The following is a 72,089-nucleotide window of genomic DNA, read 5'->3' on the forward strand; positions in this document are numbered from 1 at the left end:
ACAGTCAAACTGCAATTGATTTCCTTGATTTACAAATATTAAAATTTAATAATGGCATGGTCTGCACAGACATTTACAGAAAATCTACCGCTACAAATGCCTTACTACATTATTCTTCATCACATCCACCTAAACTTAAAAGTTCCATCCCTGTAGGACAATTCTTACGAGCTCGTCGCATCTGTTCAAATGATGTGACCTTCCACAAACAGGCCAAAGATCTAGAGCGGAGGTTTAGAAATAGAGGGTACCCAATCAAGGATATAACGAAGGGTTATCACCGTGCTTTACAACAGAGTAGATCTGATCTTCTCTCCAAACCCCCTCGTAAAAAGATCTCAATTGCAGACACAGGCCCAAGATTTATTACAAAATTCAACTCTAATTGGGCTGAGATCAACCAAATCTTTAGAAAACACTGGCCCGTCCTATTAACGGACAGAGACCTATATAAACATCTGACACCTCATCCTTCCATTACATGGCGGAAATCGCAAACGTTGGGTGACACACTCTGCAGGAGCCACTATATACCCCCTAAGACTAACCCCTTCTCTAGTAATAGTAAAGGACCACCTTGGGGATGTTTCCCTTGTGGAAACTGCTCTGCATGCCGGAACATTATAAGGACAAAGGAATTTTCAAACTCAAAAGGAGATAGGACCTATAAAATCGTACACCATATCACGTGTAACACAGAGGCAATTGTCTACCATATCAGCTGCCCCTGTGGGCTGATATATATTGGCATGACTACCAGGCCATTTAAAATTCGGATTCAAGAACATGTCAGAGACATCAAAAATGCAGCACAATGTCTAGAACCACATCTCCTTAAAACCATTCCAAAACATTTTTTGGATGTCCATGCATGCAACCCCAAAGGTTTGATAGCCCGAGGCATCGATCATGTATACATGGGTATCCGCGGTGGAAATATAAAACAAAAGCTCCTGCAAAAGGAGACACGATGGATTGTTACACTTAACACTATGACACCTTACGGCCTTAATGAAGCCATCAGTTTCAAGCCTTTTCTTTAATATTCCATCTAAGCGCCATTTTAATTGAGTCATGGTTTTCTGTGATGTTTTTTATTTTGTTACTTATTTCTGTTCTCTATTTTCTAGTCATCTTTTAGATATGATATCATTTATCATGTCCTACCCCGTGAGGATTAGTCACATGCAACACTTTGTATAAGAAAATCTTTGGAAAAACCAACAAGGAGGCAGAACGCATGAACTATGGACCTATTGTGTCAAATACTATGGACTTGACTGATTGCATCATCATAGTTCTTAAGTGATATATGTGATATAGTGATTTACCTATATTATTTAATGTTTTTTTTCTGGTAGCACCCCAATGGCTATTTAATTAATAGTACTAAACTCCATTCATATCCACCTTAATGATCTATTGGTGGATTTATTTATTTCTCATAGGAGGCCTTTTATTAAATAGGATCCTCTAATGGGCAAAAACTTTTATAGAAGTGGTGCTCATATAATAGTCATTGGGGTGCAATGATACTTAGATGATGCCTCTTATATACGTTATATATCATATGATGTTAATGCAGCGCCCCAGAGTCCTGGTCGCTGCAGTAATGTCGCTCTGCCACTAAGGGGAGTGATGTTACGTCTGATTGCACTAAAGGAGTTTCTCTGACCAGGTAACACTCACACTACACTTCACACTCCGGCCACCAGGGGGGGTGGGTCTATCTAGTAGGCCACTCCTCACACTCTGGTAAAACTGGGGGTTGGACAGGAAGACAGAGGGAGAAGTAACTGGGAAGAGCTAGTGAGAGGACCTGTCAGGGATGGGATCCTGGCAGACTCCTAAGAGCAGAACTAACGAGTGAACAACGGGAATACAGAAAAGAGGCATTAGGACCAGAAGGAGTCGTGCTGTTAGACCGAGGCAACATCCTTCTGAGGCGCAAACAATCGGTGGCCGGAACGCCGAGCAAGTAAGAGACTCTAAGTACTACTGCAAACCACGGCCGGACAGCCAATTATAGGTTGGCTGTCTCACACAAATCACCTAAGCAGACAACGGAGGCAGCTGTGGGAGAGGGGCGACTCTAGGGTCCCGGAAGAACTCCAGGCCTACCCCATCATACGGGTGCGTCCTACCATATCACCTGGGGGATGGAGAGAACGAACATCAGAGACAGACAGAATCAGTTGTGAGGACTATCCCGGGAGCTCAGCAGGGAAGGACTACAACACACAGCGCTAGAAGGTAGACACTGATTCCCACCTGTAAAGAGAACTCCTGATGTGCCTTTGGACCGGCCGGTCTCAAACAGCCCTGTTGACAGCGCTCTGGACTGAGGACTCTAAAACCTTCAGTAAAGAGGTAAAGAGACTGCAACCTGGTGTCCTCGTTATTTACTACGACCTACACTGCACCACAATATCACCACCATTTACCACCACCTTTCACTGGACGCCTCTCAGCAGGGTCACGGACCGGGTCTAGCCACCGTGACAACCCCTGAACAGAGACTCAGAGGCCCGGTACCGGGTGCCCCTCGGCCCTGCGGCAGTGGGGGCGCTCCATTAAATTTATAAAAACCCTCTTACATCCTCCTTATATGTATAGAGCTTCGCTCAAATGCTGAAATTGTATTTCTTTAGAGCATATATAATCTAACAATTGTTATGTGAATCTGTTGCTATGTTCATCTTGATAGGCTGCAATATTAATGCGGCCTCCCTGCTATACAGCCCACTATACTATCATAGACTAAATACAGCCCCATATCGCGCATGCGCAGTGCCTGCCTAACACTGGAGTAAGTTTGGAGACGTAACTATAGCGACAGGCGGTGATCACATTAGTTCTCCTTACCGGCGCTCGCCAGGCTTTCTCCTCACATGGTGATGTTTATTATGGGCTGATATACTGACCCGTAGACTAATCCCTACTGTTTAGACACCTTTTTTCTAACTATGCATTTAGGCGCAGACGCACTCTGTGCATGCGCTGCACCGGCCGGGTGTCCGGGAGGCTTGGGTGCGTTGCCTCGGTGATGGGAGGAGATTACGTCAGTCCTCCCTCCCATCGCTGTTGCCACGCGCCGGGCTGCCCCGTCGCGGGGCGGTGCATCATGCACAGCAAGGCGCCGATTCGCTCATGAGGTCTTACCTTCCTGGTACATATACCCATGACTCTAAGGTTTTAACCACGCCTCCTGACGAAGCCGTAGGCGGTGAAACGCGCGTCGAGGCACTGCACGTCCCACGGATACAGCAACACGCTGGGAATACACTGTCCCAAGGTAAAGTGATATGATTTGCTACCTTTCTTATTAGACCCTGGATGTACTTAACAGTCTATCTACCATAATCACTGCTGCTGGGTTACAATTGGCGATTATGTGTAATAGTGAGCACCAGTAATTTATTATTATGGTGGATTATAGCTCCCCTTACCCAGTTAACAGCAAGGCTCTTTTCTATTCAGCTGAGACTATTTTATTTGGTATTCAATCTATTGTTAGTATAATGCCACAGCCGTTGCTGGGTCACACTGGGCAATGATTTCTAACTAATATAATAGTGGACGGTTCTATTTATTAAAGTCTATAGCAAGATCGTTCTAGTACATATGACAAGCTTACAACCGGGTCTTCCAGCTTACTACTTCTGATATTATGTGCCGCTGTCTCTACTGGGACATGCCTATTTCTCTTACTGCTAGTATCCTATTGGTACTGGCTATCTTTTAGCTGTATTTCATCGATTACTTTCTGTCTGGAAATTTTTTGTCTCGTCTTTGTATGATTTATATTTGAATAAAAATTTATATTTATTGCATAAATCCCTCTCTAATTATTCTGAGATCCACCATATATATGTTTTACAAACAGGGTAAAGCTCCTGTTTAATACTATTTACATGAGGCTCCCACCTAGAATCTGCAGCTTCCTCTTATGTCCTGCGCTGTGGAAAGGCAACAACAACAGGGAGGGCTCTGTGTGTGTGCAGCCATGGGATGCTCCAGCTTTTACCTCACCACAGTGTGGCTGGCTGCCACAATTAAGAGGTCAGTCTTTACAAAACAAAATAAAGCACTCTGCCCCTCCTTTGGTGAACTATAACTCCCAGCATGTCATAGGATCTGCAGGACATGCTGGGAGTTATAGTTCTCCCATGGGATTTTAAAGCAGCACTCCAGTGTTATTTTGCAGTGCTGGAGTGGTGCTTTCACTATAAGCCCTGTGCCCCCATTCTTAGGGCTCATTTCCACATGCGAGGCACACGTCCGTATCTCGCATGTGGAAACCAAGCTGTGGAGCCGGCACTCCAGAGCGGAGCGTGCGGCCGCATAGGAACACATGGAGCTGCACTGCTCCGCTCCAAAGTGCCGGCGCCAGAGCTTGGTTTCCACATGCGAGATACGGACGTGTGCCTCGCATGTGGAAATGAGCCCTTATACTCACCCTCCAGCGTCTTCATATCGTACTTCACAGACACCACACTGGTCCTGCAGCTTCCAACATAATAACATACTATTATATATAATAACACCACATATAATAGTATGTTATTTATGTTATTCAATATTTTACCACATTTTTTTCGCTTCAAATATTTTTTCCCCTATTTTCCACCTCTAAAACCTGGGTGCGCCTTATAGTCCGGTGCGTCCTATAGTCCGAAAAATACGGTAAGTTCATAAGTAAATAGCACACAAAATTAAGTATTAAATTATAGAAGAGAAATCAAGCAATCATCGATCTAACATATGATTTGGTCCGTGTGGAGATTCTCAAGGTATGAGGATCTGCTGAACAGAGTCGGGTCTGCTTTATTTACCATTTTTGACCCTTACACTTACATTGGTTTCTATTTTTCTATCTCATAACCACATATGGTGACCTATCGCTATGTTCATAGCTTTTACCATATTAGAAGAAAGCTAGTAACTTGCAGAATATGTGCAGCGCCCCAGAGACCTGGTCGTTGCAGTAACATCGCTCCGCCGCTAAGGGGAGTGATGGTACGTCTGATGGCACTGAAGGAGTTCACCTGACCAGTTATCACAGACACCAATACACTTCACAGTCTGGCCTCCAGGGGGAGCTAAGGGTGCTATGTATTAGGCCACTCCTCACAGTCTGGTAAAACTGGGGGTTAGATAGAAAGTTAGACAGAAAGCTGACTGGGTTGGAACCAGGCAACATCCTGTGGCAGAGGGTGTTGCGGGGGGAAGTTTCAGGGGGGTCCCTGTCAGGGGTGGGATCCTGACAGAGGCCTAGCGAACAGAAAGAACGTTACGGGACCGCGCCTGCACTTCATCGCGGCGGTACCCCAAGAAAGGACAAGAAGCGAGGTTTATTGTGAAGAGTGAGAAACGAGATCAAAGCAACAAGGAGAAAACACCAGTAGGAGTCGTGCTGTAAGATCGAGGCAACATCCTACTGAGGCGTGTAGCGTGTAGCCGCGGAAGTACTGGCTCCAAGCCTTACTTCAAACCAACGGCAGGACAGTCAGTTATAGGCGGGCTGTCTCACCTAAATCACCTAAGCAGACATAGGGGGCAACAGTGGGAGAGGGGCGACTCTAGGGTCCCGGAAGAACTCCAGGCTTACCCGTCATACGGGTGCGTCCTAGCCATATCATCTGGGGGACGGAGAAGAACATCAGAATCAGTTGTGAGGGAACATCAGAAACAGACACAACAGTTGTGAGGACTATCCCATGGTGCTGAGCAGAGAAGGACTACAACACACAAGCGCTAGAAGGAAGGCACAGATTTCCACCTGCAAAGGGAACTCTGGAGGTGCCATCGGACCGGCCGGTCTCAGACAACCCTGTTAACCGTACTCTGGATTGAGGATCCTGAAGCCTTCAGTAAAGAGACTGCAACCCTGTGTCCTTGTTATTCATCGCACCCTGCACCACACATCATCACTCTCAACTTTTACTGGACGCCCCTTAGGGTCACGGACCGGGTGTAGCCACCGTGACAATCCCAGAATCGAGACAGAGAGGCCTGGTACCGGGTACCCCTCGGCCCTGCGAGAGTGGGGGCGCTCCATATGCATATTAGTTCTGTACATTACCTCATTTTAAAATGCTTAAGCCTTTAGCTTGTGTGACCTTTAAAAGAACCATTTATTATTTCGATATAGCCACATTTTGGCAGTTCTGACAAGTATCCTTTATGACATACAGAGCACAGATGTATCTAGCAAGGTTCTCACAATAACTCAGTCAAAAACTAATCAAAGTCTCTGCTCGCTAGTTAGACTCTGTACACGTTAAGTAATCTTCTATATTTTTATTATTGATATTAATATTTTACAGAGCGACATGCTGGAACTCTGATTATCAAAGTGAAGAAATTGGCTATTGCTGCCAGAACCCCTAAAATTGATTCAATTTTGAAGAGACTGGCTGGAAAAGGGACAATTGTGGATCAAGCCACTCAGTGGGGTAGCACCTATTTAATGAAAGAGCAATTGCTACTTCCTTGTAGATATGGCCAAGCTCAGGTAACACTATATGTAGGTCAATGGACACAGGTGGCTGAATTGAAGGAATTGCTTCATCACCCATTTACAGTGACTAAAAAGTTACAAGCTGAGGATTTAACTCTTGGCGTTTTTACAAAGGAGCGGAAGAACTTGTTGTTTTGCCTGTCCCAAAGAGGAGGTTTAATCGCAGATGGCATTGCTGCTTCAATGAAATGGAAAGAGACACTGCTATTAGAAAATAAAATTCTTCTGGCAGCTGTTTATGTGGACCAGAGTCATTGTATATTGTATATTGTTGGATGATCAACAGCTACTAAAGCAAAAGCTTTGAGGTAGCAGTTAGGATGAGTGGGCTACAGGATGACCAAGAGGACTCGTGTCCTGCCACTGCTGCTGTTGCCGTTCCTTCATCCTCATTAGATGAGGAGTTTGATTTTGACAAGTATTTGGGCAACAAGGAGCAGGCAAAGCGTTGCTGCAGGGAAAAAGTTTCCACTCCCATAGAAAACAGATTGACCATATTTCAGCAAAATTTTTCACTTGCTCTCAAAGAAGTGGAAGAGTTCAATCATTCATCCAAACTGACTCTGCACAAGGCAATTCCGTTATACCCTGAAATTGTTAGAGATGTCGCCCATGTGGTTAATTCTTCCACCAACCCAAGTTAGTGTAGAGAGGTTGTTCTCTAGCCTTAAAATAATTAGGTCAGTGTCACGCTCACGCCCTAACTGGTGGGTGTGAGCTCGGGGGGTTTGTGGCCCCACTGTGCAACAAACCAGACTACCCTGGAAGGGGCATAACTATGACAGCTGCCTCTGGAGCCTCTGATGGTGAGGTCAGGCTTGTGCAGCAGGCAGCTGCCAGGTGCTACTCCAGGGTGGTGTCTGGCTGTGGCTGCTGATCCCACTTGGGAGACAGGAACACTAGGACAGGTGCGGGCATAAGGCAGGACTGGCAGAAGAGCACGGCTGAGACACAGGGCTGGCAGAGACACGGCAGAAAATACAGGGCTGGCAGGCACGGCAGAGAACACAGGGCTGGCAAGCACGGCAAAGAACACAGGGCTGGCAGGCATGGCACAGAACACAGGGCTGGCAGGCACGGCACAGAACACAGAGCTGGTTGGTGTGGCAGAGAACACATGGCTGACAGACACGGCAGAAACGGCTGGCAGGAACACAGGACTGGCAGGGATGGCAGGAACACAGGACTGGTTGGTGTGTATGAAGGAACAGGTAGGGACCTGTTCACACAGGAGGTGCAGATACGGATATGTAGTATGAAGGAACAGGTAGGGGCCTGTTCACACTGGAGGTGCAGGTACGGATATGAAGTATGGAGGAACAGGTTGGGACCTGTTCACACAGGAGATGCAGGTACGAAAACAAGCCAGAAGGAAAGGAGAATGAAGGAACAGGTTGGGACCTGTTCACACAGGAAAAGAACCAGAAGGCTGTGGATAGGAGCGGTAGAGCAGCAAGAGTTAGTGCAGCAATAAAAGCTAAGCAGAGCAGAACCACAAGGAATATGGAGAGAAGCTGCAGCAAGAGATTACTGCAGCAGCCGAAGCTAAGCAGAGCGGAGCCACAAGGAATGTGGAGAGGAGCTGCAGCAAGAGGTTTCTGCAGCGGCAAAGCAGAGCAGAACCGCAAGGAATGCAGAAAGGAGCTGCAGCAAGAGATTACTGCAGCAGCAGAGGCTAAGCAGAGCGGAGCCACAAGGAATGTGGAGAGGAGCTGCAGCAAGAGGTTTCTGCAGCAGCAAAGCAGAGAACCGCAAGGAATGCGGAGAGGAGCTGCAGCAAGAGATTACTGCAGTAGCAGAAGATAAGCAGAGTAGAAAGGAGCAGAACCGCAGGAGTGCGGAGCAGAGGTAAAGCCACAAAGGTACAGAGCAGGCAGCGCCACAAGAGTGCATAGTGTAAGCAGACTGAGAACACGAGGAAAGACACAGCAGGGAAGGAAGCCACAGACAAGGAGACCGAGATAAGACTAAGTTCAGACAAGGAAATGGAACAAGGTAAGAAACAAGGACAAAGACACAGGGACCAGGATATGCTGCCTCCTGGAGGGCGGACAACAAGATCAAGGCAATAAGACAGAGAAAAGCCTCCAGAGAGGGAGTAACTCAGAGCAAGGCCTGGCAAACTCAGAAGCAAAACACAAACTGAGCTAACACATTGCACAGGCCCAGTCCAGTGGGTGGAGCTGCACTATATACAGAGAGTTCAGGCGCCGCCCCCCCCCTATGCACACAGCCAGGAAGCATGCAGAGAGCAGAGACACAGAATATGGAGCTGGCGAGAAACAGAAACCGCAACATGACCTGGAGCAGTGGGTAAGATAGTGTGAGAGATGAGGCCATGTTGTGATGCCAGCAGAGTTGTTACAGTCAGATTTGAGGTAATCTATAAAGGAGGATCTGATGGAGGCGATACTATTTCTCAGAACAAATTCATAGACTGCAAAAATGTTGTTTAGTACAAGTGCGTTTTTGTTGAAAACTGTTTTTTTTCCACTTACTGCAGAGTGTATAATAAATTGGAAATATGCAGTTTGTTTTGTTCTAAAGTTGTATTCCAATAAACATATTTTATGTTCTATCTAAATGGCTTGATTATTGTATCATAATAAAGATTAAAAGCCTGATGTTACCATTTTACTCTAGTAAATTTATCACTTAAACTGAAACATGAGCCATGTATGAAGGAGTCGGAGTCGGTGTTGGAGTCTGTGTCATGAGAATTGAGGAGTCGGAAGTTTGGCTTACCGACTCCACAGCCCTGGTAACACCCTCTTTTTCAAGAATCACAGGTTGTAATGCATTTTGTTGCCAGACAAGAGTCTTCCTCTGTTTTTAAGGTATTTTCATCCATTCTTCCTTTTCAAAACTTTTCAATTTCTAGCTAGTTGAGGTCTAGCCACAAATTTTCAATGATGTTCAGATCGGGGGACTGTGAGGGCCATTGTAAAAACTTCAGCTTGTGCCTTTTGAGGTTGTCTATTGTGGATTGTGACGTGTGTTTAGGATCATTATCCATTTGTAGAAGCCATCCTCTTTTCACCTTCAGCTTTTTTACAGATGCTGTTATGTTTGCATCAATGATTTGTTGAAATTTTCTTGAATCCATTCTTCGCTCTACCCAGGAAATGTTCCTCATGCTATTGGCTGCAACACAACCCAAAGCATGATTGATCCACCCCCATGCATAATAGGTAGATGTTCTTTTCCTGAAACTCTGTGCCCTTTTTCTCCACACATACCTTTAACCATTGAGGCCAAATAGTTCTATTTTAACCTCATCGGTCCAAAGAACTTGTATCCAAAATGCATCAGGCTTGTTTATATGTTCTTTTGCATACTTCTGATGCTGAATTTTATGGTGAAGACACAGAAGAGGTTTTTTTTCTGATGGCTCTTCCATGAAGGACATATTTGTGCAGGTGTCTCTGACCAGTAGAACAATGTACCACAACTTCAGAGTCTGCTAAATGTTTCTGGAGGTCTTGTAGGCTATGTGCCCACGTTGCAGATTCGTGTGCGGATTTTTCTGAGCCGTCTTTGAAAAATCTGCAGGTAAAACGCACAGCGTTTTGCCTGCAGACTTCCTGTGTTTTTTGTGCGGATTTCACCTGCGGTTTTACACCTGCAAATTTCTATTGAGGAGCAGGTGTAAATCGCTGCAGAATCTGCACAAAGAATTGACATGCTGCGGAAAATACAATGCAGCGTTTCCGCGCTGTATTTTCCACAGCATGTACACATGCGGATTTTGTTTTCCATAGGTTTACATGGTACTGTAAACCGGATGGAAAACTGCTGTGAATCCGCAGAGTCAAATCCACTGCGGATCCGCAGCCAAATCCGCAATGTATGCACTTACCCTTACAGTCAAGTGAGGTACAGATTCGCTTTTGTAGTAATCCTACAAACAGCTCTCACTGAAATTTTGCTTGGTCTTCCAGACCGTACCTTGACCTCCATTGTTCCTCTTAAATGCCATTTCTTAATTACATTTTGAACTGAGGAAATGGTAACTTGAAGAAAACGCTTTGCTATCTTCTTACAGCCTTCTCCTGCTTTGTGAGCCTCCACCATTTATATTTTCAGAGTGCTAGACAGCTGCTTAGAAGAACCAATGACTGCTGTTTTTTTGGCACAAGGTTGGAGGAGGCTGGGTTTAATAAGGCTGGGAAATTTGCATCACCTGGCCTTTCGTAATCCTAACAATGAGAGTTAACAAGCCATAACCCTGACAGGCTAATTAAGGTCTGAAACCTTGATCATAGTTATCTGAGCAGACAAGTCTTCAAGGGTGCCCACACCCTATAGGTATTGGCCTATTTTCCTTTTTGTAATGTTTAAAATGTAAAAAATGACAATATATATTTTTTTTTAATTAAAATACAAAGGAAATGTGATATCTTTAACTTTAGGCCTTTTAGAGATTTAGAGATCTTTTCATCTTCAACTTGCCTAACTGTTCACAATAACAGTAATTTTGACCAGGGATAATGCTATAAAACTTAATGAAAGTTCCATGAATTTCTTTGAGCTGTTATTGCAAATATTTCCCAGTTATTGATGAACTTCCTCAATAAGAGAAGAAGGTCTCACACGTGTCCGCAATCCTCTCAGGATTAATTGTTGGGGAAGATCATTTCCAGGAAAGCTTTGTTCCTCCAGGTTTTGGTTCGTATAAAGAGTAGATTGTTTTATCAAAACGTTAAAATCCTTCATACTCCGAGCCCCAGAGCCGCCAGTTGGTGGTTTGTTATTGGAAACTGGATTTACGTGACCGAGCCAAGAACGTTCCTGGGCTTTGTAGTCCATGATCTTTAGCAAGACGCCCTGTGCGGAGCAAAGTATAATATTAGGAGGAAGGAAACAGACACAAGACGATAATACTCAGATGGGAAAAATAGAGGAAATATTGGGGAACAAAATATGTGATATTCAGATGGATCCAATCATTGTTTTATACAAAATCTACTTATTAAACGAACCAAAACATGGAAAAAGCTCCGCTCTGTACACACACGGCTCCACTACATACACCTCGTACACCTCATACACACGCGGCTCTGCTACATCCACACTGTAAACCCCTCCTGACTCCACACAGAAACTTCCCCTCATCCAGCACCATGACAACCAGTGCAGCAGAGTCCTGCATACACTGAGGCCCCTGATCATGTGACCCCTGACTCCTCCCCTCCTGTGACCTCATCACAGGTCCTGTGCACACAGAACTGCCATATATGTGGTGTTCGCGAGGTAGGTGGAGGCTCCATTATTCTCTATGTGGAGTGCGGCTCTGTGGGTGGAGGTCGGTGCTGGAGGCTCCATTATTCTCTATGTGGAGTGCGGCTCTGCGGGTGGAGGTCGGTGCTGGAGGCTCCATTATTCTCTATGAGGAGTGCGGCTCTGAGGGTGGAGGTCGGTGCTGGAGGCTCCATTATTCTCTATGAGGAGTGCGGCTCTGCGGGTGGAGGTCGGTGCTGGAGGCTCCATTATTCTCTATGAGGAGTGCGGCTCTGCGGGTGGAGGTCGGTGCTGGAGGCTCCATTATTCTCTATGAGGAGTGCGGCTCTGCGGGTGGAGGTCGGTGCTGGAGGCCCCATTATTCTCTATGTGGAGTGCGGCTCTGCGGGTGGAGGTCGGTGCTGGAGGCTCCATTATTCTCTATGTGGAGTGCGGCTCTGCGGGTGGAGGTCGGTGCTGGAGGCTCCATTATTCTCTATGAGGAGTGCGGCTCTGCGGGTGGAGGTCGGTGCTGGAGGCCCCATTATTCTCTATGTGGAGTGCGGCTCTGCGGGTGGAGGTCGGTGCTGGAGGCCCCATTATTCTCTATGTGGAGTGCGGCTCTGCAGGTGGAGGTCGGTGCTGGAGGCTCCATTATTCTCTATGTGGAGTGCGGCTCTGCAGGTGGAGGTCGGTGCTGGAGGCTCCATTATTCTCTATGTGGAGTGCGGCTCTGCGGGTGGAGGTCGGTGCTGGAGGCTCCATTATTCTCTATGTGGAGTGCGGCTCTGCGGGTGGAGGTCGGTGCTGGAGGCTCCTTTATTCTCTATGTGGAGTGCGGCTCTGCGGGTGGAGGTCGGTGCTGGAGGCTCCATTATTCTCTATGTGGAGGTCGGTGCTGGAGGCTCCATTATTCTCTATGTGGAGGTCGGTGCTGGAGGCTCTGTTATTCTCTATGTGGGGGAGGTTCCACATCAGAACTGTAGCAGGTAAAAACCCCAATATCCACAGGTGTCCCTTCTAATTGAGGGAAACTATTCCCTCTAATAATCCTCGGACAGTTCTGACAAACACGGAAAAGTGCCCCTTTATGGAGGTGACAGAAAGTCTTTTTAGTCACTTTAGCTTCATAGTATCAGCTCTAATCCAATGGTGAGAGAGCGATTTACCCTGAAGAGTCACAGATTGTGGGGGTGTTATAAAATGTTGTATTTAGCAGGCTTTTGTGTTGTCTCCTTATAAGGATCACAATGTGTTAGGGCTAGCGGAACGCACCAAATTATAAAAGAGATGGTATAAGGTGCACTCGCAGCCCGGGGTCCACCGTGCAGAGATGGAACCTGCTGCTGAGTAATGACGGACTATATGGCGGTACAATGTGGATACACACATGGGCTAACTTCACCCTGTGTGAATGAAGCAAACTCTGTTGCATCACAGGGCCACGGTACCGCACCAAGAGCGCAAGCAAGGAGTCTCAGGACTCTATCCCAAGACACAGGATTAGAGTACGTTCAGACCACTTTCCCTCGACACCGCAACTGGGGTGTCAAAGTAACAGAAAACATAACTTAAAGCACAAGAGTGCATGCTGTGCCGCTTTGGCGGACCCACTAACCACCCAGACTTGGGATAGGAAAGCGCTCTATAAGCGCACGGCGACGCACTGGCAGTTACAGCAATAGACGCTGTATCGTGTGTCTTTGTGTTGACAGCTTAGTCGGGCGCTAGACAGCAAGCATCCACCTTTTGCGAACAGTCATACACAAGGGAGGGGATTTTAAAGAACGACTTACACTCATCAACACACACACGATTCCAAATGTACACTAGCGTATGGCCTTGCGACCATGCAAACCTTTTATAGCTGCAGCAAGAACAGGACCTTCCCAGAAGGACCAATGGGAGTCAGCCACAGAAGAACACCTTCAGGAGCTTCCTAAATTACCAATGGGATTTGCTGCAGTATCTAAGCGTGTGATCCTTGATCTCCAACGAGAGATCTTGCCCTGGGTCCGTAGACGAACCCGATGTCCCGGCAGATGACTTGGAAAACTGGGACATGTATATGGGCTTCAAGAGGGACACATGAAAGGTGTCGGTGATACCCAGGCGTGGAGGAAGGGCCAGACGGTAGACCACAGGGTTAACCTATTCGAGGACCTTGAAGGGACCCAAGTAGCGAGGTGCAAACTTAGTGGACTCAACTCACAGCCTGATGTTATGGGCGGAGAGCCACACCCAGTCGCCAGGAGCAAAGGTCGGAGCGGGGCATCGATGAGCATCGGCGGAGGTCCTCATTCTCTCCTTGGAGGCCCGAATGGCATCCTGAGTGTGGTCCCAAATGTCACGTGCCTCCACAGCCCAGTCTGCCACCCTGGAGTCAGCGGAAGACACTGGCATGGGCACAGGCACCCGCAGATGCTGGCCGTAATTTAGGAGGAATGGAGTCTGACCGGTGGAGTCGGCTACAGGGTTGTTAAGCGCAAACTCTGCCCATGGTAGCAAGGATGCCCTGTCATCCTGCCTGGCAGAAACAAAATGACGTAAATATGTGACCAGGGTCTGGTTGGCCCTCTCAACCAACCCATTCGTCTCGGGATGATATGCCGAGGAGAGATTTAACTCAATACTGAGTAGATGACAAAGCTCTCAACAGAATCAAGATGCAAACTGGGGACCCCGGTCACTGACAATTTTGTCCGGCATACCGTGTAGGCGAAAGATATGCTTGATGAACAACGCTGCCAGAGCCCGTGCAGAAGGTAGCCGTGGAAGAGGCACCAAGTGCACCATTTTGGAAAAATGGTCGGTGATCACCCAGATAATGGTGCAGCTACGAGACTTGGGTAAGCCCACCATAAAGTACATCCTGACCATCTCCCAGGGCCTGTCTGCCACCGGCAGGTGGTAAAGCAACCCAGCTGGCCGTTGCCAAGGAGACTTGTTCTTGGCGCAAGAGACACACGCCCGAACATAGTCTGCGACGTCACGAGCCATATACGGCCACCAATATGTCCTCGCCAATAGCTCAGATGTCCTTTTGGGCCCAAAATGTCCAGCCACCCTGGACGAGTAAGCCCAAGAGAGAACCTCCAGATGCAGATTGGATGGTACAAAAGTCTTGCCCGGAGGCACAGACTTGAGCGAAACCGGGGCCAGAGTTCTGAGGCTCTCGGTGGGGACAATAAGCCGAGGCTCCTCCTCAGATGATACAACAGAGTGAGAGAGAGCGTCGGCACGAATGTTCTTCTCCACGGAAAGAAAATGGAGGGTGAAATGGAACCGGGAGAAGAACAAGGACCATCTTGCCTGGCGAGAATTTAACCACTGGGCTGTCTGCAGGTACACCAAATTCTTGTGATCTGTGAAGACTTGGAAGGGAAAACGAGCTCCCTCCAAGAGATGTCTCCACTCCGAGAAGGCCAACTTCATGGCTAGCAACTCCCTGTCCCCAATGGAATAATTCCTCTCTGCTGGTGAGAAGGTCTTAGGAAAGAAGAAGCTAGGATGCTTCCGACCTTGAGCATCCTTTTGGAAAAGGACTGCTCCAGCACCAACAGATGAGGCATCCACCTCCATTATAAATGGCTTATCTACATCGGGGCGACGTAGGATGGGAGCGCTAGCGAAGTGTGACTTAATGGAGAGAAAGGCCTTGGAGACCTCCTCAGACCACAATTTGGGATTTGCTCCCTTCTTGGTGAGGGCAACCAAGGAAGCTACCAAAGTTGAGAAGTGTGGAATGATCTGGCGATAGTAATTAATGAACCCCATAAAGCGCTGCACCGCTTTAAGAGAATGGGGTTCCTACCAGTCCATCACAGCCTGTAGTTTGGCATGATCCATATCCAATCCCTGGGCAGAGATGATATAGCCCAGAAAAAGTAAGGACTCCTGCTCAATCACACATTTCTCCAACTTTGCGTAGAGGGAATTTGTCCGTAAGAGGTCGAAGACTTTGCGAACGTCTCTCCGAAGGGAGTCAATATCTGGAGAGTAGATGAGAATATCATCTTGATAGACTACGACCGAGGTGGTGAGCATATCCCGGAAGATGTCGTTCACAAAGTCTTGGAAAATGGCTGGGGCATTACAGAGCCCGAAGGGCATCACCAGATATTCATAGTGCCCATCCCTGGTGTTAAAAGCAGTCTTCCATTCATCCCCCTCACGGATGCGAATCAGACTGTAAGCACCCCGCAGATCTAATTTTGTAAATACCCTCGCTCCCCGAAGCCTATCAAAGAGCTCAGATATCAGGGGCAAAGGATACTTATTCTTAACGGTGATGGCGTTAAGACTCCTGTAATCTATGCATGGACGTAGTTCCCCGTTCTTCTTCTGCACGAAGAAGAACCCAGCCCCTGCAGGTGACACTGACTTCCTAATGAATCCTCTTGCCAGATTTTCCTGGATGTACTGTGACATTGCCTCCATCTCTGGGAGAGATAACGGATAGACTCGACCCCGGGGAGGCTCAGCACCAGGCAAGAGGTCAATAGGACAGTCATAGGGGCGGTGAGGCGGAAGAGTCTCCGCAGCCTTTTTGGAGAACACGTCCGCATAGGGCCAATATTGCTTGGGGAGAGAGGAGAGATCTGCGGGTACCTCTGTAGTAGCAACCTGAACGCATTCCCTCTGACATCTACCCCCACAAGATTCACCCCATCCCAAAATTCTGCCTGTGGACAACTCAATATGAGGAGAATGGTACCGTAGCCAAGGCATCCCTAACAGGACCTCGTCAATTCCCTCAGGAATGACGAGCAGAGATATAATCTCCTGATGTGATGTCGACATGGACAGCGTGAAAGGGATGGTCTGGTGTGTTATCTGTGAGGGCAGTGTCGACCCATTTACCACTCGTATGGTAATGCCGATTCCAGTGTCGGTAAATGAGACGAGAATTAGCGTTATGGAAGATGGGTCTATGAGAAACGTATTCAGCTACCGAGTCCAAGGAAGAAACTGCTTGTTGTCTGTGGCCTAAATATATAGGTTTTATTAGTAGATGTAAGAAGAAAACTAAATACTGTAAAATAATAAATCTCCTCATATGTTTCCCTTATTATCGCTAGTAATTGTATTATTACACAGGATTTTTATGATGTTACATCGCTTCATCTCCTTCTCATTCAGGGCTCTACAATATCTGATCCTCTCAGTGAAGATCTTCTATAGAAGAGAATTTTCCTGAATTACCCATCAAGGATGGATGTGGACAGAGACAAGATGGCAGAGAGGATAATACACCTCACCCTAGAGATCCTCTTCCGGCTTACTGGAGAGGTAAGAGATTCTGATGACGTCACATTACATCATTCTTATCTATGGGAATAACAGATGGACAGAACTGGAGAGGTGAGGACTCTGGAAATGTCTGTAGTGAGATTTATTAATGTGTCTCTCCATAACCAGGATTACACAGTGGTGAAGAAGACCTCTAGTGAGTGCTTTCAGGACCCTGTGTCTGAGAGATGGGGAAGACCCCTGAGCCCAATCGCGTGGCTTCCACCTCACCCCCTGATACATGAGGACATCAATGACCAGAAGGTCCTAGAACTCGCCTACAAGATGATTGAGCTGCTGACTGGAGAGGTGACACTGCTGGGAATGCTGGGACATTATACAGTAATGCTATGAAGGGATCGGGTGGATGACGGTATCATTGTATGTGTCAGGTTCCTATAAGGTGTCAGGATGTCGCTGTCTATTTCTCCAAGGAAGAGTGGGAGTATTTAGAAGGACACAAAGATGTATACTTGGACGTTATGATGCAGGTTCCAGAGCCCCTCATATCACCAGGTAATAGACAGGACTAAATACACAAGGCCTATAATTATCTGTATGTAGAGAATGAATTCAGTCCCTGTATGTTTCCTCCAGATCTATCCAGTAAGAGGACAACACCAGAGAGATGTCCCCATCCTCTTCTCCCACAGGACTGTAAACAAGATCCCAATGTTCCTCAGGATCATCAGGTAGATGGAGAGAAGGTGTCAAGACATCTCCCCTATGATGTGTAGATGGCTGTGAAGGTCTTGTGCTCAGTCTTGTTTTAGCCACCATTGTTCTGTTTTATACAGTGGCATGTAAAAGTTTGGACACCCCTGGTCAAATTAATGTTATTGTGGACAGTTAAGCAAATTGAAGATGAAATGATCTTTAAAAGAAATAAAGGTGAAGATGACACATTTCCTTTGTATTTATGCCAAAAAAATTGTCATCTTTCACATTTTAAAAATTCCAAAAAAGAAAATATGCTGATGCAAAAGTTTGGGCACCCTTGAAGATTTGAGTGCTCAGATAACTTTTACCAAGGTTTCAGACCTTAATTAACCTGTTAGGGTTATGACTTGTTCACTATCATCATTAGGAAAGGCCAGGTGATGCGAATTTCCCATCTTTATAAAAACCCAGCCTCCTCTAACCTTGTGCCAAAAACAGCAGCCATGGATTCTTCTAAACAGATTCCTAGCACTCTGAAAATGGTGGAGGCCCACAAAGCAGGAGGAGGCTATAAGAAGTTAGCAAAGTGCATGCAAGTTGCCCTTTCCTCAGATCAAAATGTAACAAAAATGGCAGTTAACAGGGACAGTGGAGGCCAAGATAAGGTCTGGAAGACCGAGCAAAATTTCTGTGAGAGCTTCTTGTAGATTTATTAGAGAGGCAAAACCACCACCGCCGCCGCATGGGGGTAGATCAAACATTCTTTGGGGCTGTGTTGCCACATTTCACGGATAGAGTGAAGAATGGATTCAATGAAATTTCAACACATTTTTGTTGCAAACATATCATCTGTAAAACAGCTGAAGTTAGAAAAGAATGTCTTCTTCAGATAGATAACGATCCTAAACACATGTCAAAATCCACAATAGACTACCTCAAAAAGGTGCAAGCTGAAGGTTTTACAATAGCTCACAGTCCCCTGATCTGAACATCATTGAAAATCTGTGGCAAGACCTCAAAATAGCAGAGGAAGCAAGATGACCAGGAATTTCAAAGAACTGGAAGAATTTTCCAAGTAAGAATGGATGAAAATTCCTCAAACAAAAATTTAAAGACGCTGGCCGCAAAAAGTGTTTACAAGCTGTGATATTTGCAGAAAGGGGTGCTACTAGGTACTAACTATGCAGGGTCCTCAAACTTTTGCATCGGGCCACTTTCTATTTTGTAATTTTTTAAATGTAAAATATATATATTTTTTGCCTAAAATACAAAGGGAATGTGTTATCTTTAACTTTAGGCCTTTTAGCGATCATTTCATCATCAACATGCTTAACTGTCCACAATAACAATTATTCTGACCAGGGGTGCCCAAACTTTTTACATGCCATTGTATACAATGAATTCTCCTGCTCACTCTAAGTTTAATAACCTTCTTTAACCGTATGTTACTTTTTAGCTACTGACAAGGGTGATAGTCCCGACACATATAGGCCACACCACTAGCTCTACTGCGAACACAGGCCATAGTGGAGGTCTCCGGCTCTTCCCGCTAGGCTGCAAGTCCTCCTGATAAAGGCTATCAAGACTTGCTGGTCCACCTTTGTTTCACTGGCCCCCTTCTTGTCTGTTGTACTATCCTGGACCAACCTCTGTACCGTACATCAGTGCTAAAAGCAATGGCCCGGCTTAATCGAGACACCAGCTCTTCTTGGGAGGCATATACTCCCAAGTTGAATATCCTCACGAATCGTTGGTGCTTGACCAACGGCATATGTCTCTCTTATCCGAAGTAGTGAAGGCTGGTACCTGCCTCTTACCTGGTGTAGTCTGGCCTATGAGTTTTGACCGGTTCCGGTCTGGTTCTCGGGCTTTGGCTGGCGTAGCTTGGACTCTGGGACTTATCTGGTGCCGCACAGGTTCTGGTTCTGGTGCGCCACAACCTGCTGCCTTGGGTGCTTTCCATGGCCTAGTCACTTGACCTCGCATTATTCCACTGCACACATCCTGCCCGTTCCTTTGCTTGATGCGAAATCTGCTCCCGCTTTGGCAGGTTGGCCTTTTATGTCAGGTACTTGTGTCATCAAAATCACCTTTCCCGGGATACTATCTAGACTCTTCCTTTCTGAAAATCTCCCGCTTCCCATCGGTTCCGCAGGGTCTTGCCTGGACTCCAGTTGGCAGTCATCTTGTATAAATGCTGCACCATGCTGAGGATTCTTACTTCTAATAGCACACACTCTTACACCATTTCTGCAGTATGTATGATGCCCCTCACAGAGTATGATGTTCCCACAGTACCGCCATTCCACTACACACAGTATAAGGTTCCCACAGTACTGATATCCCCCCACACAGTGTATAATGTTCTCACAGTACTGATATCCCCCCACGCAGTGTATAATGCTCCCACAGTACTGTCATTCCCTCCACACAGGATAATGCTCCCACAGTACTGTCATTCCCTCCACACAGTATAATGCTCCCACAGTACTGTCATTCCCTCCACACAGTATAATGTTCCCACAGTACTGATATCCCCCCACACAGTGTATAATGTTCCCACAGTACCACCATTCCACCACACACCGTATAATGCTCCCATAGTGCTGTCATTCCCTCCACACAGTATAATGTTCCCACAGTACTGTCATTCCCTCCACACAGTATAATGTTCCCACAGTACTGATATCCCCCCACAAAGTATAAGGTTCTCACAGTACTGATATCCACCACACAGTGTATAATGTTCCCACAGCACCGCCATTCCACTACACACAGTATAATGCTCCCACAGTACTGTCATTCCCTCCACACAGTATAATATTCCCACAGTACTGCCATTCCACTACACACAGTATAAGGTTCCCACAGTACTGATATCCCCCCACACAGTGTATAATGTTCTCACAGTACTGATATCCCCCCACACAGTGTATAATGCTCCCACAGTACTGTCATTCCCTCCACACAGGATAATGCTCCCACAGTACTGTCATTCCCTCCACACAGTATAATGTTCCCACAGTACTGATATCCCCCCACACAGTGTATAATGTTCCCACAGTACTGATATCCCCCCACACACAGTATAATGCTCCAACAGTACTGTCATTCCCTCCACACAGTATAAGGTTCCCACAGTACTGATATCCCCCCACACACAGTATAATGCTCCCACAGTGCTGTCATTCCCTCCACACAGTATAAGGTTCCCACAGTACTGATATCCCCCACACAGTGTATAATGTTACCACAGTACCACCATTAAACCACACACAGTATAATGTTCCCACAGTACTGTCATTCCCCCCCCACACAGTGTATAATGTTCCCACAGTACTGATATCCCCCCACACAGTATAATGTTCCCACAGTACTGATATCCCCCCACAAAGTATAAGGTTCTCACAGTACTGATATCCCCCACACAGTGTATAATGTTCCCACAGTACCGCCATTCCACTACACACAGTATAATGCTCCCACAGTACTGTCATTCCCTCCACACAGTATAATATTCCCACAGTACTGCCATTCCACCACACACTGTAAAATGTTTCCAGAGGACTGCCATCCCCCACTAACAGTATCATGTTCGTACAGTACCGCCATCCCCCCACACAGTATAATGTTCCCTCAATACATCCTATCGCTTTCTAATGTCCAAGCAATACTACACACACAATATGATACCATCCACTCCACCAGCTACCCCACAGCTAATTAATAAATACTCCCTTAGCCCCATTCTTGGTGCAGATACTAATGAACCCAGAGCCAATAAGATATTTAAAACACAATACTTGGATAGTCAGGAGCGTATCATCCATAGCGGCAGCCCATGTGGCCGCTATAATGTCCATGAATTGAGAGGACTCTGTGCGGTTTGGCACTGGTCACCCTCTCCTTCCCCATCATCACAATTTCAGCGATATCCACACTCCCATGACCGTGATACCGCTGAATAGAATAGTGAAGTAGGGAGTCAAAGGCTCCTGATCCACCATTCAACCTTCGCCTGTGAGTCTGAGACTCCGTGCACTGCAGGCACAATGACGTCACTACATCACACCTGTAGTATGGAGCCTCAGTACTCAAACTGCACAGACCAGAGCAGCGCACCTCGGGAACAGGGTTGGGTGAGTAGTGTGTGTTGTTTTTTTGTTTTTTTTAAATATCAGGAATTGTGGGGGCATCAAATTGTGGAGGGCTGTGGGGGCCATTATAACGAGTAAAGGAATGTGGTGGACTATTAGGGTCTCCATACTGAGTGGGGGTACTTATTTTGTGTAACAGACTGCGGTGGCCATAATACTGTATGAGGGGCTGTGGGGGCCATAATCCTGTGTTGGGTCTATGAGGGCCATCATACTGTGCTAGTACATTCTAAAGGAAAGCAGAGACATAATGGCAGTGGGATTTCAGGCAGGGAGCACAGTGGAGATAAACAGCAGAGCGAGGTCCTTAGCTCAAGCCAGGAGGCCTGATTAAAGGGAAGGTGCCTCGATTTTTAATGTTATATTTAATAATTATTATATAATCAATTAGTTTAAATGCAAAATTAAATGTACAACTTTAAGTTTCTTTTAAATTATTTTTTATTTCAGCCACTTGGGGCTGCCTTTTGCTTTTTGGTGTGTGTGTGTGTGTGTGTGTGTGTGTGTGTGTGTGTATGACACTTACACGCCTCAAATACAGCAACTCTTGGGCATAAAAAGCTGTGGTCACCGTCTGATCACATCTCTTGCTTTGAAGCTGCTTCTCCTGCCTCTTAGCTGTGACATGAGATCGCCCCATGGGCTGTCCAGGTCACATCTGTGGGAGGAGATTGCGGCCATAGTTGTGTAGCTCTTAGTGTATGCTGCGGGCATAGCGTACAGACTCCTCAGTGTGTGCGATGACTGGAGCTGCCGGGGAGTGGCGGTTCTGTGTGAGGTGAGTATCTGCAGAGGTGTCAGGGAGCGGTGATCCCAGCCTGTTATCAGTATTACATTACAGGCTGCTGATCACCGCTCAATGCCTACCTGTTCAGAGCACAGCAGGGAGATCATTCATCTGCTGTGCTCTAACACAGAACAGAATGCAGGGCTGTGTGGGAGCACAGGGAAGGTAAGTACAAGTGTTTGTTTTTTCTATGTATTGGAATATATGGGGCCATATACGACGATGGGGACATAAATACCAGGATGGAGGGGCCATATAACAGGATGGGGGCCGTGTACCAGGATGGAGGGACATACACCAGAATAGACGAGCCATGTAAAAGAATGGAGGGTCATATACCAGGATGGGGGCCATATACCAGGATTAAATGCCATATGCCAAGATGGGGCCATATACCAGGGGCCATATACCAGGATTGAAGGACATATGCCAAGATTCGGCCATATACCAGGATGCACTATATGGGGCCATTATACTATTGGGCACTATATGGAGCCATTACACTGAGAAGCACTGTATGAGGCCATTATACTGTGGAACATTATATGGGGCCATTACATTGAGGGGCACTATATGGGGCCATTATACTGTGGTGCACTCTATAAGGCCTTTATACTGTGGAGCACTATATGAGGCCATTATACTTTAGGGCATTATATGGGGCGATTATACTGTGGGGTAGAACAAGAGGCTGTGTATACCATGAAACAGTATATAGGGCAATTATACTGCGGGGTACTATAAGAGGTTATTATAGTGTGGGGCATTATATGCTGCCATTATACTATGGAGCACTATATGGAGCCATTATACTGTGATGCACTATATAATAATAATAATAATAGTCTCTTTATAGCACCAACATATTCTGCAGTGCTTTGCATACATTTTCATCCCTGTCCCCGATGGGGCTCACAAACTAAATTCCCTATCAGTATGTCATTGGAATGTGGGAGGAAACCGGAGAACCTGGAGGAAACCCACACAAACATGGGGAGAACATACAAATTCCTTGCAGTAGTTGTCTATATGAGGCCATTATACTGTGGTGCACTATATGGGGCCAATATATGGTGGAGCATTATATGGGGCCATCATACTGTGGAACACTATATGAGACCGCTATACTGTGGAGCACTATATGAGGCCATTATACTGTGGAGCACTATATGAGGCCATTATACTGTGGAGCACTATATGGGGCCATTATACCGTGGAACACTATATCCGGCCAATATACACTGCTCAAAAAATAAAGGGAACACTAAAATCCCACATCCTAGATATCACTGAATGAAATATTCCAGTTGTAAATCTTTATTCATCACATAGTGGAATGTGTTGAGAACAATATAACCTAAAAATGATTAACGTATCACAACTAATATCCCATGGAGGTCTGGAGTTGTAATGATGCTCAAAATCAAAGTGGAAAATGAAGTTACAGGCTGATCCAACTTCTGTGGAAATGCCTCAAGACAAGGAAATGATGCTCAGTAGTGTGTGTGCGCCCTCCGCGTGCCTGTATGATCTCCCTATAATGCCTGGGCATGCTCCTGATGAGGCGGCGGATGGTCTCCTGAGGGATCTCCTCCCAGACCTGGACTAAAGCATCCGCCAACTTCTGGACAGTCTGTGGTGCAATGTAACGTTGGTGGATGGTGTGAGACATGATGTTCCAGATGTGTTCAATCTGATTCAGATCTGGGGAGCTGGTGGGACAGTCCATAGCTTCAATACCTCCATCTTGCAGGAACTGCTGACATACTCCAGCCACATGAGGTCTTGCATTGTCCTGCATTAGGAGGAACCCAAGGCCAACCGCACCAGCATATGGTCTTACAAGGGGTCTGAGGATCTCATCTTGGTACCTAATGGCAGTCAGGCTACATTTGGTGAGCACATGGAGGGCTGTGTGGCCCTCCAAAGAAATGCCACCCCACATCATTACTGACCCACTGCCAAACCAGTCATACTGAAGTATGTTGCAGATCGCCATCCACGGTGTCTCCAGACTCTGTCACGTCTGTTACATGTGCTCAATGTGAACCTGCTTTCATCTGTGAAGAGCACAGGGCAATGGTGCGAATTTGACAATCCTGGTGTTGTGTGGCAAATGCCAAGCGTCCTGCACGGTGTTGGGCTGTGAGCACAACTCCCATCTGTGGACATAAGGCACTCAGACCATCCTCATGGAGTTGGTTTCTAACTGTTTGTGCAGACAAATGCACATTTGTGGCCTGCTGGAGGTCATTTTGCAGGGCTCTGGCAGTGCTCCTCCTGTTGCTCCTTGCACAAAGGCTCAGGTAGTGGTCCTGCTGCTGAGTTGTTGCCCTCCTACAGCCCCCTCCACATCTCCCGGTGTACTGGCCTATCTCCTGGTAGTGTTTCCGGCCTCTGGATACTACGCTGACATACACAGCAAACCTTGCCACAGCTCGCATTGATGTGCCATCCTGGATGAGCTGCACTACCGGAGCCACTTGTGTGTGTTGTAGATTCTGTCTCGTGCTACCACGAGCGTGAAAGCACAACCAACATTCAAAAGTGACCAAAATATCAGCCAGAAAGCATTGGTACTTAGATGTGGTCTGTGGTCCCCACCTGCAGAACCACTCCTTTATTGAGTGTGTCTTGATATTTGCCAATAATTTCCATCTGTTGTCTATTCCATTTGCACAACAGCATGTGAAATTGATTGTCAAACAGTGTTGCTTCCTAAGTGGACAGTTTGATTTCACAGAAGTTTGATTTACTTGGAGTTATATTCTGTTGTTTAAGTGTTCCCTTTATTTTTTTGAGCAGTGTACTTTGGGGCACTTATATGGGGCCATTATACTGTGAAGCAATATGTGGGGCCACTATACTGTGGAGCTCTATATGGGGTATGGAGACACGGTGGTCGGTGGGCGCCCAGGGTCCGCTAGCTGGAATCTCATGGACCAGGGATCGTCTCGCCTAACGCCTGCTCTCCCTATAACGTGGGCATAACGCTACTCAGACAACACAGGGTGTGGGTAAAACAGTGTGGTAATGCTTGATTGAACCACAAGCAGGCAGATAACACAGAACAATTCAAGCACAGTGCCCAAGATGGTTCACATTACAGAGTCTCACCCTTCCGCTGACTCGCCAGGATAACAGCTGTGACTTCAGATCTTCCAGGGTCACTACCACACCTTTGGTACGTACACAGAGAGAAGTTAACGATAAGCATAGGAAGAGGACAGCCCATTCAGTCCATATCAAGTACAAGGCCAATTGATCCGAGAATCACAACCTGGCTTCTCCAAACGTCTCCATGGAGTCAGACGACCAGTGGGTCCCAATCGTGGCTTTCCCCAAATGTATCCATGGTTCAGCAATGGTCAGTGGAGCTGATCTGTATTCTTCCAACCGGAGCCGAAATCCCTTAAGTTGTTTCCTGTAGAATGACAGATCCGTGTCCCTCGTGATGGTGCCATGATATTGACTGCTGTTCTGTCTCTGGTCCTTTGGATGTATATGTATTGGCAGAATCTCTGGCTCTCTGAATCTCTTTTATACAGAGGCATGTAACCTAATTTTAGACCTAACAAGTGTCCTTCAGTCCAGCCTCACAGATAAGGGGAACAATGCTGATGAAATCAAGTAGCATTACTTGATTATTTAATCTATTTGCATAGTTTTTCCCTCTCTGCTTTCGGAGTCAACAAACTGACTTCTCAGCTGGATGCATCATTCGGATATCAGCAAACATCACTAGTCATCAAAAATAAGAGCACACTATGTTATATGAAATATCAGCTTACAAGTCCATTTTACAGGATTAAAAGCAAAAGTTTAGATAACAGCATATTCTTTTTGGTTTGCTAAAAATAGTCATCTGGGTAATTAAGATATAATCTGGTTTCTTCACATGGGGCTATTATGCCATGGCGTACTATATGAGACTGTTATACTGTGGAACACTATATGGGGACATTATCTTGTGGAGCACTATATGGGGCCTTTTACTCGGGTTACTATATGGAACCATTATATTGTAGTGTACTATATTGGACCGTTATACTGTGGGGCACTATATGGCGCCATTATACTGTGGAGCACTATATAGGGCCATTACACTGCGGGGCACTATATGGGACCATTATACACAGGGCTCGGTGACTCTGTTGAGCAGTGTAGTTACTGACGTTGCCGCTTATCACAGCCGCCTGGATTTGTGAAGCGCAGCGGGACCCAAAGTGGCTGCTGCTACAGCCTATAGAGATTTGTTCTCTTAATGAGGCCAAATACCCTTTAGATGTCAGATTCGAGGATCGTTGTGGGAATGCCATAGACTACATCGGACCTGCTTGGGAACTTTGTCTAATAAATTGTAGAACGAGAGACAGTGTCTTGTCTTTATTTCTCTTGTTTTATTTTTTTTCAGATTTCCATTTGTGGTGAACTGGGGAATGTCGGGAGTCTTTATTCAAATAAAATTTATTTTTCTGTCCGTGGTTTTTTTTTTTTCCCATTACTGGGTTAGTAAAGGGGGTGTCTGATAGACATCCCCTCATTATTAACCATGGGTCTTGATGCCAGATGTTATTTTTGACAAAGCACAGCTGTCCTCAATCACAAGTACCATTACCCCGATTGCCACCGCACCAGGACAATCGAGAAGAGCCAAGGCTATGTGCCAAAATTGGTGCATCAAATGTTATGCACCAATTCTGGAGTTCTGTGGGCTGGTATTTTTAGGCTGGCAAGGTCCCAATCACAAGAGACCTTCTCTGCCTGACAATATCAGCTCTCAGCTGTCTGCTTTACTGTGAAGAAACCAGATTGTATCTTAATTTCCATAGACGACTATGTTTTTGCAAACCAAGAAGAATTGAGTTTTTATCTGTATATTGGCTTGTGGATTTAAGTGCCTATGTCAGGTGGGTCAAGAAGACAGACTTGCAATCTGATATACTATTTAACATACTGTGTAAGGGTACCGTCTCGCATAACGATTTACCAATGATCACGACCAGCGATAAGACCTGGCCATGATCGTTGGTAAGTCGTTGTATGGTTGCTGGGGAGCTGTCACACAGACCGCTCTCCAGCGACCAACGATGCCGAGGTTCGCTGGTAACCAGGGTAAACATCGGGTTACTAAGCGCAGGGCCGCGCTTAGTAACCCGATGTTTACCGTGGTTACCAGCGTAAAAGTAAAAAAAACAAACCGTACATACTCACCATCTGATGTCCTTCAGGTCCCTTGCCGTCCGCTTCCCGCTCTGACTGAGTGCCGCCGTACAGTGAGAGCAGAGCGCAGCGGTGACGTCACAGCTATGATCTGCTCTCACTTTCCGGCCGGCAGACAGTCAGAGCAGGAAGCGGACGGCAAGGGACCTGACGGACATCAGATGGTGAGTATGTACGGTTTGTTTTTTTTACTTTTACGCTGGTAACCACGGTAAACATCGGGTTACTAAGTGCGGCCCTGCGCTTAGTAACCCGATGTTTACCCTGGTTACCAGCGAATGCATCGCTGGATCGCTGTCACACACAACGATCCAGCGATGACAGCGGGAGATCCAGCGACGAAAGAAAGTTCCAAACGATCTGCTACGACGTACGATTCTCAGCTGGGTCCCTGATTGCTGCTGCGTGTCAGACACTGCGAGATCGTAACGATATCGCTAGAACGTCACGAATCGTGCCGTCGTAGCGATGAAAATGCCACTGTGTGACGGTACCCTTAGTCTGTAATAGTGACTTGTACATGGTGTGTGTTTATCTTTGTTTTCTGTGTGCTGATATGCTAATTGTGTATTGTATTCTATAACCAGTTTGTTGACTTCGAAGGTAGATGGGGAAAGGCTGTGAAGGGGACTGAAGGACACTGGGTAATTCTAAAAATTACATGCCTCGGGTGTAAAAAGACTTACGGTATGTTTCCACCATCCGTAATGACGGCGCTTTGGACGGAGCGGAAAACTCGCTGTGCCCAAAGCGCCGCCACCTTCTGTACGCGCGGTGATTCCGAATGTGTTCATTGCACACATCCGGAATCTCCGCACCCCATTCATAGGGCCCTGTGATTTACCTTGTGGCGACGGAGCGTCGTCACAAGTTAAACAGACATGCTGTGTTCTAATAAGACGCGCCATATGTCCGTAAACGCAGGCCCGCCAGGTACGTGTTCGCACACATAGTGGAGACGGGATTTCATAAAATCCCCTCCACTATGCTGTAACATCTGGACGCTGCGGGTTGAACGCTGCGGTTGTACACAGCGTTCAATCCGCAGCTATTCCGTATGTAATCCGGCCTGTGGACACACACCCTCAGAGAGCAGATCTCATCACGCAGAGCTTCCAGCTGGACATTCTTCAAACCACCCAACGGACGAGAGACAGGACTGCAGCCAATTCATCATGGCACCATCACGAGGGACACTGATCTATTATTCTATAGGAAACAACCTAGAGGTTTTCGGCTCCAGTTGAAAGGACACAGATCTGATCCAGTGACCATATCTGAACCATGGATATGTTTGGAGAAAGCCAGGTTTGGGACCCGCTGGTTGCCTGGTTCCACGGAGCTGATCGGATAAGCCAGGTGGTGACTCTCGTGTCAACTGGCTTTGGACTTTATATGGACTGTTCTCGGTCATCTCCCTATGCTTGTCAATATCTCTTCTCTGTGTGTGTATCACAGGTGGAATAGCGACCCTGGGAGCTATGACGTTACATCTAGTATAATCCCTGCGAGCCAACGGAAGTGTGGGACCCTGTAATGTGCACCATCTTGGGGGTAACTGCTGGGACTGTTCTGTTTGCTATTGTGTGTTGTGGTTCAATAAAGTATTGCCACACTGTTTTACCCTAACCCTGTGTTGTTTGAGTGGCGTTATGCTCACGTTTAATGGGAGAGCGGGTATTAGGCGGGTCGATTCCTGGTCCATACGGTTTTGGCTAGCAGACTTGGGCACCAGTCGACACCCCGTTACTGCAGCATGACCCCTGCTCCGTCCACTTCTATGTGAGTAGTGGTGTAATGTGTGACCCAGTTCCTTGCACTTCTATGAGAGTAATAGTGTAATGTGTGACCCCTGTCCGTCCACTTCTATGGTAGGAGAGATGTAATGTGTGACCCCCACTTTGTCCACTTCTATGGGAGCAGTGGTGTAATGTGTGACCCTGCTCTGTCCACATCTATGGGAGCAGTGATGTAATGTGTGCTATAGGAGTAGTGGTGTAAGGTGTGGCCCTGCTCTATCTACTTCTATGGGAGTAGTAATAGACGGAGCGGGGTTACACATTACACCACTGCTCCCATAGAAGTGGATGGAGCAGGGGTCACACATTACACCACTGATTCCATAGAAGTGGATGGAGCATGGTCACACGTTACATCACTGCTCCCATAGAAGTGGACGGAGCAGGGTCACACATTACACCACTGCTCCCATGGAAGTGGACGAAGAGGGGTCACACATTACACCACTGCGCTCATTCAAGTGGACGGACCGGAGTCACACATTACACCACTGCTCCCATAAAAGTGGACGGGTCGCACATTACATACATTAGATAGCACATATCTAATCCCATGCTGTGTGATATGCTCTGCTGAGCTCAATATCTAGTCCTAATCTTAGCGTGTGTAACTATAAGCATATCTAATCACAGCACGTGATAAGCTCCATGTATCTAACCCCAGCTTATGATACAGCGAGCAGCAGCAATTAACAGAATCGGTGCTGCTGGTCGTCCTCGTTGACACTGTATACTTGTCAGTTTCGCTGGCAGTCACCAACAAAATGGCTCCTCACTGGGATCCTAAACCTCATCCTCTCTTGTCACTCCTCTCTTCCCCTTCTGGGTGTAATAGGACATCAAACACATGTGATCAGACCCAGCCCACATTTACTGCAGTCGTAATGTGAGCTAGTTGTAGACTAGGTTTTCATGGCAAATTTCAGCAGCTGCTCCCCCTAGTGTTCAAAAGTGGAAATACCAAACCTTAAATTATCTATATATATATATATATAATTGTCTAAGGTCCACTTCCGTCTGTTTGTCTATTAGTCACGGACATCCCACGTAGCTGATTGGTCGCGCCCAGCCGGCCATGACCAATCAGCTACAGGCACAGTTTGGCCACGAATTGGCCCCTCCCTACTCCCCTCCAGTCAGTGCCCCCCCACATAGCGTTTCAGCAGTACGTTAACGGTGCCATTAACCCTGTAAGTGTGACCAACTTTTTACTATTGATGCTGCCTATGCATTATCAATAGTAAAAACATATATTGTTAAAAATAATAATAAAAAAAAAACATCTTCCGGGGTCCGCGCTAGCCTTTCCCGCTGCTCGCGACGCTTCGGTCCCAAGAATGCATTGCGGCAATGACCCCAGATGACGTAGCGGTCTCGTGGGTTATTGCCGCAAGGCATTACTGGGAACGGAGCGTCGCGAGGAGCATCGCTAAAGGCCTGGGCTGGATCCGGGGGCCGCGGGAAGGTGAGTATATAACTAATTTTTATTTTAACAGGGATATGGTGCCCGCATTGCTATATACTACGTGGGCTGTTATATACTACGTGGGCTGTTATATACTACATGGGCTGTGCTATATACTACGTGGGCTGTGTTATATACTACGTGGGCTGTGTTATATACTACGTGGGCTGTGCTATATACTGCGTGGGCTGTGCTATATACTGCGTGGGCTGTGCTATATACTGCGTGGGCTGTGCTATATACTGCGTGGGCTGTGCTATATACTGCGTGGGCTGTGCTATATACTGCGTGGGCTGTGCCATATACTGCGTGGGCTGTGCCATATACTGCGTGGGCTGTGCTCTATACTACGTGGGCTGTGCTCTATACTACATGGGCTGTGATATATACTACATGGCTGTGCTATATACTACGTGGGCTGTGTTATATACTACGTTGGCTGTGCTATATGCTACGTGGCATTGCAGTATACTATGTGGGCTGTGTTATATACTGCGTGGGCTGTGCTATATACTATGTGGCCGGCTGCGAACAATCAGCGAGAGGTGCAGTCCGGCCGCGAATTGGGGCGGGATTTGAACCACGCTTCGCTAATTGGTCGCGCCCGGCCGGCCGAATCCTGTGTGTTCATTGCATTATTCTGAAATCTTCATAAATAAACTACATACATATTCTAGAACACCCGATGCGTTAGAATCGGGCCACCATCTAGTTTTTTAATATTCTACTTATATAAAAACTGGAGAGGAAGAGACACAGTTATCAAACTGGGACACAAGTTCTCCTATTGAGAGCTGAAGATGCAGTACCACAGCAAGGAGTGTGTGACCCTCATCGAATGGACTATGAAGTCCTCACAAATCACCTGGGAGCTGTGAGCAGCTCTGAGGAGCCGTAGTGGCACATCTCAGCCCGTATGGCCTCCTCATTGGATGATAGGCCTTCTCATAAAGTTTGCTGGACTGTTGTAGCTTGTAACAAAAGTTATGTACCGCCACATGGAGCCGGAAAGTTCCTGACTGCACAATACAGAAGAAGCAGTCATAAAGTGTTGTGCCTGCTATCTGATGTACCGTATTATTCGGATTATAAGATGCACTTTTTTCTCCCAAATTTGAGGGGCGCCTCTCATAATCTGAAGGCATGCATAGATTAAAATCTTGGGAGACAAAATAACAGGACACCTGTGCCGTCCCTGCGGTGTACATCTATGTTCTGGTGCCCAAAGATTTAATTATTTTTAAAATCACGTTTAAGGTGTTAAAAAATAATAAAATGGGTCTTCTGCCTGTTTTTTGGGGTTTTTTTCTTTTTACAGGCGCCAATTTTCTTTTAAAACATTTTAATATCTGCTTTTTCTGATGTTTTTCTTGTAATATAGGAAAGTCAAAGGCCAGAAATAAACCCCATAAATCACTGTACATGGAGCCCTTGGGATCAAATAATTTCTGCCTGTTTCTTCTGTAAAGAAGAAAACTAAATACTGTAAAATATTAAATCTCCTCTTATTATCTCCAGTAATTGTATTATTACACAGGATTCTTATGATGTTACATCGGCTCATCTTCTCATTCAGTTCTCTACAATATCGGATCCTCTCAGTGAAGATCTTCCATATAAGAGAATTTTCCTGATTTACCCATCAATGATGGATATGGCCAGAGACAAGATGGCGGAGAGGATATTACACCTCACCCTAGAGATCCTCTTCCGGCTTACTGGAGAGGTGAGAGATTCTGATGACGTCACATTACATCATTCTTATCTATGGGAATAACAGATGGACAGAACTGGAGAGGTGAGGACTCTGGAAATGTCTGTAGTGAGATTTATTAATGTGTCTCTCCATAACCAGGATTACACAGTAGTGAAGAAGACCCCTAGTGAGCGCTGTCAGGACCCTGTGTCTGAGGGATGGGGAAGACCCCTGAGCCCAATCACAGGACTTCCACCTCACCCCCTGATACATGAGGACATCAATGACCAGAAGATCCTAGAACTCACCGACAAGATGGTTGAGCTGCTGACTGGAGAGGTGACACTGTTGGGAATGCTGGGACATTATATAGTAACACTATAAAGGGATCGGGGGGATGACTGTATCATTGTATGTGTCAGGTTCCTATAAGGTGTCAGGATGTCACAGTCTATTTCTCCATGGAGGAGTGGGAGTATTTTGAAGGACACAAAGAACTGTACAAGGACGTCATGATGGAGGTTCCCCAGCCCCTCACATCACCAGGTAATAGGACTAAATACACACGGCCTATAATTATCTGTATGTGAAGAATGAATTCAGTCCCTGTATGTGTTTCCTCCAGATCTATCCAGTAAGAGGACACCAGAGAGATGTCCCCGTTTTCTTCTTCCACAGGACTGTAAACAAGAAGATCCCAATGTTCCTCAGGATCATCAGGTAGATGGAGAGAAGGTGTCATGATATCTCCCCTATGATGTGTAGACTGCTGTGAAGGTCTTGTGCTCAGTCTTGTTCTATCCACCAGTATTATATGTTTTATACTTGTGTAATGAGAACGGTGGAGATGGCAGGATTAGAGCTGATCATAGATGTGACTTCTCCATCTGTCTGTGACTTTTACAATATTTGTTTCAGGGTGAAGATCTGACCCATATTAATACTACAGAGACATATGTGAGGGGTGATGAGTGGTGTAAAGAGGAGATTCCCACATATGACTATCCAGGTGAGTAGTAACCACTAAATGCAGAGAAGTCACAGATTCTTCTCAGTCACCGGCTGTGGCTGCTTTATCGGTGGTGTAGTCTGGCAGTATCACAATCGTGTGATCACCATTTTGCCTCTAGACCACAACATTCTCCTCCACTCAAAACTGTTCAAATGACTTTGGGCATTAAAAGCCCTTTTCTATAGAACGTACAGCCTGGAGGATCCAGTAAATCTGTAAACTACAAAGCCAAATGACAGTGTACGTAGAATGTGCTGACAAGTTAGAAAATTACTTGAAGAAAATTATTATGATGGTCCTGTAAGAGAAAGCGGAGGGTAATGATGCTGTTGGCTTCCTAGATCTCTGATATCTTATTGGATGAATCTACCTTCTCTCCCTTCTGTGCTGCTGAATGTGATCAAATGGTCCCTACAAGACCAGGTCCAGTCTTTCTGGCCAAACTTCACTTTTATAATCGACAATATTACATGTGCAGTGAGGGCAAATGTGAATTTCTGTATGATAACAACAGAGTTTCCCTTTATCCTGACTTTCAATTTCTTTTAAAACCGACTAACTTCAAGAAGGATTGTGATAAACTACATAAAATCCATTCCACCTGTGCCATGATATATCTCTAAGCTGTGCGTGGCTGATGGCTGTAATATACATTTATTCACCCCTGTAGGAGATGTGTTGGCATGGCTCGATCCCTGGTTTCATGGGTTCACTCCACATCATTAATTCCATTATTTTCTTTACATGTTCATCTGTATGATAGTTTGATTGTGGTGGGATCACCCTGCCTCAGTTATCTGAGTCTTTTACTCCGTGGTAGTCCTTAAAAAAGGTCTCCATTGCCTCTTCTAAATTTATCACACGTCAGCTCTGCACTATTATAAATAGTTCTATTTAAAAGTATATTTCTTGTTGAAACTCATGTGATAGAAAATATTGGCCTTTACGACAGCTTATATTGCCAAGAGCTACTGAGACCCACACTCTAATGACCCTGAAATGGCTTTACCATTAGTTACATATATATATATAAACACAAATGCACAAGCTGGAGGCTGAGTACATAGGACTGAACCAGAGGAGAACAAGCCTGTATCTCTCAGCTTCCAGCAATATGATTCGAGCTTTGGTAGGGTGTGGTGCTTTCCAATTGGTTGAAGTAGGGAGCAGATTACTTTAACTGGACAGTGTACACACCTAAACTGCCAGAATAGATGGTACCACAGGTCGCAGGCTCCTTAATCTTAGTGGCTGGACAGAGTCTGTGCCCCCAGAGCTTATGGGTCTGAGGTCTCCTCCATTAGCAGCGCCGCCTGCAGAATGAATAAGCAGACGTCATATCCGAGAGGAGATGAGACACAGCATTTGTAAAAGCCCTAATATGACAACATGTCAGAAAACCAGAGCTGTAGAAATCCCCATAAGAGACTCCATTTTGGACAGTCTAACCCTCAGTGAGTTAATCTATAGGAGTAGTGATAATTTTGACTCCACAGCCACTTTCCGGTAATTAGCGCACAGTGGATGTTGGAGAGTAAAAATTGAAAATATACCATTTTATTAACCAAAACATAGTGCCCAGATTGTTCTTCAGAAAACACATGCACCTTAAATTAAGTGGGTTCTTCTCGCACACGATATACATTTTTAACAATTTATTGTGCTGACACAAGAAAATCCACAATTTCGGATAATAGACCCATATGAATACAGATGTGTTTAAATCATCAACGTTTTGGCGCGAGTCTGTGTTTCTAAAGACTAAAGAATCATAGAATGATAGTTGGAAAGGACCTCCTGGGTCATCTGGTCCAACACGCAGCTCAAAGCAGGATTCACTAAATCGGCCCAGACAGATGTCTGTCCAGCCTCTGTTTGAAAACTTCCATGGAAGGAGAACTCACCCACCTCTCGTGGGAGCCTGTTCCACTCATTGTTCACCCTAACTGTCAAAAGTAATTTCTAATATCTAATGTGTCTCCCCCCATTCAGTTTCATCCCATTCCTTCTAATCTTTCTTTGTGCAAATGAGAATAAAGATGATCCTTCTACAATGTGATAGCCCTTGAGATATTTGTTGACCGCTATTAAGTCTCCGCTCAGTCTTCTTTTCTGCAAGCTAAACATTCTCAAATCCTGCAACCGTTCCTCATAGGACACGGATTGCAGACCGGTCACCATTCTGGTCGCTCTTCTCTGAACTTGCTCCAGTTTGTTGATGTGTTTTTTTTAAAATGCGGTGCCCAAAACTGGACACAGAATTCCACATGAGGTCTGACCAAACAGGAGTAGAGGGCAATAATGACTTCACGTGATCTAGACTGTATGCTTCTGTTAATACATCCCAGAATTGGTTGATGTATAGGTGATGGCATAAGGTGTTCATGTGCCACGTGGACACCAATGCACATGGACACCTTACTCCACCACTCGGGGACCCTGAACCTGTAAAAACTGATGTATCTTGAGAGAGGCAGATTCGCACCGAAAATGTTGATGATTTAAACAACTCTGTATTCATATGGGTCTATTATCTGAAATTGTGGATTTTCTTGTTTCAGCACAACAAAACATTAAATTTTTATCGTTTGCCGGAGTTCTACCATTTTGATCTATTGACTTTTTACTCCAGAGCACCCATTCAACAGTGAGCACCCCGTTTCTTGACCGTAAATGCCAAATACATTGGTTCTAAATGTGGTTTGAGCACACTGCAAGACTCAGAAGTGAAGGGGAAATTTGACTTTGGGAGAGCGGATTTTGCTGGATTGGTTTATGGACGCCATGTTGCTTTTCATGAGTCTTTGAGCCACTAATAATGTAGAAACCTCTGTTTTTCCTTTGACAGATGATGGACCTGTGTGGGGACTTGTTGTTTTTGTAAGATGAGTAGAACTTTTTATTGGTAGTATTTTTTTTTTCTACATGTGCAAATTGCCTCTTTTGAGAAAAAGAGGACTTAACTCTATAGCGCCACCTGTTGGAAGTAGCGATCCTACAAGTCACAATCAACCCTCTAACGAGTCGTGCAATATGACTTAGGATAAAAGCCAAATCAGTATCTCAATTCGCAGACACGGTGTTTCGGGCTGTTGGCCCTCGTCAGTGCGAAGCATGAGAACTGATCTACAAACATTGCTTGGTGGCTTTTTATTCCATATTTGAAAGGCAGAATGAACAAACAGTTGAACACCACGCTCTACTGGTTCATCCTATGAGGTTTTCTATTAGACTGAGAACTGTCATTTTCTTGCTGAATAATTCAAATTTTTTACATAACTTGCCATTTTTATTGACCGCTTAAATAGAAATGTTCAAAATATTAAGTTTGAGGATATTTAATTGAAAAATAATTGGTTTTATTTTTGGCAGATGACTGTACCAGGAGATCAGAGGGACAGCTGACATCTTCAATTTTTAAATCCGATAATCTTGAGATCCCACAGGATGCAATTGAAGTGAATGCAATTATTCCAGATATACCATCATCCCTTCACAGCATCTGTCTGTCATCTGATCCTTTGAAACGGGTCCTGTCTTCTGATCCATTACCGACTACTAAGGAAAATCAAATTAGTAAAATAAGCATTAAAAAACGAACTGCTCCTAAATCAAAGAAGCAGTTTTCACCTTCAGAATATGGAAATAGCTTTCCCCTTGAAAAGTCTTTTCTTAAACATCAAACAATTCACACAGCAGAGAACAGATTTTCTTGTTCCAAGTGTGGGAAATGTTTTAACCAGAAATCAGGTTTGTGTAAGCACCAGAGAATTCACACAGGGGAGAAGCCTTTTTCTTGTTCAGAATGTGGGAAATGTTTTAACCGTAAAACGAATCTGGCTAGCCACCAGAGAACTCACACAGGGCAGAAGCCTTTTTCCTGTTCCAACTGTGGGAAATGTTTTAACCAGAAATCAGGTTTGTGTAAGCACCAGAGAATTCACACAGGGGAGAAGCCTTTTTCCTGTTCTGAATGTGGGAAATGTTTTAAACAGAAATCAGGTTTGTGTAAGCACCAGAGAATTCACACAGGGGAGAAGCCTTTTTCTTGTTCCGAATGTGGGAAATGTTTTCGCCAGAAATCATATTTTGTTATACACCACAGAACTCACACAGGGGAGAAGCCTTTTTCCTGTTCCGAATGTGGGAAATGTTTTAACCAGAAATCAGATTTGTGTAAGCACCAGAGAATTCACACAGGGGAGAAGCCTTTTTCCTGTTCAGAATGTGGGAAATGTTTTAACCTGAAATCAGATTTTGTTATACACCACAGAACTCACACAGGGGAGAAGCCTTTTTCCTGTTCTGAATGTGGGAAATGTTTTAACCATAAATCAGGTTTGTGTAAGCACCAGAGAATTCACACAGGGGAGAAGCCTTTTTCCTGTTCTGAATGTGGGAAATGTTTTAACCAGAAATCAGGTTTGTGTAAGCACCAGAGAATTCACACAGGGGAGAAGCCTTTTTCTTGTTCAGAATGTGGGAAATGTTTTAACCGTAAAACGAATCTGGTTAGCCACCAGAGAACTCACACAGGGCAGAAGCCTTTTTCCTGTTCCAACTGTGGGAAATGTTTTAACCAGAATTCAGGTTTGTGTAAGCACCAGAGAATTCACACAGGGGAGAAGCCTTTTTCCTGTTCAGAATGTGGGAAATGTTTTAACCTGAAATCAGATTTGTGTAAGCACCAGAGAATTCACACAGGGGAAAAGCCTTTTTCCTGTTCAGAATGTGGGAAATGTTTTAACCTGAAATCAGATTTTGTTATACACCACAGAACTCACACAGGGGAGAAGCCTTTTTCCTGTTCCGACTGTGGGAAATGTTTTAACCAGAAATCAGGTTTGTGTAAGCACCAGAGAATTCACACAGGGGAGAAGCCTTTTTCCTGTTCTGAATGTGGGAAATGTTTTAACCAGAAATCAGGTTTGAGTAAGCACCAGAGAATTCACACAGGGGAGAAGCCTTTTTCTTGTTCAGAATGTGGGAAATGTTTTAACCGTAAAACGAATCTGGCTAGCCACCAGAGAACTCACACAGGGCAGAAGCCTTTTTCCTGTTCCGACTGTGGGAAATGTTTTAACCAGAAATCAGGTTTGTGTAAGCACCAGAGAATTCACACAGGGGAGAAGCCTTTTTCCTGTTCTGAATGTGGGAAATGTTTTAAACAGAAATCAGGTTTGTGTAAGCACCAGAGAATTCACACAGGGGAAAAGCCTTTTTCTTGTTCAGAATGTGGGAAATGTTTTAACCGTAAAACGAATCTGGCTAGCCACCAGAGAATTCACACAGGGGAGAAGCCTTTTTCCTGTTCAGAATGTGGGAAATGTTTTAACCAGAAAGCCGATCTTGATTACCACCAGAGAACTCACACAGGGGAGAAGCCTTTTTCCTGTTCAGAATGTGGGAAATGTTTTAACCAGAAATCATATGTTGTTATACACCAAAGAACTCACACAGGGGAGAAGCCTTTTTCCTGTTCAGAATGTGGGAAATGTTTTAACCGTAAAACGCATCTGGCTAGCCACCAGAGAATTCACACAGGGGAGAAGCCTTTTTCCTGTTCAGAATGTGGGAAATGTTTTAACCAGAAAGCCGATCTTGATTACCACCAGAGAACTCACACAGGGGAGAAGCCTTTTTCCTGTTCAGAATGTGGGAAATGTTTTAACCAGAAATCATATGTTGTTATACACCAAAGAACTCACACAGGGGAGAAGCCTTTTTCCTGTTCAGAATGCGGGAAATGTTTTAACCATAAATCAGATTTGCTTAAATGCCAGAGAATTCACACAGGGGAGAAGCCTTTGTATGTTCTTAATGTGGAAAATCTTTTAAACTGAAATGGTATTTTCTTAAATGGGTTATTATCATGTTTGGCCTTGTTAAAATATTAAAAAAATCATATTCACCTTCCATGTCAGTGCTCTTCCAGTGGAATCGGCAATCATGTTCCTGGGGCTCTATGAGGTTGTTACATAGCACGAGCCCTGTGCCCAATCAGCCCCAGCTTCACCGTCCCTGCCCTGAGACGTATTGAACATCAACTGGAAGCCAGGTCTGCGACTTCTCTTTGATTTCCTCGTATTGTTCGATTTTGTCTGAAGGTGAGAACAGTGAAGCCAGCGCTAATTGTACGCAGGGCTTGCGTGACATAATAACCTGAGCCCCCAAAACGCAAGTGCTAACGCTGCTGGATCCGCGCCAGCATGGGAGGTTTATACAAGTTTTTTTATTTTAACAGGACCAAACATGAGGAATTAGAAGTAAAAATCCCACACAGAGGAGAAGACATTATAATACCTAGAGTGTGAAATATGAATTACTGGAAAAATTGTATTTTGTTGACCATTAAAAGTAACTTGGAGAAACAATATTCCTTATTGAAAAATTGTACAAAAACATAGAACAGCCAGATGTATTAGGCTAGGTTCACATTGCGTTAATGGCAATCCGCTGACGGCATCCGTTACATAGCGGCACTAACGCTATGTAACGGATGCGTTAGCGCACCCATTGACTGTTATTATGTAGCGCACCGCTAACGCATGTAAAAATCGGCATGCGTTAGTGATGTGCCGTCATTCTGTGACGGACCCTCGGACGCAGTCTACAGCGTTTTCGGGGTCCGTCACCCCTAGCACAGATGGAGCATCTGAGCTAGCGCGATTGCATAACGCGATCTTTAAAAGGCACTTGTGTGGCGCAGTCCGTTTAACGTATGCGTTGAACGGACTGCACTTAACGCAATGTGAACCTAGCCTTATTGATTAAGAAAGGGAAATTACTTTACAACTTACAATATTTCTTGGACTATACGACACACTTTTCCATTATGTCCCTCCAGACAGCACCATAGACGTAGTCCTTCCTTGACCTGTAGCGGGACAGGATTGCAGAGAGGTTAAAAGGCCCCTCCCTTCTCCACCCTCCAGTGGTTTCCCTGTCCCTACAGGGCTTGGTTGTATGAGAGAGGTTGCTCCTAGAGGGAAGATAGTCCGTACAACGTCCACAGGCTAAGGGGGATCTCGGCCTTCCTTACCCCTGTCAAGCAGTCCGTGGCTGACACCTCTTTGAATGGAGGTCCCTCAGCCATCAGTAGCTGTGCCAGTATAGACTCGGGGGGAGGGGGGATCATAGGGTCTCGTCCTTCCCTTCCCCCTGTCAAGCGGTCTGTGGCCGACATCTCTGAGAGAAGTCCCTCAGCCAACAGCCAGCCTGTGCATCATTGGCAGTAATGCAGTATTCCTGATGTGACACAGCTTCCCTCCATGGTGGGTTCTCGGCACTACCAGCTCCCACTGTTTTTCTAGCGGGTGCGGAGCCAGCACTGGTAAGTGCACGGTGGAATGTTGTGTTGACGGCCTAAGCCTCTGGGCTAATGCTGGTCTCATGCCTTTGTGCCAAAGCTGGGCCTAGAGCCTCATGTGCTGAGATTTGATTTCACATATATGCAGCTAAGCCTTGGACCTCTAGGTTATCGTAAGGCCATATGTCCGAGCTACATCTCATGATTTGACTTCAGTTAGTTGCATGTCATGTCTGCACAAGGCATTATGATCGGGCTTTAGAGTGACTTTTGTAAAGCATGGTTCCCATTTTTGGCTTAATAAACAAATTTCATTGTTCTTTCAAACATAACTACTCCAGTCATAGCAGAACACATGGTGTTAATGCAGCACATTGTCTCCATGAAGACTGCCCTCCAGCTGTAGCTCATTATTTAGCTCCTTCAGGTGGGGCCAGTCTGACAAGTGGAGGATTATCCTGAATTCTGATAGATTGCTCTCTAGAATGTAACTGGGTGTTAGGGGTTGAGTTCCCGCCTCTGCACAGGGGGAATCTCGGGCCATCTCTGCTGCGGTCTCCCATTTGTCTCCTGCCGCAGTGGAGTCTGCTCAGAGGAGACGTCGGTCCCAGCGTCTCGCTCAGTCTGACTCTGTACAAAGGGTTACTGCTGCTTTTCCAGCTTTTGCCATTGAAGCCATTGCTGGGCAGCAGCGAACAGACGCTTTTGGGACTAAGTTCTGCTTTTCTCCTTCTGAGCATGCCCAGGGTAAGATCTCTCATTGGAGATCGAGGGTCACATGCTTGGATACTGCAGCAAAGTCCATTGGTTCTCCAGGAAGGTCCTGAAGGTGCTCAGGCTCTGTGGCAGCCTCTCATTGGTCCTTCTAGGAAGGTCTTGTACTTGCTGCAGCTATAAAAGGCTCGCATGGCCATGCACTAGTATCAATCCAAATATGTGCTTTGCGCCAGTGTGGTTATGTATGAATGGATTCAGGGACCCGGCTGAAATAAGCCCCTAGAATACCGGCACCTCCGGTGAGGAGATTGTATGAACGTATTCAGGGACCTGGCTAAAATAAGCCCCTAGAATTCCGGCACCTCCGGTGAGGAGAGTGCGTGTGTGCATAACCACTGACTGCTATCAGTTCGGCAGCAAGCTTGTGCTCCTGTGAGGCTAACGGCACAGTGCTTTCCTCTCACGCCTACTCTGTGAAGTAACGGAGCTAGTCTATACCGCCAAACAGTGCCACCATTCACTAGCAGCAGGTTCCTCCTGCACGGTGGACCCCGGGCTGCGAACGCACCATTTATAATAAACAGCTATATTTACTCGGTGCGTTCCGCTAGCTGTAACACTGGGCCTGGTCTCTTGTTTGGTACCTTCAAGAATGGCCATAGTCTGTCTGTTCCTCATAGCGCCTCTATGCATCATAGTGCTTCATAGTACCTCTGTGCATCATAGTGCCTCTGTGAATCATATTGCTTCATAGCGCATCATGGTGCCTCTGTACTTCATAATACCTCTGGCATTGTGGCTTTTTGCCTCTGGCTTAGACCTTCTGCCTTGTGCCTCGTTACTTCGGCAGCGTGGCCACACCTTGTATCGTCGGCCTACCACTTCATTTTGTCTCTGGCCTCAACTCTGGTTCAAAACAAAAATCATCAAGCATATAGCAGAAATGTGGCTGAGAGTGGATCAATGTCATTCCCCCAACATTAATGTCCAGACACACTGGACCAACAGGCAACTCCAGAGAATATAGAGACCAAAAAGATGGAGTATAAGCATCCAATGAATCACAGTAATAATTAGAATAAGTATTTTATTATATTGCAACTAAATTACACCATAAAATACTCATATGGAACTTACAGAGAGGAAATATGGAGGAGACATGTAGGTATGCTGGGTTATGCAGGGGCAACAAGATACATCCAGAGCAAAAACACGTGGGAAGTAAAATAAATAACAAAAAACTGAACAATCCCACGCTACAAATAGAGCCAGGAAACATACATAGGTATATAGGTACAATACCCCATAGATACTCCTACTCATAGTAAATCCCAGGTGCTTACCCATGTCCAAACGGATGGTTCCCCCGACTCACCCAGCAGCCCCCTGATGCGTGTTTCGCGGTCTAGCTTTCTCAAAAGGGGTTAATTACTAACCAATCTCGTGTGTTTTAAATAGTGCCCATACCGGAAGTATAGTTGACTGTCGGCGCACGCGCACCCGGTACCAAGGCACCACCTCCCCCTTGGCCGTCACAGCCATGCGCGCATAAGGCGGAAATCCACCGATTGACATCAATGTGACATGCGCACACGGCTATTACTGATAACCAATGGGGAGCCGGGAACCTAATAGGTCCAAGGCGCATGTGCGCACTGTCAGCGTCCATCTAAGGCTAGTTTCACATTTGCATTTAAATCCGCAGCGTTTAATCCGCATCCGCAAGTGGTGGAAAAAACGCGTACAAACGCGGCATTTTTTAGACGCATGCGGTTAAAAAAACGCCGCGTTTGTACGCGTTTATGTGTTTTTTCCTGCGTTTGTGTTTTTGGTGCGCATGATGAGAAATTTCACAAGAGAAAAATCAAGATAACCAGACACCGTCAATGGGACTACAGAGGGCGTGTATTATGGGATGAAGAAGGAGACAACATAGGCGTTTTTGGAGACACCCCATTATCGAACTACGTGAGAGCAGTGGAGCCTATCACACGCTGTATGCCGAGCTTAATGCCAACCCGGAGAAATTCTAGGAATACACAAGGATGTCGCAAGACTCGTTCCGGGATTTGCTTGCTTATGTCCAAGGAGCCATACGGCGACAGGACACCCAGCTCCATAGAGCGATTCCACCGGAGGAACGTCTGCTGGTTACATTAAGGTACGTCCCAAATCTAAACCAATGACAGTCCAAATTTTGTGTTTTCTGACATGTATGTTTTGGGTATTTTCCTTTCTTTAGCGTAACCACACCATAAATAGAATAGTTTGTAATTTTTGGGGGGTTTCTTTTTCTTACAGATTTCTGGCAACCGGAGAGAGTTTATCATCCCTCCACTTCCAATACCGGCTTGGAATATCCACCCTGTCTGGAATAGTTGCAGACACCTGTCGGGCTTTGTGGAATGTACTCCGAGTGTGTGTGATTTCCCCAACTGTTTAGGAGCGGTGGATGGAAAGCACATCTGCATTATCAAACCTGCCAGAACAGGATCAGAGTATTTTAACTATAAAAAATATTTTTCTGTTGTGCTCATGGCAATAGCTGATGTGAACTGTCGCTTCATCAACATGGACATTGGAGCTTTTGGCCGTGGCAACGATTCCCAGACTTTCAAGAACTCAGATATGGGCTGCCTTGGGTATGGCAAAAATTTACATTTTCCCCCACCACAACCTCTCCCCAACACTCAAGGTCCACCAATGCCATTTGTTATGGTTGGGGATGAGGCCTTTCAGATGTGTGAAAACCTACTGAAGCCCTATTCCAGTCAGGACTTGAACCACACTAGAAGGATCTTTAACTACAGATTGACCAGGGCCCGAAGAACAGTAGAGTGTTCCTTTGGCATTTTGGTCTCTAAATGGCGCATTCTTGCATCAGCCATAAATCTAAAAGTGGAAACAGTCGACGAGGTGGTCAAAGCCTGTATGGTTCTGCACAATTATATAATGGCTAAGGAGCAACCCAACATTGAACTGGATGAAGCAGTTGCATACCCACTGCCCGATTTCCAGCATCACCCTCTGTGGTCAACTGCAGCAGTTGGTCACATGTGGGACCAATTTGCTGCCTTTTTTGATTCAGATATTAGACGTGTCATGGCAGGACAATGTTGTGTAAATGTCCTGTTGTAATTCGATCTGTACCAGTAATTTTCTGCAATGATAATATTTCTCATTAACCCCTTCCCGACCCATGACGCCACGTAGGCGTCATGAAAACCTATGCCAATCCGACCCATGACGCCTATGTGGCGTCATGGAATGATCGCGTCCCTGCAGATCGGGTGAAAGGGTTAACTCCTATTTTACCCGATCTGCAGAGACAGGGGGAGTGGTGCTTCAGCCCAGGGGGGGTGGCTTCACCCCCCCCCCCCCCCGTGGCTACGATCGCTCTGATTGGCTGTTGAAAGTGAAACTGCCAATCAGAGCGATTTGTAATATTTCACCTAAAAAACTGGTGAAATATTACAATACAGCCATGGCCGATGCTGCAATATCATCGGCCATGGCTGGAAATACTGAAGTGACCCCCCCACCCCACCGATCGCCCCCCCAAGCCACCGATCTGTCCCGTAGTGCCCTCTGTCCTGTGCTCCGCTCCCCCGTCCTCCTGTCCGCTCCCCCCGTGCTCCTATGTCACCCCCCGTGCTCCGACGCCCCCCCCGTGCCCCGATCTCCCCCCTTATACTTACCGAGGCTCCCGGTGTCGGTCCGTCTTCTCCATGGGCGCCGCCATCTTCCAAAATGGCGGGCGCATGCTCAGTGCGCCCGCCGAATCTGCCGGCCGGCAGATTCATTACAAGTACATTTTGATCGCTGTGGTAGGTTCTATCACAGCGATCAAAATAAAAAAAATAATAAACCCCCCCCCTTTATCACCCCCATAGGTAGGGACAATAATAAAATAAAGAAAATATTTTTTTTTCTTTATCCACTAGGCTTAGGGTTAGAACTAGGGTTAGAACTAGGGTTAGGGTTACGGGTAGGGTTAGGGTTATGGCATGTGCACACAGTGCGGATTTGGCTGCGGATCCGCAGCAGATTGGCCGCGGATCCGCAGCGGATTGGCCGCGGATCTGCAGCGGATTGGCCGCTGCAAATACGTAGCATTTTTCCATCAGGTTTACAGTACCATGTACACCTATGGAAAACCAAATCCGCTGTGCCCATGGTGCGGAAAATTCCGTGCAGAAACGCTGCGTTGTATTTTCCGCAGCATGTCAATTCTTTGTGCGGATTCCGCAGCGTTTTACACCAGTTCCTCAATAGGAATCCGCAGGTGAAATCCGCACAAAAAAACACTGGAAATCTGCTGTAAATCCACAGGTAAAACACAGTGCCTTTTACCTGCAGATTTTTCAAAAATCGTGCGGAAAAATCTCACACGAATCCGCAACGTGGGCTCATAGCCTTAGGGTTAGGGTTGGAATTAGAGTTAGGGTTGGAATTAGGGCTAGGGTTGGAAATAGGGTTAAGATTAGGCTTGTGGTTAGGGTTACGGATAGGGTTAGGGGTGTGTTGGGGTTACAGTTGTGGTTAGGGTTGGGATTAGGGTTAGGGTTGGAATTAGGGTTACGGGTGTGTTGGGGTTAGGGGTGTGTTGGGGTTAGGGTTGTGATTAGGGTTATGGCTACAGTTGGGATTAAGATTAGGGGTGTGTTGGGGTTAGTGTTGAAGTTAGAATTGAGGGGTTTCCACTGTTTAGGCACATTAGGGGTCTCCAAACGCAACATGGCGCCACCATTGATTCCAGCCAATCTTGCGTTCAAAAAGTCAAATGGTGCTCCCTCCCTTCCAAGCCCCGACGTGCGCCCAAACAGTGGTTTACTCCCACATTTGGGGTACCAGCGTACTCAGGACAAACTGGGCAACAACTGTTGGGGTCCAATTTCTCCTGTTACCCTTGCAAAAATAAAAAATTACTTGCTAAAACATAATTTTTGAGGAAAGAACAATTATTTTTTATTTTCATGGCTCTGCGTTATAAACTTCTGTGAAGCACTTGGGGGTTGAAAGTGCTCACCACACATCTAGATAAGTTCCTTCGGGGGTCTAGTTTCCAAAATGGGGTCACTTGTGGGGTGTTTCTACTGTTTAGGCACATCAGGGGCTCTGCAAATGCAACGTGATGCCCGCAGACCATTCCATCAAAGTCTGCATTTCAAATGTCTCTACTTCCCTTTCGAGCCCTGGCATGTGCCCAAACAGTGGTTTACCCCCACATATGGGGTATCAGTGTACTCAGGAGAAACTGGACAACAACTTTTGGGGTCCAATTTCTCCTGTTACCCTTGCAAAAATAAAAAATTTTGGGCTAAAAAAATATTTTTGAGGAAAGGAAACATTTATTATTTTCACGGCTCTGCGTTATAAACTTCTGTGAAGCACTTGGGGGTTCAAAGTGCTCACCACACATCTAGATTAGTTCCTTGGTAGGTCTAGTTTCCAAAATGGGGTCACTTGTGCGGGAGCTCCAATGTTTAGGCTCACAGGGGCTCTCCAAACGCGACATGGTGTCCGCTAATGATTGGAGCTAATTTTCCATTCAAAAAGCCAAATGGCGTGCCTTCCCTTCCGAGCCCTGCCGTGCGCCCAAACAGTGGTTTACCCCCACATATGGGGTATCATCGTACTCAGGACAAACTGGACAACAACATTTGGGGTCCAATTTCTCCTATTACCCTTGGGAAAATAAAAAATTCTGGGCTAAAAATCATTTTTGAGGAAAGAAAAATTATTTTTTATTTTCACGGCTCTGCGTTATAAACTTCTGTGAAGCACCTGTGGGTTTTAAGTGCTCACTATGCATCTAGATTAGTTCCTTGGGGGGTCTAGTTTCCAAAATGGGGTCACTTGTGGGGGAGCTCCAATGTTTAGGCACACAGGGGCTCTCCAAACGTGACATGGTGTCTGCTAGCGATGGAGATAATTTTTCATTCAAAAAGTCAAATGGCACTCCTTCCCTTCCGAGCCTTACCATGTGCCCAAACAGTGGTTTACCCCCACATGTGAGGTATCGGTGTACTCAGGAGAAATTGTCCAACAAATTTTAGGATCCATTTTATCCTGTTGCCCATGTGAAAATGAAAAAATTGAGGCTAAAATAATTTTTTTGTGAAAAAAAAGTACTGTTTCATTTTTACGGATCAATTTGTGAAGCACCTGGGGGTTTACAGTGCTCACTATGCTTCTAGATAAGTTCCTTGGGGGGTCTAGTTTCCAAAATGGGGTCACTTGTGGGGGAGCTCCAATGTTTAGGCACACGGGGGCTCTCCAAACGCGACATGGTGTCCGCTAAAGATTGGAGCCAATTTTTCATTGAAAAAGTCAAATGGCGCTCCTTCCCTTCCGAGCCCTGCCGTGCGCCGAAACAGTGGTTTACCCCCACATATGAGGTATCAGCGTACTCAGGACAAATTGGACAACAACGTTCGTGGTCCAGTTTCTCCTTTTACCCTTGGGAAAATAAAAAAAATTTCGCTAAAAGATCATTTTTGTGACTAAAAAGTTAAATGTTCATTTTTTACTTCCATGTTGCTTCTGCTGCTGTGAAACACCTGAAGGGTTAATAAACTTCTTGAATGTGGTTTTGAGCACCTTGAGGGGTGCAGTTTTTAGAATGGTGTCACTTTTGGGTATTTTCAGCCATATAGAACCCTCAAACTGACTTCAAATGTGAGGTGGTCCCTAAAAAAAAGGTTTTGTAAATTTTGTTGTAAAAATGAGAAATCGCTGGTCAAATTTTAACCCTTATAAATTTGTTTCCAAAATTGTGCTGATGTAAAGTAGACATGTGGGAAATGTTATTTATTAACTATTTTGTGTCACATAACTCTCTGGTTTAACAGAATAAAAATTCAAAATGTGAAAATTGCGAAATTTTCTAAATTTTTGCCAAATTTCCGTTTTTTTCACAAATAAACTCAGAAATTATCGACCTACATTTACCACTAACATGAAGCCCAATATGTCACGAAAAAACAATCTCAGAATCGCTAGGATCTGTTGAAGCGTTCCTGAGTTATTACCTCATAAAGGGACACTGGTCAGAATTGCAAAAAACGGCAAGGTCATTAAGGCCAAAATAGGCTGGGTCATGAAGGGGTTAATAAACTTTAGTTTTGGTTGTGTTGACCGTGTCTCCTATGTTTTTCCACTACAAGCCAAGGCTGTCCTAAAACTAGCAGTATTTGGTCTGTATTTAATATCAGTATTTGTAATCCAAAACCAGGAGTGGGTGATAAAGGCGGAGGTGCTAGTTATTATGTTAATATCATAATTTACCTCTAATTGTTCCACTCCTTGTTTTGGCTTACAAATACTGATATAAAACACTGGCCACATACTGCTAGTGTTATGGCAGCCATGTTGCTTTATTAGTAAGCTTGTTGACGTCATTGCGTCCTGATTCTGTTCTGCTGTATCCATTGGACACAGACTGAAGAGACAATGACTGTCACACTAAAGAAATCTATACTCATCAAGTCAGGTGTCAGAAATAATGAATTCATGATGCAAATTTAACAGCTTCATGAATTCACTATTTCTGACACCTGTGCAGGTGAAAAAAACAAAGAAAATATATATAATATGATGAAACAGTGGGAAAAATACCATGAAAGGCACATCATCAGGGACATATAGATGGCAGCACTAAAATTAAATAAGTATATAACCTAATGTGAGGATAACATATACATGCATGCCTGTGTCAATAGGCCATAGAATATATAGCAGACAAAAAATAAATAATGAATAATAATGATAATAAAGTGCATGTGCTTTAATCAATTCGTGGCTAAGAAAAGGACCAGATAAAAATCCTAATGATACATATTAGTGAAAACTATTAACACTGGATCTTGGCGGTATATAATATGATAGTCATAGTGATATAGTCATAGTGACCATTGAGCCATAAATTGCCCAGACTCCGAAACGCGCGTCGGGGCTTGGCACATCCCAGGGACACTTATCCCATCTATTTGGTTCAGCAGCAGGTAATACCAGGTGGCTTCCTTTTGACCTTCACTTTGATAATTATTCTTTGTTTCTTGGGGCACCATTTTTGTCTTCTTGCTGGGCAATTTATGGCTCAATGGTCACTATGACTATATCACTATGACTATCATATTATATACCGCCAAGATCCAATGTTAATAGTTTTCACTAATATGTATCATTAGGATTTTTATGTGGTCCTTTTCTTAGCCACGAATTGATTAAAGCACATGCACTTTATTATCATTATTATTCATTATTTATTTTCTATCTGTCTGCTATATATTCTATGGCCTATTGACACAGGCATGCATGTATATGTTATCCTCACATTAGGTTATATACTTATTTAATTTTAGTGCTGCCATCTATATGTCCCTGATGATGTGCCTTTCATGGTATTTTTCCCACTGTTACATCATATTATATATATTTTAATAAATATTGTAATTTATATTATATTTTGGACTTTGTTTCGTTTTTTTCTTTGTTTTTTCTATATGGTTTCCGATTGTCCGATATACCTTCCATTGGTGCACATTGGTGGTTATAGATATAGTTATATATTTTTTCCTCCTATGTACAATTACTATATGCACCGTGCCTTGAGATATATCTACCTGTGCAGGTGAGCATAGATATGCCGTGTGTGATCACCATCGTCCCTTCAATTTGTGTGTAATAGATTATGTACACAGAAGAGAAAATGGAGGTTATACAAGGCAGTTCTCTACTCACCAGGTCAGGTGTCCTAACTAATGAGTTTTTTGACACCTGACCTGTTCAGTAGAGTTCTGCACTGTATGTCCACCATTTTCTCTTCTGACTGCAACACTAGTCACAGACAAAGCAGAAAGAAGAGATTATGGAGATAATACAAGTATACATTTTTTGGCCCACCTCATATCTCTATACTAAAGACACACAAAACTGCAGTCTTTTTTTTTTATAACTACTGGAGATATGATGTGGCATAATAATATTGAAGCCAGCATATTAAGAAATAAATAGTTGCTAAAATGTAAATCCCATAAATTCAATATGCTAAATGGATAATAAAGGGGCCAGCTGCCAAAGAACGTATGCTAAAGAAAAAAGAAGGAAACAGGCAGCCATGTGGTCCCATAAAACATAACACTTTATTGAAAAACGTTAAAAAACACCATACATAGAACAGGGGCACAGTAGGGGATGCAAATACATCCAATTGGCAATGCAAACAAACAGACAAAACCGGATCCAAAGACCGTGCTGCTATATCATTGTAACATATCTAGCATCTCCCCAAATGAATAATAACCAGTACATAGTCCAGAAAAATATATATAAGGCCAATGCCCACATATGGGGGATAAGTAGTAGGAGTTATGCAACATTCAGCATATCCATAACAGGTAACATACCTTCAATAGACAGCACAGGTATAAGGAACGGCAAGCCTGACCCCAACGCGCGTTTCGGAGCGTAAAAGCGCTCCTTCCTCAGGGGCCAAAAAATAAAGTGTGTGGCGAAGTTTTTTATTTGGCGCATGGTGTGTGTTGCCGGTTGCGGAAGACACTATAAACCAAACATAGTTGGGGCAAATCAATTTTTTTTATTTTTTAACAACCAAAAAATGTATTTAACTGCGCCGGCTTGGGGTAGAGTGATGTAAACGGGGGGTGTGAAGCACTGAGGCCTGGCTAAACGTGGACGACGCAGAGGTGGCAGGAGCAGGGGCAATGAAACTAGTAGGGTCTGGAAGTTCGGGGATGGGGCTTGACACATGAGAGGCTTGAGACACACTGGAAGGGTGAGACAAACCTGACATTACAGACACATTGGGAGGTGAAAGGGGAGGAATACTAAGGGTATGTGTCCACGTTCAGGATTGCATCAGGATTTGGTCAGGATTTTACGTCAGTATTTGTAAGCCAATACCAGGAGTGGGTGATAAATGCAGAATTGGTGCACGTGTTTCTATTATACTTTTCCTCTAATTGTTCCACTCCTGGTTTTGGCTTACAAATACTGATGGAAAATCCTGACCAAATCCTGATGCAATCCTGAACGTGGACACATACCCTAAGAGTCCTCTGGTTTTTTTTTTGTTTGTTTTTTTGGAGGGTTTGTGCCAGGTTATGGCAAGCCTTAGTGGGCTCATATGGTGTGGCGTAGTGGTGGGTGACCTGTCAGGGTCCGGCTGCACCATGACAGAGTCCATAGTGCTCATAAAGCATGCAGCCATGCCAGAGTCCATAGTGCTCGTAGAGCGTGCAGCCATGCCAGAGTCCATAGTGCTCATAGAGCGTAAGGCCATGCCAGAGTCCATAGTGCTCGTAGAGTGTGCAGCCATGCCAGAGTCCATAGTGCTCGTACAGCGTGCAGCCATGCCAGAGTCCATAGTGCTCGTAGAACTTGCAGCCATGCCAGAGTCCATAGCGCTTGTAGAGCATAAGGCCATGCCAGGGTCCTGCTGCATCATGGTGGTGGTGGTACGGAAGGCCATGCCAGGGTCCTGCTGTATCGTGGTGGTGGCAGTACGGAAGGCCATGCCAGGGTCCTTCTGCATCGTGGCGGTACAGAAGACCATGCCAGGGTCCTGCTGCATCGTGGTGGTGGCGGTACGCAAGGCCATGCCAGGGTCCTGCTGCATCGTGGTGGTGGCGGTATGCAAGGCCATGCCAGGGTCCTGCTGCATCGTGGTGGTATTAGGGTTGAACAATTAATATAAATGTTCAATTCTCTAGTTGCCTACTCCTGGCCTAATGGATATTGATCATGTGCACTAAAGAAATACACCAGACACAGTCAGCTGTAACTCTCCTTGATCAATGTGTGGCTCAGCTCCAAGAAGGGATTTATTAGTCAAACACAATGTTATATATCTCCTGTAAGGGGGCTCGGTTAGCTCTAAAATGGGAGTGATCGGATGTATTCCATTGGTTAGTGGGTTGGGCATGAGCAAGTCCATGGGCGGATCCATGAGGTCATCAAGGTGGGTTGGTCCGTGAGGTCATCAGGGTGGGCGTCGCTGTGGGTGGATCCATGAGGTCATCAGGGTGGGCGTCATCTTGGATACCAGACCACACGGTCTGCTGAAACAGGAAATGGCGGCCATCTTCAGTGTCTTCATTGTCTGAGGAAAACTTATGTAAGGTTAAACAATACATGTTATAGGTTGCTTCCCTCAATTACCTTATGTGTTGAGGTTAATTAAGTATTTGATCTTATGGCTCTCCTCAACAGTGGTGGCGGTACGAAAGGCCATGCCAGGGTCCTGCTGCATCGTGGTGTCAGTGGAGGAGGTCCAAGCAGGAGCAGCGGTTGTCATGGTGGTGGCGGTGGGATGTCCAACTGCACTTGGCATGGTGGTGGTGCTGTAGTGGTGTCCGGCAGTGCTAGGAATTGAGGTGGCCGTGCAGTGGTTTGCAGCAGAGGTCGGCATTGAGGTTAATCGTGACAGTGAAGGCACAGGTGGATATGTCGACACTGTTGGAAATACCGACTCTGCTGCATAGCCTGCACGTAAGCAGCATTGCAGGCCTGCATGACACTCAGCTGGAGATCAGGAGTAAGGTGTTCCGACATGCCCTGCTCAATTTGGTTAAAAAGATGATGTGCTGGCCTCTGGAGGTCGGCCTTCACTTGGTCAAGGCTTTTGATGACCTCCTGGATACATGCATTCAAGAGGTTATGTGAAATATCCATTCGGTCACCCAAAGCCTTGATTGCTTCGTGTAAAACCGAGCTCTAGTGCAAAAACAGGCATGTGTGACCTGTCCGATGCCCTCTGCCGCTGTCGGGAGGAGCCCAAAAAAAAGGGGCAGTGGAAGAGGACTGCGAAAGGGGAAGACCTGATGGACCAGTTCCCTGGTCTCCAGTTAGTGTGGAAGGCCCACTTGCTGCAGCGCTGCTGGATGGCTGGGATGGGTCCGTGGCTGTCAGATGAAGGACCGCTCCAGAACCTGGGCCAACAGTTGTGCTCCATGTGCTGTGAAAAAAGGAAAAAGAAAATACCAAAAATTAACCAGACGCAAAATCCTGTGGAATAGAAAAATACAGATTATGGCAATACAATACAAACTAATGCACGTGATAAATACTTACGTTCTCTGGGCAAGGACCGGTCTTAAAAATGCCAGAACTCGATAGTATTTGTATCTTCTGATCCTTGCTCCTGAACCACTGGGAACACGGCTCTCTTGACGCAGGTCCTTGTTGAAGCATTCCTTCATCGAACACCAACGTGTTTTGACTTTGGCCACTGTTAAAAAAATAAATACATTTATGGTCAGAAAAAGGACTTTTGGCCGTGCTCACACAACTGTGTGTGATGACAGAAACTCCTGAGAGTTTCTTTCATCACACACAGTCGAGTGAGCACGGCCAAGGTCTCTGCTGCTTCACACTGCAGTGCAATACTTACCAAATGCATTTCGGACCCGAGTCGGGGCGTTCTCCCAGCCATCCCACATCTCTGTTCTCCTCATTCCTTAGGCGCCGGATCGTGACGTTGTTTGAGTGCAGTGGATCCCGGGTGTCCCACAACGAGACTCGCTCCTGGACCAGGGAGATGAGGAGGTCATTTTCAATTAAGTCATCCTCCTGTTGTGGAACCTAAAAATTAAATAAAGTCATTAAAGTTTAGTGAATTAACATAAAGAAAAAAGGGGATGAGAGGCTGAGAAATGGCATGAATAGGAAAGTCAACATACAAAAGGATTCCAAAATAAAAAAAATTAAGAAATAGGAATGGAAAGAAAAGAAGATTCAAGAATATTACACTGAGGATACAGTAAACAGTCAGCCTTGTATACGTACCCGCTGCCGTCTTTCCACCCGACCTTGAGTCCGCTGCTCCTGCCCAGTCTGTGCCGCAGTTGAAGAAGAGCTCTAAAAAAATGAAAAATTCAAATTGTCACGTGTAGATGTGACAGTGAATACTTGCCAATCTGACGAGGCAAGTACTCACCTCACTGACATGCTCGACTTCCGACGGACCAGATGAAACTCCTCATCAGAAGAAGAAGAAGACATTCTGATGCATGTAGAAAGAAAGAAATACAAGTAATTAGGACATGTAGAGAAAGAAAATAGAAAATAAAGGCATTGGCTAGGATATACTCACATTGTTCAGTGTCTTGTTTTCCTCCAAGATGTAGCCTGTGTCTCGTCTGCTTCAGTGTCTGCTGAGTAGTGACCTGCAAATGTTCACTCCCTCCCTTTATCACCTTGTATGTGGGGGTGGCTTATCAGTGTCTAGACATGTTTTTCTCTTTTGAAACGCATGCGTTAACGAACGCAAGCAAACGCATGTGCTTGGGAACGCATGCGTTCATATAGACAGCAATGCGTTTTTTAGCCGCAAACCTTGTGCAATCGACCGCATGCGTTTCCAGGCGGCAAATTTACGCCTCTAAAAATTACTACATGTTGCATTTCCGCGCCAAGCCGCAAACGACGCATGCGTCGTCAAATGCGGGAAAACGCGAGCAATCAAAAACGCATGTGTCCCTAATGTTAAATATAGGAATACACAACGCATGCGGATATATGTGGTAGAAACGCTGCGGACACAACCGCAAATGTGAAACCAGCCTTACCGAAGACCAAGGGCGCCGCCTTTGAATAAAAGATAACAAATAATAATGTTAATTCAGTGCCCCCAGAGGACTGTGCAAATAAGCAAAAAACATACTAGGACTTAGCAATAAGTGCAATATGACTGGGCCAGTACAAAACAAGCCAGTAAATAATATGTAAATATGAATATACATTAAAGTACATTTTACTAATATAATTGTCTAAGGGTCACTTCTGTCTGTCACGGATATTCATTGGTCGCGGTCTCTGTCATGGAAATCCAATCGCTGATTGGTTGTGGCAAAACGCCCACGACTATTGCCACGACCAATCAGCGACGGTCATAGTCTGGCAGCGAAACGGCCGCTGCTTTACTGCCCTGCAGTCAGCGCTGAGCGCTCACATGGGGTTAATGCCAGCGTTAACGGACCGCGGTGTAACGCACTCCGTTAACGCAGCTATTAACCCTGTGTGAACAACTTTTTACTATTGATGCTGCAATGTTACAAATAATAATAAAAAAAAGGTTATTCTCACCATCCAATGTCGTGCACTGTCCTCGGCAGTGCAAGCGGGAGGTTCCAGTGCCATGGATGCTATGCAAGAAGGACCTGCCATGATGTCACGGTCATGTGACCGTGACGTCATCACAGGTCCTGCGCTCATACCAACCCTGGGACCGGAAGCTGCCGCGTGCACCACACACAGGCACCAGGACTTCAAGGGGCCTTCGGAAGGTGAGTATATGTTTATTTTTTATTTTAAGTCTTTTTTAACCATGCATATAGTGCCCACATTGCTATATACTACGTGGGCTGGGTTACATACTGCGTGGGCTCTGTTATATACTACATCTCTGCTGTATACTATGTAGCTGGGCAATATACAACGTGACTGTCCTATATACTACGTGGCTGTGCAATATACTACGGGCTCTGTGTTATATACTATGTAGCTGTGCAATATACTATGTGGCTGTGTCAGTTCTGTTATATACTATGTCGACTGTGCACTACTACGTGGCTCTGTTATATTCTACATGGCTGTGCAATATACTACGTCCCTCTACAATATACTACATGGGTCTGCTATATACTACGTCGCTGAACAATATACTACATAGCTGTGCAATACACTACGTGATTGTGTTATATACTACGTGGCTGTGCAATATACTACGTGCCTGCAATATACTACATGGGTCTACAATATACTACGTGGCTATGTTATATACAACATGGCTCTGCTATATACTACGTGGCTGACCAATATACTACGTGAGTAGTAGAGAATAGGGACCATTCGTCAAACTCAAATCTGACAGGTGGACCCGCCCCTATCAAGATGTATCAAAAGGGTGTAACCCTCCTCCCCTCCCTGTCAGCCAGCTGTCCCTCCAGCTGGCTGCTAGCTTTTGATATAGTCTGATATAGTTTGACACAGTGATTATTATCCTAGTATTGTTTTATATTAGATTTGTAATCAGGGCAGTGTGTTTTATTACCAATGGTATGTCTCTATCAAAAGACTACTTGGTCATTATTTATATAATTATATTATATGTAGTTGCTTGTGAGTTTGCTTCTGTAATATGTATTTTAGAAGCAGTGTTCTCTGTGTAGCTGTGATTAGACAACAATTCCGCTGACCACGACCCATTTAGAATGAAGCAAGCACGGAGACGCCCCACCCTGTACAGATAACACAGTCACACTTTGCAGTCTTAGCTAATTCTCAACATTACATGCTAGTATAATTCTCAATATTATGAAAAAAAAAAAAAAAAAAGGAAAGTATCGCCACATGCTAAATCTCAATATTGCATGGTAGTGTAATTCTCAATATTGTATGTTGTAATTCGCAATCTAAACTGGCAATGGACCTAGCACAACTGTGCACAAAGACACATACATTTTTGATCATGTGGTTATGTTGTGTTATCTCATCTAAACAGAGTAGCTGTCTATGCCCACCGACCACAGCTCCTAGCAGTAATAGTTTGATGTTGTGACATATCTAATAGATTCAGACATGCAGTTTTCTAGAAAAAAAAGGGGTAAATTTGACTGAAAGAGCCTATTTGCTGTAAAGTGAACATTTTAATGATATTGGAGCCGATCATAACACTGTTCTAATGTATAAAAGCTTCTATAAAAAGAACAGCCTGCTTAGGTTAGGTTCACATTGCGTTAGGGCAATCCGTTTAGCGCTAGCGCTAACAGATTGCGCTAACGCAATGTTTATTTATGGGCCGCATTAGGGGTCGCGTTAACGTCCCCGCTCTCGCAGATCCCCGATCTGCGAGAGCAGGGAACGGACCTCGGGCGCGCCGCGGACGCTGCAAGCAGCGTCCGAGGCGCGCCACAGAAGAACGGCACATCGCTAGCGTGAGCCGAAAAAGGCACGCGCTCGCGATGCGCTACAGGAAAACTTCACATTGCTGTCAATGGGTGCGCTAACGGACCCGTTGCACGGCGTTAATTGCGACATTTTCGCCGTGCAACGCTGTCCGTTAGCGTGCACACATTAACGCAATGTGAACCTAGCCTTAGCCACAATGAGGACAGGCATTTATCAGTCTTTCATACGTATCACAGAAAGGTTTTAGTTTGATCTGTGCGAGCTTGATATGGACGTACAGAGCCCATGTTACAACACCCGCAAGTATGAAGCGGTGTGTTTTTATATGTTTATAAAAAAGCAAACACATTATACTGTAAAAGTTTAAGTGGCTTCTGTAATCGCTGACCGCGACACATTTAGAATGAAAGCACAGTCAGCATTTCAGCGTGTCCCAGGGATGTTAGCTAATTCTCATCATTGCATGCTAGTATAATTCTCTTCTCATCATTGCCTGATAGTATAATTCTCAATATTATGAAAAGGTGACAATCATTGTATGGGTTTTAAAAGTCTTTATTAAATTGATACGATTCTGCAAAGTTAGCTAAATCTCAATACAACTGTGCACAACTGTTGGCTAAATCTCAATACAACTGCGCACAAATTTTGACACAATTTTTATTATTATTATAAATGCTAGAGGTTCTGTAACAGAAACTAGTGACCATTAACTAGATGCTAGCAGATGTTAGCTAGCAGTGTGAAGCTGATAGACAAGAACATTTTTGATTAAATTGATAAAGCGATAATGTCAGGTGTTGGACATGCATTTATCAGTCTTTCATACGTATCACTGTGTTGATCCTTTTCAGCTCCTCACCCCGGCCTCGGTGTGTATGACAATGTACCTGGGGATATTATGTATATTTTGTGTTTTGCATCATTATTTGGTACTGTAATTCTCATTTTTATATGAGATTTATAACACATTCTTACGGGTATATTATGTATATTTTGTGTTTTGCACAATTATTTGATACTGTAATTCTCATTTTATATGAGATTTATAACACATTCTCATGGGTATATTATGTATATTTTGTGTTTTGCATCATTATTTGATACTGTAATTCTCTTTTTATATGAGATTTATAACACATTTTCATTTTTATATGAGATTTATAACATTCTCACGGGTATATTATGTATATTTTGTGTTTTGCACCATTATTTGATACTGTAATTCTCATTTTATATGAGATTTATAACACATTCTCATTTTTATATGAGATTTATAACACATTCTCACGGGTATATTATGTATATTTTGTGTTTTGCACAATTATTTGATACTGTAATTCTCATTTTATATGAGATTTATAACACATTCTCATTTTTATATGCGATTTATAACACATTCTCACGGGTATATTATGTATATTTTGTGTTTTGCATCATTATTTGATACTGCAATTCTCATTTTATATGAGAGTTATAACACATTCTCATTTTTATATGAGATTTATAACACATTCTCACGGGTATATTATGTATATTTGTGTTTTGCATCATTATTTGATACTGTAATTCTCATTTTATATGAGATTTATAACACATTCTCATTTTTATATGCGATTTATAACACATTCTCACGGGTATATTATGTATATTTTGTGTTTTGCATCATTATTTGATACTGTAATTCTCATTTTATATGAGATTTACAACACATTCTCATTTTTATATGAGTTTTATAACACATCACACGCATTTTACGGGCATATTATGTTTATTTTGTGTTTTGCAGCATTATTTGTTTCAAATTTACAAATCTAAAATGGTCTGTATGTATATGCGCATTGAAATTGCGGGGCGGCCTTTGATGATGATAAAAATGCTGTAAAACGTCTGAACGATCCACGACATTTCATTATTAGTTAATTTTTCAACCAATAGCCAACCAGGCTTAGTCATGTGGATTTAGATTTATTTAAATTCACAGGTGGTGTGTATGTACACATGCATGATTTAGTTTAAAAGCATATAGTTCAGCGATAATGTCAGGAGTTGGACAGGCATTTATCAGTCTTTCATACGTATCACAGAAAGATTTTAGTTTGATCTGTGTGAGTTTGATATGGACATACTGAGCAGACATGACAATAAAGATTTTGATGTGTTCATCATTCCACACAGGGCTCCCCGTGTAAGATGAATGTTCAGCAACAGGCTGTTTTTTACTTACGCGGCGCCGCCACACTGAGTGTTTCTTTAGAGGTAGTACATTGTCAAAATCGCTGGAAGATCCTGCAAGAGCAGGATCTGCAGATTGTACAGCTTGACACACCCGTATATTGAACGGAACTGTGGGTGACCACATACCCTCGGAGAGCTGTTCAATTTCTCTGTTTTCAGAAGTAACTTGTGGGGTGCTGATTGCACTATTGGCTTCCTGAGTTATACAGGGACTGGCTATCTGCGATGCAAATCTCTCTCTTGAAACATTCTTATATTTTTGATGTGAAATCTTGGGGCTTGGATTCCCTGAGTGTTTGGGTGCCGCGTAGCTTTCCTCACGATCTACAACACAGATGGGCGAAAGGGGCATTGTTCTCACAGACGCATTAGCTCTTTGTGGCTGATTCTGCGCAGATCCGTAAATACACCGCTGCAAATCTCGTGGCTGAAGATCCGGCGTATCTAAAAGAAAAGATGCAAGTGTCTGTTACTCGCGAAATCGGTGTAAAATTGGAAAACATAGGTAATAAGTCTTTATACACGGTTAAATACCTCAAGCGATGAATACGGTAGTTTGGATGTATTAACAGCTATTAACTATTGTATTACACAAATTATGTCATAATAAATATACGGTTAAATTAATAAAACAAATATGCCATAAACACGGGTTATACCATAAAACTATATTATACTGTATCAGCTGCTTTAATCCTTTGTATGTAAACACGAACTAAGTGCAATTTCTCATATAGATACTGACACGTATCCATCGGTCTATATGCTGGAAAACTGCTGTGTTCCAGAACCATGTGACAATCTGGATTCAGACGTCGAGATCATAGATGTCAAGAACACTGTAATTTTGCCGCTACCCGCAGCACCTAAAAGCCGTAAAAATTCGTTAAGCAGGTGTCTCAAGAAAAGAAAAGGTAACGGTTCACTTGAAATACATACGATTCTCACTTTTGTGTAGAAAATCAATTCTGTGTTAACTACTAGTTATATTTTATGCACATCTGCTAAACTAGTTGCCAGAAAACTTCAGTTTGAAAAAGAGAATATCCCCGTCTCAACGAGTTCGAACAGTGCGATGTCCATTAAACCAGTAGCTGAAATTCCCTGTTCATACTTGTAAGTATATATCTGGTCTGCTCTATACTGGATTTATGCAAAACATTGTTACAATGATTTCATGTATATCTGTCACAGTTAACTTTTCAAATATTACGCAGGATCATGGATAACTACTGGCGTGCAGCTTTTCCAATTTTACACCGATTTCGCGAGTAACAGACACTTGCATCTTTTCTTTTAGATACGCCGGATCTTCAGCCACGAGATTTGCAGCGGTGTATTTACGGATCTGCGCAGAATCAGCCACAAAGAGCTAATGCGTCTGTGAGAACAACACCTCTTTCGCCCATCTGTGTTGTAGATCGTGAAGAAAGCTACGCGGCACCCAAACACTCAGGGAATCCAAGCCCCAAGATTTCACATCAAAAATATAAGAATGTTTCAAGAGAGAGATTTGCATTGCAGATCGCCAGTCCCTGTATAACTCAGGAAGCCAATAGCGCAATCAGCACCCCACAAGTTACTTCTGAAAACAGAGAAATTGAACAGCTCTCCGAGGGTATGTGGTCACCCACAGTTCCGTTCAATATACGGGTGTGTCAAGCTGTACAATCTGCAGCTCCTGCTCTTGCAGGATCTTCCAGCGATTTTGACAATGTCCTACCTCTAAAGAAACGCTCAGTGTGGCGGCGCCGCGTAAGTAAAAAACAGCCTGTTGCTGAACATTCATCTTACACGGGGAGCCCTGTGTGGAATGATGAACACATCCAAATCTTTATTGCCATGTCTGCTCAGTACGTGCATATCAAACTCGCACAGATCAAACTAAAATCTTTCTGTGATACGTATGAAAGACTGATAAATGCCTGTCCAACTCCTGACATTATCGCTGAACTATATGCTTTTAAACTAAATCATGCATGTGTACATACACCCCACCTGTGAATTTAAATAAATCTAAATCCACATGACTAGGCCTGGTTGGCTATTGGTTGAAAAATTAACTAATAATGAAATGTCGTAGATCGTTCAGACATTTTACAGCATTTTTATCATCATCAAAGGCCGCCCCGCAATTTCAACGCGCATATACATACAGACCATTTTAGATTTGTAAATTTGAAACAAATAATGCTGCAAAAACACAGAATAAACATAATATGCCTGTAAAATGCGTGTGATGTGTTATAAAACTCATATAAAAATGAGAATGTGTTATAAATCTCATATAAAATGAGAATTACAGTATCAAATAATGATGCAAAACACAAAATATACATAATATACCCTTGAGAATGTGTTATAAATCTCATAAAATGAGAATTACAGTATCAAATAATGATGCAAAACACAAAATATACATAATATACCTGTGAGAATGTGTTATAAATCTCATATAAAAATGAGAATGTGTTATAAATCTCATATAAAATGAGAATTACAGTATCAAATAATGATGCAAAACACAAAATATACATAATATACCCTTGAGAATGTGTTATAAATCTCATAAAATGAGAATTACAGTATCAAATAATGATGCAAAACACAAAATATACATAATATACCCCTGAGAATGTGTTATAAATCTCATGAAAATGGTTATAAATCTCATATAAAATGAGAATTACAGTATCAAATAATGATGCAAAACACAAAATATACATAATATACCGTGAGAATGTGTTATAAATCTCATATAAAAATGAGAATTACAGTACCAAATAATGATGCAAAACACAAAATATACATAATATCCCCAGGTACATTGCCATACACACCGAGGTCGGGGTGAGGAGCTGAAAAGGATCAACACAGTGATACGTATGAAAGACTGATAAATGCATGTCCAACACCTGACATTATCGCTTTATCAATTTAATAAAAAATGTTCTTGTCTATCAGCTTCACACTGCTAGCTAACATCTGCTAGCATCTAGTTAATGGTCACTAGTTTCTGTTACAGAAACTCTAGCATTTATAATAATAATAAAAATTGTGTCAAAATTTGTTCGCAGTTGTATTGAGATTTAGCCAACAGTTGTGCACAGTTGTATTGAGATTTAGCTAAAGGTACCTTCACACGAAACGACATCGCTAGCGATCCGTGACGTTGCAGCGTCCTGGCTAGCGATATCGTTTCGTTTGACACGCAGCAGCGATCAGGATCCTGCTGTGATGTCGCTGGTCACTGAATAAAGTCCAGAACTTTATTTGGTCGTCCGATCGCTGTGTATCGTTGTGTTTGAAAGCAAAAGCAACGATACCAGCGATGTTTTACACTGGTAACCAGGGTAAACATCGGGTTACCAAGCGCAGGGCCGTGCTTAGTAACCCGATGTTTACCCTGGTTACCAGCGTAAAAGTAAAAAAAACAAACAGCACATACTTACATGCGTCCCCCAGCGTCTGCTTCCTGACACTTACTGAGCGCCGGCCCTAAAGTGAAAGTGAAAGCACAGCGGTGACGTCACCACTGTGCTGTTAGGGCCGGAGCTCAGTCAGTGTCAGGAAGCGGACGCTGGGGGACGCATGTAAGTATGTGCTGTTTGTTTTTTTTACTTTTACGCTGGTAACCAGGGTAAACATCGGGTTACTAAGCGCGGCCCTGCGCTTAGCAACCCGATGTTTACCCTGGTTACCCGGGGACCTCGGCATCGTTGGTCGCTGGAGAGCGGTCTGTGTGACAGCTCCCCAGCGACCACACAACGACTTACCAACGATCACGGCCAGGTCGTATCGCTGGTCGTGATCGTTGGTAAATCGTTTAGTGTGAAGGTACCTTTAGGTAAAAGACCATCAAGGACCTTCTTTGGGACAATACCAGACTCACTCGCACTAGATAGAATAAATTCCATTTTCTTGGAAAAAGACAGCGTAGGGTTTTGAGGTAAGACCTGATATGTTGATTTATTCTTTAGCTGGTGAAATGCCTCTTTTTCGTATTTTTCAGTTGGCCAGATGACCACGTTCCCTCCCTTGTCTGCTGGTTTGATAACCACTGAATCCAGTGACTAACTCCTTCAGAGCTCTCCTCTGTACACTCGTAAGATTGTCATTACATACAGTACAGGCCAAAAGATTGGACACACCTCATTTAAAGATTTTTCTGTATTTTCATGACTATCAAAATTGTAAATTAACAGAAAAACGGCTCGCACATCCTAACCAGTGTGAATAGGTGCATACCAGGAGCAGCTACCTCCATACATAAATATACAAAAAAGGTTGCACTCTATCGTGCCAAAGCATGTCTAATATGGAATACATGAAATTTGAATAGCAAAATGGCTTTTGAACATTAGAAAAATATTTAAGAGACGCTTTGCACAGAATTTGATATAAATCAAATAGTGTGAGCCCATCAACTTCGTCAAAGTGGTCTCAGACTGATGGGTCCCTGACCTCCCTGTCCAAATGTGAACACTTACCAAAGGCCAATATCTGTATGCCTGGGTGAATGTGGACACCTCTATTCAGCAAAGCCTACATATGAGTTAGCCGGGACCAAGTGTGATGAGATGCAATTAAAAACCACATGGTGATGGGAGGAGTGCACAGCCAGTAAGCTAACATGGAATTAACAGAAAAACGGCTCACACATCCTAACCAGTGTGAATAGGTGCATACCAGGAGCAGCTACCTCCATACATAAATATACAAAAAAGGTTGCACTCTATCGTGCCAAAGCATGTCTAATATGGAATACATGAAATTTGAATAGCAAAATGGCTTTTGAACATTAGAAAAATATTTAAGAGACGCTTTGCACAGAATTTGATATAAATCAAATAGTGTGAGCCCATCAACTTCGTCAAAGTGGTCTCAGACTGATGGGTCCCTGACCTCCCTGTCCAAATGTGAACACTTACCAAAGGCCAATATCTGTATGCCTGGGTGAATGTGGACACCTCTATTCAGCAAAGCCTACATATGAGTTAGCCGGGACCAAGTGTGATGATATGCAATTAAAAACCACATGGTGATGGGAGGAGTGCACAGCCAGTAAGCTAACATGGAATTAACAGAAAAACGGCTCGCACATCCTAACCAGTGTGAATAGGTGCATACCAGGAGCAGCTACCTCCATACATAAATATACAAAAAAGGTTGCACTCTATCGTGCCAAAGCATGTCTAATATGGAATACATGAAATTTGAATAGCAAAATGGCTTTTGAACATTAGAAAAATATTTAAGAGACGCTTTGCACAGAATTTGATATAAATCAAATAGTGTGAGCCCATCAACTTCGTCAAAGTGGTCTCAGACTGATGGGTCCCTGACCTCCCTGTCCAAATGTGAACACTTACCAAAGGCCAATATCTGTATGCCTGGGTGAATGTGGACACCTCTATTCAGCAAAGCCTACATATGAGTTAGCCGGGACCAAGTGTGATGAGATGCAATTAAAAACCACATGGTGATGGGAGGAGTGCACAGCCAGTAAGCTAACATGGAATTAACAGAAAAACGGCTCGCACATCCTAACCAGTGTGAATAGGTGCATACCAGGAGCAGCTACCTCCATACATAAATATACAAAAAAGGTTGCACTCTATCGTGCCAAAGCATGTCTAATATGGAATACATGAAATTTGAATAGCAAAATGGCTAGAGTGCAACCTTTTTTGTATATTTATGTATGGAGGTAGCTGCTCCTGGTATGCACCTATTCACACTGGTTAGGATGTGCGAGCCGTTTTTCTGTTAATTCCATGTTAGCTTACTGGCTGTGCACTCCTCCCATCACCATGTGGTTTTTAATTGCATCTCATCACACTTGGTCCCGGCTAACTCATATGTAGGCTTTGCTGAATAGAGGTGTCCACATTCACCCAGGCATACAGATATTGGCCTTTGGTAAGTGTTCACATTTGGACAGGGAGGTCAGGGACCCATCAGTCTGAGACCACTTTGACGAAGTTGATGGGCTCACACTATTTGATTTATATCAAATTCTGTGCAAAGCGTCTCTTAAATATTTTTCTAATGTTCAAAAGCCATTTTGCTATTCAAATTTCATGTATTCCATATTAGACATGCTTTGGCACGATAGAGTGCAACCTTTTTTGTATATATATCAAAATTGTAAATTCACACTGAAGGCATCAAAACTATGAATTAACACGTGGAATTATATACTTAACAAAAAAGTGTGAAACAACTGAAAATATGTCTTATATTCTAGGTACTTCAAAGTAGCCACCTTTTGCTTTGATGACTGCTTTCCACACTCTTGGCATTCTCTTGATGAGCTTCAGAGGTACTCACTGGAAATGGTCTTCCAACAATTTTGAAGGAGTTCTGTTGTGAATTCTGCTCTTGGGCTCCCTCCGGTGGTTATAAGTGGTAGCGCTGCTGTCTTTCATTCACAGCAGTCATCAGGTGTGTCCACTTCGGACTGGGCTATTTAGTCTTGCTTCACCCTTTAGTCGGTGCCAGTTGTCCATTGTTCCTGGAGGATTCACATCCTCTCCTGGTCTCTCCTGCTTGCTGTTCATCTCATCAAAGATAAGTTCTGGCTTTGCTTTTTGCAGTCCACATGCTGTGGGCTTAATAGTTCAGTTCATTTCTACATTTTGTTTTGTCCAGCTTGGTCTGTGCAAGGATTTGTTCAGCCATGCTGGTATCTCTGGAGATGCAGATATACCCTCCATATCTTTAGTTGGATGTGGAGATTTTGTACCTTCTGTGGTGGATATTTTCTAGTGTTTTTAATACTGACCGCATAGTGCTCTGTTCTATCCTTTCTATCTAGCTAGTACGGCCTTCTTTGCTAAATCCTGATTTCAGTCTCCGTATGTTATTCCCCTCTCCTCTCACAGTCAATATTTGTGGGGGGCTGTCTATCCTTTGGGGATTTTCTCTGAGGCAAGATAGTTTTCCTTTTCTTATCTCTAGGGGTATTTAGACCTCCGGCTGTGACGAGGTGTCTAGGGAGTGTTAGGAACATCCCTCGGCTGCTTCTAGTTGCGGTGTTAAGTTCAGGGTCTGCGGTCAGTACAGGTACCACCTTCTCCAGAGTGTTCCTCATGCTGCTCCTAGGCCACCAGATCATAACAGCACAACTGGCCAACAATGAGTTAATCGCATCTCAGAAGAAGGGAAAAAAAGTGCTGAGCCATTTTTTTTTTCTGTAGTCTGTTGTGTTTTTTTTTTTCCTCTTTACCTCTGGGTGGCTCAGGAGTTAGGTGCTGGCATGGATATTCAGGGATTGGTTTCTTGTGTGGATCAACTTTCTGCTAGAGTACAGGGTATTTCCGATTATATTGTTCAGACTCCGGTTTTGGAGCCTAGAATTCCAACTCCTGATTTGTTTTTTTGGGGATAGGTCCAAATTTTTGAGCTTTAAAAATAACTGTAAACTGTTTTTTGCTCTGAAATCCCGTTCCTCTGGTGATTCCACCCAGCAAGTTAAAATTGTCATTTCTCTGCTGCGTGGCAACCCTCAGGATTGGGCATTTTCCCTGGAATCTGGGAATCCGGCTTTGCTTAATGTAGACACCTTTTTTCAGGTGCTAGGGTTATTGTATGAGGAACCTAATTTAGTGGATCATGCTGAGAAGACCTTGTTGGCCCTGAGTCAGGGTCAAGAAGCGGCAGAATCGTATTGCCAGAAATTTAGAAAATGGTCTGTGCTTACTATATGGAATGAGGATGCCTTGGCGGCAATTTTCAGAAAGGGTCTTCCTGAATCTGTTAAGGATGTTATGGTGGGGTTCCCCACGACTGCTGATTTGAGTGATTCTATGTCTCTGGCCATTCAGATTGATCGGCGCTTGCGCGAGTGCAGAGTTGTGCGCACTGTGGCGTTGTCTCCCGAGCGGAGTCCTGAGCCTATGCAGTGTGATAGGATTGTGTCTAGAGCTGAACGACAAGGATTCAGACGTCAGAATAGGTTGTGTTTTTACTGCGGCGATTCTGCTCATGTTATTTCTGATTGCCCTAAGCGTGCAAAGAGAATCGCTAGTTCTGTTACCATCAGTACTGTACAACCTAAATTTCTGTTATCTGTGACCCTGATCTGCTCATTATCGTCATTTTCTGTCATGGCATTTGTGGATTCAGGTGCCGCTTTGAACTTAATGGACTTAGAATTTGCCAGACGTTGTGGTTTCCCCTTGCAGCCTTTGCAGAACCCTATTCCTTTGAGGGGAATCGATGCTACACCGTTGGCTAAAAATAAACCTCAGTTTTGGACACAGCTGACCATGTGCATGGCGCCAGCCCATCAGGAAGATTGTCGTTTTCTGGTATTGCATAATTTGCATGATGCTATTGTGCTGGGTTTCCCATGGTTACGGGTGCATAATCCGGTATTAGATTGGAAATCTATGTCTGTGACTAGTTGGGTGTGTCAGGGGGTTCATGATGACGTTCCTTTGATGTCAATTTCCTCTTCCCCCTCTTCTGAAATTCCTGAGTTTTTGTCAGATTTCCAGGATGTATTCGATGAGCCCAAGTCCAGTTCCCTTCCACCGCATAGGGACTGTGATTGTGCTATTGACTTGATTCCAGGCTGTAAGTTCCCTAAGGGTCGACATTTCAACCTGTCTGTGTCAGAACATGCCGATATGCGGAGTTATGTTAAGGAGTCTTTGGAGAAGGGGCATATTCGGCCATCTTCTTCACCATTGGGAGCGGGTTTTTCTTTCGTTGCCAAGAAGGATGGTTCCTTGAGACCATGTATTGATTATCGCCTCTTGAATAAGATCACAGTCAAATTCCAATACCCTTTGCCTCTGCTCTCTGATTTGTTTGCTAGGATTAAGGGGGCTAGTTGGTTTACTAAGATTGACCTTCGAGGGGCATATAATCTTGTTCGTATTAAGCAGGGTGACGAATGGAAAACTGCATTTAATACGCCCGAAGGCCATTTTGAATACCTTGTGATGCCATTCGTGCTTTCTAATGCTCCATCTGTGTTCCAATCATTCATGCATGATATCTTTCGGAATTATCTTGATAAATTCATGATTGTATATTTGGATGATGTTTTGATTTTTTCCGATGATTGGGAGTCTCATGTGAAACAAGTCAGGATGGTATTTCAGATCCTTCCTGATAATGCTTTGTTTGTGAAGGGGTTTAAGTGCCTCTTTGGAGTACAGAAGGTGTCTTTTTTGGGCTTTATGTTTTCTCCCTCATCTATAGAAATGGATCCGGTTAAGGTTCAGGCCATTCATGATTGGATCCAGCCCACCTCCGTGAAGAGCCTTCAGAAATTTTTGGGCTTTGCTAATTTTTATCGCCGTTTCATTGCCAACTTCTCCAGTGTGGTTAAACCCCTGACCGATTTGACGAAGAAAGGCGCTGATGTGACGAATTGGTCCTCTGTGGCTGTTTCTGCCTTTCAGGAGCTTAAATGCCGATTTACTTCTGCCCCAGTGTTGCATCAACCGGATGTTTCTCTTCCATTTCAGGTTGATGTTGATGCCTCTGAGATTGGGGCAGGAGCCGTTTTGTCTCAGAGGAATTCGGATGATTCCTTGATGAAACCGTGTGCCTTCTTTTCTCGAAAGTTTTCGCCTGCGGAACGCAATTATGATGTCGGCAATCATGAGTTGTTGGCTATGAAGTGGGCATTTGAGGAGTGGCGACATTGGCTTGAGGGGGCCAAGCACCGTATTGTGGTCTTGACCGATCATAAGAATCTGATTTACATCAAGTCTGCCAATCGGCTGAATCCTAGACAGGCCCGATGGTCCCTGTTTTTCTCCCGTTTTGATTTTGTGGTCTCGTATCTTCCGGGTTCTAAGAATGTTAAGGCTGATGCCCTCTCTAGGAGCTTTTTGCCCGATTCTCCTGGGGTCCTTGAGCCGGTCGGTATTCTGAAGGAAGGGGTGATTCTTTCTGCCATCTCCCCTGATTTACGACGGGTTCTTCAGGAATTTCAGGCTGATAAACCTGACCGCTGTCCAGTGGGGAAACTGTTCCTGACAGACTAGTAAAGTGATTTCTGAGATTAATTGTTCGGTGTTGACTGGCCATCCTGGGATTTTTGGTACCAGAGAATTGATTGGTAGGTCCTTTTGGTGGCCTTCTTTGTCACGGGATGTGTGTTACTTTGTGCAGTCCTGTGGGACTTGTGCGCGGGCCAAACCATGCTGCTCCCGCGCCAGTGGGTTGCTTTTGCCTTTGCCAGTCCCTGAGAGGCCTTGGACGCATATTTCTATGAATTTTATTTCAGATCTTCCGGTTTCCCAGAGGATGTCGGTTATCTGGGTGGTTTGTGACCGGTTTTCTAAGATGGTTCATTTGGTACCTTTGCCTAAATTGCCTTCCTCTTCTGAGTTGGTTCCGTTGTTTTTTCAGCATGTGGTTCGTTTGCATGGCATTCCGGAGAATATTGTATCCGATAGAGGTTCCCAGTTTGTTTCTAGGTTTTGGCGGGCCTTTTGTGCTAGGCTGGGCATTGATTTGCCTTTTTGTCCGCATTTCATCCTCAGACAAATGGCCAAACTGAGCGAACTAATCAGACTTTGGAAACTTATTTGAGGTGCTTTGTGTCTGCTGATCAGGATGATTGGGTGGCTTTCTTGCCATTGGCCGAGTTTGCCCTTACTAATCGTGCTAGTTCTGCCACTTTGGTTTCACCCTTCTTTTGTAATTCTGGTTTTCATCCCCGTTTTTCTTCAGGGCAGGCTGAGCCTTCTGATTGTCCCGGGGTGTACTCTGTGGTTGACAGGTTGCAGCAAATTTGGGCTCATGTGGTGGACAATTTGGTGTTGTCTCAGGAGGAGGCTCAGCATTTTGCTAACCGTCGTCGGTGTGTTGGTTCCCGGCTTCAGGGTGGAGATCTGGTCTGGTTGTCCTCCCGTCATGTTCCTATGAAGGTTTCTTCCCCTAAGTTCAAGCCTCGGTTTATTGGTCCTTATAGGATTTCTGAGATTATCAATATCAATCCTGTGTCTTTTCGTTTGGCCCTTCCAGCCTCTTTTCCCATCCATAATGTTTTTCATAGATCTTTATTGCGGAAATATGTGGTGCCCGTGGTTCCCTCTGTTGATCCTCCTGCCCCAGTGTTGATTGATGGAGAGTTGGAGTATGTGGTGGAGAAGATCTTGGATTCTCGTTTTTCAAGGCAGAGGCTTCAGTATCTTGTCAAGTGGAAGGGTTATGGCCAGGAGGATAATTCTTGGGTTGTTGCCTCCGATGTTCATGCTGACGATTTGGTTCGTGCCTTCCATTTGTCTCGTCCTGATCGGCCTGGGGGCTCTGGTGAGGGTTCGGTAACCCCTCCTCAAGGGGGGGTACTGTTGTGAATTCTGCTCTTGGGCTCCCTCCGGTGGTTATAAGTGGTAGCGCTGCTGTCTGTCATTCACAGCAGTCATCAGGTGTGTCCACTTCGGACTGGGCTATTTAGTCTTGCTTCACCCTTTAGTCAGTGCCAGTTGTCCATTGTTCCTGGAGGATTCACATCCTCTCCTGGTCTCTCCTGCTTAGTGCTCTGTTCTATCCTTTCTATCTAGCTAGTATGGCCTCCTTTGCTAAAATCCTGATTTCAGTCTGCGTATGTTATTTCCCTCTCCTCTCACAGTCAATATTTGTGGGGGGCTGTCTATCCTTTGGGGATTTTCTCTGAGGCAAGATAGTTTTCCTTTTCTTATCTCTAGGGGTATTTAGACCTCCGGCTGTGACGAGGTGTCTAGGGAGTGTTAGGAACATCCCACGGCTGCTTCTAGTTGCGGTGTTAAGTTCAGGGTCTGCGGTCAGTACAGGTACCACCTTCTCCAGAGTGTTCCTCATGCTGCTCCTAGGCCACCAGATCATAACAGAGTTCCCAGAGCTGCTTAGCACATGTTGGCCCTTTTGCCTTCACTCTGCGGTCCAGCTCACCCCAAACCATCTTGATTGGGTTCAGGTTTGGTGACTGCGGAGGCCAGGTCATCTGGCGTAGCACCCCATCACTCTCCTTCTTGGTCAAATAGCCCTTACACAGCCTGGAGTTGTGTTTAGGGTAATTGTCCTGTTGAAAAATAAATGATGGTCCAAC

At 44.6% G+C, this 72,089-nt stretch overlaps 1 protein-coding gene across 2 annotated transcripts; it reads left to right on the forward strand.

Annotated features, from left to right (window-relative positions):
* The first annotated feature begins 11,682 nt into the window (after positions 1–11,682).
* Positions 11,683–41,373, forward strand: LOC143766418 (uncharacterized). Of its 2 annotated transcripts, XM_077254093.1 has the most exons (12): positions 12,320–12,378; positions 12,671–12,732; positions 16,886–17,035; positions 17,165–17,344; positions 17,428–17,551; positions 17,633–17,727; positions 32,703–32,852; positions 32,982–33,161; positions 33,245–33,368; positions 33,448–33,542; positions 33,741–33,831; positions 37,207–41,373. In XM_077254093.1, the coding sequence occupies exons 3-12, from the start codon at positions 16,958–16,960 to the stop codon at positions 39,675–39,677; spliced, it is 3,588 nt and encodes a 1,195-aa protein (XP_077110208.1). In that variant the 5' UTR covers positions 12,320–12,378; positions 12,671–12,732; positions 16,886–16,957; the 3' UTR covers positions 39,678–41,373. The 2 variants fall into 2 exon arrangements, with proteins under 2 accessions (XP_077110207.1, XP_077110208.1); XM_077254092.1 differs by lacking the exons at positions 12,320–12,378; positions 12,671–12,732 and adding an exon at positions 11,683–11,776.
* The last annotated feature ends 30,716 nt before the right edge of the window (positions 41,374–72,089 follow it).

Source organism: Ranitomeya variabilis, chromosome 4 (genome assembly GCF_051348905.1).
Source record: "Ranitomeya variabilis isolate aRanVar5 chromosome 4, aRanVar5.hap1, whole genome shotgun sequence".
Taxonomy (NCBI): domain Eukaryota; kingdom Metazoa; phylum Chordata; class Amphibia; order Anura; family Dendrobatidae; genus Ranitomeya; species Ranitomeya variabilis.

What these genes read in the sequence shown, in the direction of transcription:
- LOC143766418 (XM_077254092.1), top strand. Translation starts at nt 16,958, where the DNA reads ATGGATGTGGACAGAGACAAGATGGCAGAGAGGATAATACACCTCACC. An exon ending in ATGTTCCTCAGGATCATCAG is followed by an intron (nt 17,728 to 32,702) that starts GTAGATGGAGAG and finishes CTTCTCATTCAG; the next exon opens with TTCTCTACAATATCGGATCC. An exon ending in TTGAGCTGCTGACTGGAGAG is followed by an intron (nt 33,162 to 33,244) that starts GTGACACTGTTG and finishes TGTATGTGTCAG; the next exon opens with GTTCCTATAAGGTGTCAGGA.